Source organism: Anomaloglossus baeobatrachus, chromosome 5, assembly GCF_048569485.1.
Source record: "Anomaloglossus baeobatrachus isolate aAnoBae1 chromosome 5, aAnoBae1.hap1, whole genome shotgun sequence".
Taxonomy (NCBI): Eukaryota; Metazoa; Chordata; class Amphibia; order Anura; family Aromobatidae; genus Anomaloglossus; species Anomaloglossus baeobatrachus.
In genome coordinates this window covers 482,101,341-482,173,429 of record NC_134357.1, presented here as the reverse complement: position 1 = coordinate 482,173,429, position 72,089 = coordinate 482,101,341, and the positions used below count along the sequence as shown (strand labels likewise).

Sequence of the window (72,089 nt, the reverse complement as noted above, 5' to 3'; positions counted from 1 at the left end):
GATGTTCCCTGGATGCAGCAGAGAAGCGCTAACAACCCGCGGAGCAGACCTCCAATCTGCTACAAGTGCCGTAAGCCGGGCCATGTTTACCGACAGTGCCCGTTAAACGAGCAACCCCTGGGGCCCCGGGCCAATCCTCAGGAGTAGAACACCGTGGCCCCCCGGACTGGCGAGACCGATACGTCGGGGCCCGCCCTATCATCCCTGTGGCTGTGGACGGCATACCCGTGATGGCTCTCTTGGACACTGGATCACAGGTAACTACCATACCGTACACATTGTATCAGCGATATTGGGCCACAGACGAGCTAGCGCCTCCAGGCAATAGTATAAATTTGATTGCCGCTAATGGACTTCCATTGACCCAGGTGGGGTATAAAGAGGTGGCTATGACAGTGGGGCAAGCTGAACTGCAACACCAGGGTATGATTGTGATCATGAATGAGCCTAGTGATCATAACCCGAAAATAGTGTTGGGAACCAATGTGATGGAACACTGCATGGCTGATGTGCTGAACCTTTTGCAGCAGCTAGCCGCCACGGCGGCGGGGAGCCGGCAGAGGGCTGTGCAGCGTGAGATCCGCGCCCTGATGTACCGCCAGCATGTAAGCTCAACCGGAGGGGAGATTGGTGGAGTGCGAGTGATGGATGTTGCTCCATTGACTGTGCCCCCTAGGAGTGAGATGATGATCTGGTGTAGGGCAGCAGTAGGGCCTCAGGGGCGTGACTACCCTGCGATGATGGAGCCCATGCCTTCCGAGCACTGGCCCACTGTAGTGGCCGCCCGAGGGGTGGTAGATGTGAAGAAAGGGAGAGTGCCTGTGAGAGTGTTGAACTGTGGGGAGGAAGAAGTCAGGCTCCCCCGGTATACCACCATTGCCAAGCTGCTCACCCTGGACCCTCACACTATCCAGGAAGCCCGTCCACCCACACTCCCACCTACCACCAGCACTTCCCCACCCCAGGGGGACACCAAGGAGTGGCACCAACAGCTACATGTGGGCACTGATGATACCCCTACACATCACAGGGCAGGGGTACACAGGGTAGTGCAGGAGTACGAACAGGTTTTCAGTAAGCACCCCCTAGACTTTGGGCAGATCAAGGGGGTCCAACACCACATTCCCACGGGTGAACATCCCCCTATCAAAGAGAGGTACAGACCTATTCCCCCTGCACATTATCAGTGTGCCAAGGATATGTTGAAGAATATGAAGGAGGCAGGGGTTATTCGGGACAGTTGTAGTCCCTGGGCCGCTCCGTTGGTACTGGTCAAGAAGAAGGATGGTACCATGCGGATGTGTGTGGACTACCGGAAGATCAACCAGATAACCCATAAAGATGCCTATCCATTGCCTCGTATTGAAGAATCTTTGGCTGCACTGAGAACTGCAAACTACTTCTCGACCCTTGACCTCACCAGCGGATACTGGCAAGTGGCCGTGGCCCCCGAGGACCGGGAGAAGACCGCCTTCACCACCCCGATGGGGCTATGCGAATTCAATAGCATGCCGTTTGGGCTGTGCAATGCCCCCCGGGACTTTCCAACGATTGATGGAGTGCTGTCTGGGACATTTAAACTTCGAGACCGTCCTGCTGTATTTGGATGATGTGATTGTTTATTCCCAGACGTATGAGGCCCATCTGGAGCACCTGGCCGAGGTGTTCGCGTCCCTTGCCAAGTTCGGGATGAAGTTGAAGCCCTCTAAGTGCCATCTGCTGAAACCCAGGGTGCAGTATCTAGGACACGTGGTGAGTGCGGATGGTGTCGCCCCCGACCCTGAGAAGATCACTGCCATCCAGAGCTGGCCGAGACCAACCACAGTGAGGGAAGTAAGGCAGTTCCTGGGTCTGGTGGGGTACTATCGGCGCTTTATAAAGGGGTACACGAAGATGGCTGCCCCCATGCAAGATCTCCTCGTGGGACAGACCAAAGGTGGTAGACCTATTGGAGCCCCACTGTTGTGGGAGGACAAGCATGAGGAGTCCTTTGGCCAGTTGAAGGCGGCCTTGACCGGAGAAGAGGTCTTGGCGTACCCTGATTATGGGCGCCCGTTCATCCTCCACACAGACGCCAGTAACGTGGGGCTAGGAGCGGTCTTGTCCCAGGTCCAGGATGGGAAGGAGAAGGTGATTGCCTACGCCAGCCGAAAACTCCGGCCGACCGAAAGGAACCCTGAGAACTATAGCTCCTTCAAGCTCGAGCTATTGGCGTTGGTGTGGGCTATCACAGAGCGGTTCCGCCACTACCTGGCGGCGGCGAAATTCACCGCGTTTACGGACAACAATCCGCTAACTCACCTGGACACGGCCAAGTTGGGCGCGCTGGAGCAGCGGTGGGTAGCCCGGTTAGCCAACTATGATTTCACCATAAAGTACCGAGCTGGTCGTGTCAACATCAATGCAGATGCACTCTCCCGGATGCCCCATTTGTCAGAAGAGGGGTGTGAGGATGACGACCTCGAGGAGATTGAGTTGCCTGCGTTTCACCAGCCGCCTACTGAGAGGGTACAAGTATGTCAGCAACGGGCGGACCTGGACCCGCGGCCCAGTCAAGAGTGGCAGGACGCCCAGGACCAAGCACCGGCTGTCCGCCTTGTCAAGACCCTGGTGGAACAAGGTGCTATGGGAATAGACCCTGCCGCTCCAGCCGAAGCCCAACGCTTGTGGAAAGAACGAAAACGGCTCTACCTACACCAAGGGAGGCTGTACCGTGAGCTGATCAACCCAAAGACCCATGAGAAAATATGCCAGTTGATCGTTCCTCAAGCTGAGGTTGCTACCGTCCTACGGGCATACCATGATGGTGCTGGCCACTTCGGGTGGAAGAAGCTGGAGATGCTGTTGCGGGAGCGGTTCTATTGGAGTGGGATGCGTGAATCGGTGGAAGCCTGGTGCCGAGAGTGCGGTCCTTGTACACTGAGGAGAAAGGACGAGACTAGCCAGAGGGCACCGTTACATCCCATAGTCACCCATCAGCCGCTGGAGCTGGTCGCCCTGGACCATGTTAAACTCACCCCTAGCCGAAGTGGGTACACCTACGCGTTGACCATGGTAGACCACTACTCAAGATTCATGGTGGTAGTCCCCGTTAAGGACTTGACTGGTCGAACCGCTGCCCGAGCGTTCCAGGCCTATTTTTGCCGACCCCATGGGTACCCCGAGAAGGTGCTGACTGACCAAGGCCCGGCTTTTGAAGCAGAAGTGTTTCACGAATTCTGCCAGTTGTACGGCTGCAAGAAGATCCGGACCACTCCGTACCACGCCCAAACCAACGGCATGTGCGAGAAAATGAATCACTTGGTCCTGGGGCTCCTCAAGACGCTACCGCTGGAAGAACGGAACATGTGGCCGGAAAAGTTACCCGACTTGGTCGACATGTACAATAATATCCCATCCAGCTCGACGAAGTGCACCCCAGCGTATCTGATGAGGGCCCGGCCTGGCCGCCTGCCGGTGGATCTGGAGATGGGGTTGGAGGCTCCGAAAGCACTCCCTTCAACGGCAGAGTGGGAAAGTCGGAGGAGGGCCCAGTACCGGCAAATCCAGGAGTATGTGGAGAAAAACCTCAGTCGAAGTCGAGAACAGCAAGAGCACCGGTTCAACCAGAAGGCGCCTGCAGGTCCTTTCCAGCCCGGAGATGTGGTGCTGAAACGGAAGAGAAAAGCCCACAAACTGGATGACCAGTGGGAGCAAGTCCCTTACGTCGTACAACCCACCGAGTGGGACAATGGGAAGACCTACCAGATCAGTCGTGACCAAGGGGGCACCCTGGCCACAGTTTCTCGGGACCATCCGAAGAAATGCCCCCCAGCGTTAAAAGCAGAGGCTGAAGTACCGGTTCCTCCACCAGTGGAAAAGGCAGCAGAGGTGATCCACACTGTCATGGGTGACTTCCCAGCAAACTGGCCTACACAGAACGGCGCGGTGATACTTCCAGTGATACTGTTCCCACAACCCGTGGATGAAGAAGTAGTGGAAGCGGTTAACCGTGAGCCAGAACCAGTGCCAGTGCCCAGGGATGAACCTGTACCCAGCCCCCCTGCACCTCCGCCTGCCCCACACTATAGCAGGGAGGAGGAACCGATTGTTCCCTCTACCCCACTGTCTAGCACCACTGACACCGGGCCCCGAAGGTCCACCCGTTCCAACCTAGGCAGACCCCCACTTAGGTACAGGGAGACCGTTCTATGAGTAAGAGGGGCCCGCAAATGTAAAAGAGTGTTGTGTGCTTGTTTAAAAAAGTTTGAAAGTTTTGCCAAAGATGATAAGTGAAATTACCGAAGAAGTCACCTGATTTGTTGTTGATTAGCAACCGGCAGGAGCCGGCACCGTTGTCCCCGTGGGGACCGTTAAAAGTTTAAAAATGCATGGGAACTAGCCATGGACAAGCCCGTGAACTCTGCAGGGCAACCACAAACGTTAGTGGCTTGTAAATATGTTGGGTACCGTTACCGTTTCCGCAAGGCCGCCTCCGGAGAGGCAGGTTGGAGGGAGGGCCCTGAGCAGAGCAGGCCAGGGCCCAGCCACCAAAGGGACCGGTGGCTACCCTCTGGAGGGAAGGACAGATCCCGCTCGGGTGACTTGTGCTGGACTGTGGGTCAAGGGGTGCTGCCTGGGTTTTAGGGGCAGCATCAGGGCCAGGTTTCTTGGGTGGGAGAGAGCGGAAACCGTAACCGTACACCGTTGAAACGTTAAAAGTAAAATGTGCCTCCCGTCTTGGGAAGAGTTGATTGAAAATGCTTATGTTATGTTTAACCTGTTATCCCCTTTTTACAGAAAAATAAAACCGGTGTAGGACGGCAGCCCGCGGACGGTCTGCATTTTGCTAAGGGGGAATGTGTCGCCCTGGGCAAGCCAGGGGACACAGATAACAACACCACTACACCCCACACTCCAGGTAGGCACACCTGCTAACCAGAAATCCTTGTTGCCTCCCTCCAGGAGTCTGTGATGCACACCAGGGGGTGGGCCAGGCGGTTGGCTCCGCCCACCAAGGAGCTCACAACTCTGGAGGCAGGAAGTTACCAGGCAGAAAGCTCAGGGACATGAAGGAGTGAGGAGCAGAGTAGCCCAGGCAGGGGCTAGAGGAAACAAACAAGAAGTGAAAGTGAAGGAAAGGAAAGTGGAAAAGGAGGAAAGCAAGAAGTGGTGACAGAGCAGAGAGAAGGAGAAGCCTGAGAGCCCAGCTGTGTGTAGGGCTAGAACAGCAAGGTCAGCGACGGCGGTGACTGTCCGGAGGGGGACCGTTTGGAAGTTCCTGGAAGGACCCCATTGGCTGTGTGCCCGGTGGTCTGGAGCAGTGTTCCGAAGGACAGTCAGCACCAGGGCAGGGGCCTCTCGGACCCCGGCAAGGCTAGGAGTCGCCCAATTTGCCGAATCCGTCAGCGAAGGGGACGCAGATCCCCCAGCAACAAAGTCCCGATTGACGGCAACAGCCCGACCATTACCGGGGAGACACCGCCACCGCCAAGGCACCAGTTTCCCCAGGGCCAGCGCCTGCGGGCAAAGTGTAGAGCTCCTCCGGCCCAGATTGCAGTCGGGGAGCGGGTAACCGGAGGGAATCCACCGCTACCATCAGTCAAACAGGTGCAAGGAAGAGAGACGTCACCGTCACCTACCGGGAGTGCAGGTGCAACCGTCTGTGGGACCGTCCTACCAGCCGTTGGTTTACCGTACAAACTGTGTCCGTGTCTCAGGCTGAGTGAGTACCACAGTGCCGCAAGGCATAGCGCTGCCCCCGCGCCCCTGCGCCCTCCAGGCCCTACACTTCACATCTCTTCACCGGGCCCCGGGATCACCAACCCCTACCCACGGAGGGGCAACACAACACCTGGCTGCTCCTATCACCATCCCCGGGACCCCCACACTGAGCAGCGGTGGTGCCATCACCACAACCGTGGGTGGCGTCACGAACTATAATCCCAACAAACACCCCCCTTTTCACTCACGGGCGAGGAGTGTCGCTCGAGACACCCCGGGATCCGGCCCGCAGCTCGAGCCACCAGGAGCAACTGCCGGACCCGAGCAGAAGGGGTGAGCGCGGTGTGCTGACACCCTCCTCCCCGCCCGCGACACTCCATCCCCCATGCTGCGCACCCCCCATCGTGCCCCATCCCCCATGCTGCGCACCCCCCATCGTGCTCCATCCCCCATGCTGCCCACCCCCCATCGTGCTCCATCCCCTATGCTGCGCATTCCCCATCGTGCTCCATCCCCGATGCTGCGCACCCCCCATCGTGCTCCATCCCCCATGCTGCGCACTCCCCATCGTGCTCCATCCTCCATGCTGCGCACTCCCAATGTGCTCCATCCCCCATGCTGCGCACCCCATCGTGCTCCATCCCCCATGCTATAATAGTTCTCCTATTATACTCAGAGAGGAGTATAATAGGAGGACTATAATAGGAGGAGTAGTCCTGGGGGGAGAGGAGTATAATGCCGGCTCCCTGCATATGTGTACCGGGAGCTGATGTACGCTGGTAACTATGATACACATCGGGTAACTAAGGGACCTTAGTTACCGGATGTGTATAATGGTTACCAGCGTTCACCGGCTCCGTCAAGATCCCAGCATCGCAAGGTTATGTCTGGCGCTGCTGGGATTGTGACGGAGCCGGTGTACACTGGTAACTATGATACACATCGGGTAACTAAGGGACCTTAGTTACCCAATGTGTATAATGGTTACCAGCGTTCACCGGCTCCGTCACGATCCCAGCAGCGCAAGGTTATGTCTGGCGATGCGTGCGGAGGGCCGGGGCGAGTGGCCAATCCACGCGGAGGGCGGGGCCAGGCCAAGGCGAGCGACCAATCCGTGGGGGGGCGGAGCCGAGGCGAGCGGCCAATACGGGTGGGGGGGCGGGGCCATGGCGAGCCCAGCGGCCAATCAGCTTTGTGTCACCGTAAGGACACAATTTTGGAGCAAGACAGACAGACAGACAGACAGAATAAGGCAATTATATATATAGATAGATATATATATATATATATATATATATATATATATATATATACATACATACATATATATAGATATATATATATACATACATATATATATATATATATATATATATATATAGATATATATATATATACATATATATATATATATATATATATAGATATAGATATATATATATACATACATTATATATATATATATCTCAATCATGTTTCCCCGAAAATAAGCCCTAGCAGGAGTTTTCAGCATTTACGGTGTAAGGCTTAACTATAAGCCCTACCTCGAAAATATGCCCTAATCGTGGTACCATAATGAAGTGTCCATGCAGCTAAAAGAGTTAAAGAATACTGCAGGACACTTCATGATAGAAAGCAGACACCCCCAAAAGAGAAGAAAGAAGACAGAAGATCCTGTGATCATACTCACCAGACGCTGAACAGGAGGACCTGCAGTGGAACGTGCACCCACACACATCAGATCGCACACACACACGCACACACACACACTCACCATATCCAGCGATATCGATTGCTTCTCGCCAACAGAGTGGGACGCAGTGTAGTGTAGCACAAGGATCTGAAATGCTTACAGGACCTGTGGCTGGAACAGTGATGCATTCCAGCCACAGGTCCTGTATGCGATTCACCTACAGGTCCTTGTGCTCCACTGCAGTGTCCTATGCAGTGGCGTAACTAGAGTTCAATGGCCCCGGTGCAAAGTTTTAGACCTGGGCCCCACCTCGGGGTACAGGATTGGCTCTTTCCTCAGCACCCATCTTTCCCATACTCAGATATCCCGATTATATAATATCCAGCATTTTAATGCATCTCATAGTCCTCCATATATTACAACACACTCCCCATAGACCTCCATATATTATAATGCATCCGCCATAGTCCTCCATATATTACAATACACTCCACATAGTCCTCTATATATTACAATACACTCCCCATAGTTCTCCATAAGTTATAATACACTGCTCATAGTCCCGTATACATTATAATACACTCCCCATATTCCTCCAGAAATTATAATATACTGCTCATAGTCCTCCATACATTACAATACTGTCACGCTCCCCGGGTCCCCTGCCTCGCTCCCCGGCTCCCCTGCCACACTCTCCGGCTCCCCTGCCACGCTCTCCGGCTCCCCTGCCTCGCTCCCCGGCTCCCCTGCCACGCTCCCCGGCTTCCCTGCCTCGCTCCCCGGCTCCTCTGTCAGGCGTCCCCCGCTCCACAGCCTCCAGGCCCCATCACCTGCGGTCCCTAGGCGGTCCGGTCCCCGCTCCCGGCGCCCGTCGGCAGCTTTGCTCCAGCCCGGCTCTCCTGCCTCCTGTTCACCGCTCCCTGCCCTGGCTTCTGGCACCCGGGCCTCGCGCATGCGCATTAGGGCGCGCGCGTGGTCATTGACACTTTCTTAAAGGGCCAGTGTCCTCCAACAGGATATTGAAGGATCAGGTACTGGGTATATAGGGGGATCCTTTCCAAGTGGGCGGGGCCTGTTCTTCGTGTTTTCTAAGCTAGGAGTCAGGTCTCCTTGTGTCTTGTGATATACTCACCTATCTCTCTCGTAGAGCCGTTCCTGCCTCGCCAACCGGTCCTGACGATCCCCGAACCCCGAACGGTGACGGCCTGCCATCCCGTCAGTTCCTACCGTCTCCGATCCCTGTGGTGACCCGCCTTCTCGCTCCATTGGTTCCGGACTCTGCCTGACGTCATCTCGGCCTCCGAACCTGAGCTCCGTCACCCGGACTACCATCAGAGACCCCGTGGTCCCAGGGACTTCTTCACTCCACTCCTCTGAACGGACTGTCCTGCTAGTGCTCCGGCTACCGGGGACCTTGCCCTCGGTGAGGTGTTCAGCCCAGAGGATCCACCTCCTGGGTCTGCCCGTCCACCTGACCCTAACAGTAAGAACAGGCCATGGATCCCGCCGAAGCACTAGCGGCCCAGCTGGGCACCCTGCAGCAGGAACTCGTACAACAGCGCGATACCCAGACCCGCATGCTGGCCTTCATGTCCTCGGTGGATACCCGCCTGAACACGCTGCAAGCATCTGCCACGTCCATGGCGTCTCAGGTTGCTACTGCACAGTCCACGGCCACGGTTCCTGTGGCGGCTACCTCGGAAGCTTCTAAACTCCGCTTGGCCTCTCCACCCCGATATGCCGGAGATCCCAAGACCTGCAGAAGATTCTTAAACCAGTGCTCCCTCCATTTCAAGCTGCTTCCGCACTTGTTTGCCTCCGACCAAGCCAAGGTGGCGTTTGTGATGTCCCATCTAGAGGGTGAGGCACTGGCCTGAATGAACCCCTTGTGGGAGAAGGAGGACCCTGTGACCACTAACATCCAGGACTTCCTGCAGGCATTTATAAACACCTTTGACGAACCCGGACGTGCCACTGCATCCGCTTCATCACTCCTCAGGCTACGTCAGGGGACCATGACTGTAGGGCAGTATGCCATCCGCTTCCGCACTTTGGCCTCAGAATTGGGATGGAACAATGAAGCCCTCACCGCCGCCTTCTGGGAAGGACTCTCCAGCCGTATTAAGGACGAGCTGGCAGGCCGCGATGTTCCTTCTACCCTGGATGCCCTGATCGCACTAGCCACCCGCGTGGACCTCAGATTCCAGGAACGATCCAAAGAGGTGTCCCGTGAGAGACGTCCGATATGGCATTCCTCTCCTCCGCAGAAGCCCGCCGTACTTCAGTCAGCGTCGTCTGGTGTCTCTGTCCACGAGCCCATGCAGATTGACCGTTTGCGGCAGTCCGAACAACGCCGAGCAGAACGGCTCGCCAAGGGCCTCTGCTTCTACTGCGGAGAGGGCACACACCTTCTACGCTCCTGTCCAGAGAGGCCGGGAAACTCCAAAGCCTAGGGTTGGTAGGAGAGGCCACCCTAGGTGCTGGGACTCTCTCAGACCCGGTTACGTGGACTGTTCAAGTGACAACGGGAGAGACGCGGTTCATGGCCGAGGCGTACCTCGATTCCGGGGCAGCAGGCAATTTCATCCAGCAGGCCACGGTGGACAAGTACCAGGTGCCTGTTACTCCACTCGACAAACCCCTCGTGATTGCCTCTGTAGATGGGAGACCCCTCTCTGACACCATCTCGTGGATCACCAAGCCGGTGGAACTACGTATCGGTGCCCTGCACACCGAGAACATCGCTCTCTACGTCCTCCCACACATGTCCCATCAAATCCTGCTGGGACTCCCCTGGTTACGGACACACGAACCGTCAGTCAGCTGGTGTACTGGTGAAATCACCCGATGGGGCTCCTCTTGCCACGAGAACTGTCTGAAGACTATACAGCCCATCCGACAACCTCCGGTTCCGGAGTCCCTACCGGGACTGCCCTCGGCCTATTGGTCCTTTGCGGACGTCTTTGATAAAAAGGAGTCAGAGGTACTTCCGCCACATCGTCCTTATGACTGTGCCATCGACCTACTCCCGGGAACTACACCACCTCGAGGACGGATATATCCGCTGTCTCCTGCTGAAACAAGGGCCATGTCTGCCTACATCATGGAGAACCTGGCAAGGGGATTCATTCGGAGATCCTCCTCTCCTGCGGGAGCAGGCTTCTTCTTCGTTAAGAAGAAAGAGGGCGACCTACGCCCATGCATTGACTACCGGGGATTGAACCAGATCACCGTGAAAAATAAATACCCCCTGCCGCTCATCCCCGAATTGTTTGATCGGCTTAGAGGAGCTCGTGTGTTTACCAAGTTGGATCTTCGGGGTGCCTATAACCTGGTCCGCATCCGCTCTGGGGACGAATGGAAGACCGCATTCAATACTCGCGATGGGCACTATGAATACTGTGTGATGCCCTTCGGCCTCTGTAACGCACCAGCAGTGTTTCAGGGATTGGTGAACGACGTGTTCCGGGACCTTCTCTACGTCTGTGTGGTGGTGTATCTGGATGATATCCTAGTCTTCTCTCCGGACCTCCAGACCCACAGAGAGAACGTGCAGCTGGTACTACAAAGACTGAGAGAGAATCGTCTGTACGCCAAGTACGAGAAGTGTGTCTTCGAGCAGTCTTCTCTTCCCTTCCTGGGTTACGTAATCTCCGATACCGGTCTGCAGATGGACCCGGAGAAGGTCTCTTCCATTCTCAACTGGCCTCCTCCTTCCGGATTGAAGGCAATCCAACGCTTTCTGGGATTCGCAAACTATTACCGTCAGTTCATCCCTCACTTCTCTGCTCTGACTGCACCTCTCTCCGCCTTGACCAAGAAGGGGGCTAATCCAAAGGACTGGTCACCTGCGGCCGACGCCGCGTTTGGCTCCCTGAAACAGGCATTTGCTTCTTCCCCTGTGCTCCACCGTCCTGAGTTAAACCGACAGTTCACCTTGGAGGTGGATACCTCCTCCTCGGGAGCCGGAGCAGTGCTCATGCAGAAGTCCTCCTCCGGGAAGATGGTTACTTGCAGTTTCTTCTCCAAGAGCTTCTTAGCGCCTGAACGCAACTATACCATCGGTGACCGAGAGCTATTGGCAGTCAAACTGGCTCTGGAGGAATGGCGCTACCTTCTGGAGGGAGCAGTGTACCCCGTGATCATTTACATGGACCACAAGAACCTGGAATACCTGCGGTCCGCTCAGCGACTGAACCCACGGCAAGCCAGGTGCTCCTTGTTCTTTGCCAGGTTCGATTTTCAGCTCCATTTTCGACCCGCGGACAAGAATGTACGAGCAGATGCCTTGTCCAGGTCATTCATGCCCATGGAGCAGGAGGAGGAGACATCCCAGCCCATCATCTGCCCTAGTAAGATCATTCCGGTGGCTCCTGTCACCCTGGCCCAGATACCGCCCGGGAAGACCTATGTCTCTGAGACTGACAGGCAAAAAGTGTTGCACTGGGGCCATGCCTCGAAAATAGCCGGCCATGCTGGTCAGAAGAAAACATGGAGTACAATTGTACGTCACTACTGGTGGCCATCCCTTCGCACGGACGTCGCTTCTTTTGTCTCAGCCTGCTCCTCTTGTGCCAGGAACAAGACGCCCAAACACCTGCCATATGGTCGTCTTCTGCCTCTGCCTATACCCTCCGTTCCGTGGCAACACATTGCAATGGACTTTATTACAGACTTGCCCCTGTCCTCCGGACACACAGTCATATGGGTCGTGGTGGATCGGTTCTCCAAAATGGCTCATTTCGTCCCTATGGCTGGACTGCCCTCTGCCCAGGAACTCGCTGACGCTTACATACAGCACATCTTCCGGTTGCATGGCTTTCCATCTCACATTGTGTCCGACAGAGGAACTCAGTTTACCTCCCGTTTCTGGAGGGCCCTCTGCAAACATCTGGGAGTGACTCTGGACTTTTCTTCAGCCTACCATCCTCAGTCGAATGGCCAAGTGGAACGAGTCAATCAGATCTTGACCTCCTTCTTACGTCACTACGTTAACGCCCATCACGACGACTGGTCCACGCTTCTTCCTTGGGCTGAATTCTCCCATAACCACCACATCAGTGAGTCCTCCTCCAGCTCTCCCTTCCATGTCATTTACGGACTTCAGCCTTCCGTCCCATTACCTGTATCCTCTTCCTCGGATGTCCCTGCTGCTGATGCTGTAGTCCGTGACTTTACAACAATTTGGGACTCTGTCAAGACGTCCCTTGGACGTGCTTCCCTGCGGATGAAGAGACATGCAGACAAAAGGCGTCTGGATCCTCCATGTTTCTCTCCAGGAGATCTGGTCTGGCTTGCTTCCAAGTACGTCCGATTGAAGCTACCATCATACAAGCTGGGTCCTCGCTACATCGGGCCGTTTAAAGTCCTCAGCAAAATAAATGAGGTCTCCTACAAGCTGCAGCTCCCGGCCACGATGAGGATACCCAACTCCTTCCACATCTCCCTGCTCAAGCCGGTTGTCCTTGGTCCCTTCTCCGCTGCTGCCAGTTCTGCTCCTCCTCCTATTGCTGATGATGACATCTATGCGGTAAGGGATATCGTGGCCATGAAAACCGTACGGGGCCGACAGTTCTTCCTGGTGGACTGGGCAGGGTATGGTCCTGAGGATCGGTCCTGGGAACCCCGGGAGAATGTGGGTACTCCCCTGATCCGTGCCTTCCTGTCCCGGTTGCGGGGAGGGGGCGTGGGGGAGGGGGTACTGTCACGCGCCCTGGGTCCCCTGCCTCGCTCCCCGGCTCCCCTGCCACGCTCTCCGGCTCCCCTGCCTCGCTCCCCGGCTCCCCTGCCACGCTCCCCGGCTTCCCTGCCTCGCTCCCCGGCTCCTCTGTCAGGCGTCCCCCGCTCCACAGCCTCCAGGCCCCATCACCTGCGGTCCCTAGGCGGTCCGGTCCCCGCTCCCGGCGCCCGTCGGCAGCTTTGCTCCAGCCCGGCTCTCCTGCCTCCTGTTCACCGCTCCCTGCCCTGGCTTCTGGCACCCGGGCCTCGCGCATGCGCATTAGGGCGCGCGCGCAGTCATTGACCCTTTCTTAAAGGGCCAGTGTCCTCCAACAGGATATTGAAGGATCAGGTACTGGGTATATAGGGGGATCCTTTCCAAGTGGGCGGGGCCTGTTCTTCGTGTTTTCTAAGCTAGGAGTCAGGTCTCCTTGTGTCTTGTGATATACTCACCTATCTCTCTCGTAGAGCCGTTCCTGCCTCGGCAACCGGTCCTGACGATCCCCGAACCCCGAACGGTGACGGCCTGCCATCCCGTCAGTTCCTACCGTCTCCGATCCCTGTGGTGACCCGCCTTCTCGCTCCATTGGTTCCGGACTCTGCCTGACGTCCTCTCTGCCTCCGAACCTGAGCTCCGTCACCCGGACTACCATCAGAGACCCCGTGGTCCCAGGGACTTCTTCACTCCACTCCTCTGAACGGACTGTCCTGCTAGTGCTCCGGCTACCGGGCACCTTGCCCTCGGTGAGGTGTTCAGCCCAGTGGATCCACCTCCTGGGTCTGCCCGTCCACCTGGCCCTAACAAATACACTGCTCATAGTCCTCCATACATTATAATACACTGCTCATAGTCCTCCATACATTATAATATACTCCACATATTCCTCCATACATTATAATACACTGCTCATAGTCCTCCATATGTGAAGCCCTGGACTAGTCAGGTCGCCCCAGGTAGTCCCATGCACACACACCCCCCCTCCCCTTAGTAAGGTGACAGCAGCCAAACTTCAAAACCTTTGTCACCACCCTCCGGGTTTGATGTTCACACCAGGGGGGGCGGAGCCAGGCGGTTGGCTCCGCCCACTGAGTTCACAGGCCCGGAGGTGGGAAAACAGTGAGTTAGAGTTGAGTCTTGACAGTGGAGTGAAGTGGAGTCAAGTTCAAGGGCAGACCTGTGCTCAGGCCTGCCAAAGTCTACACCAGGTGTCTAGGTTGGAGCCCAGTCACTTCTGGCAAAGAGGCAGACGGTGGTTGCCGCCTGCAGGAGCTGGGATTACAGCCGGTGGAACCGTAGGGACCGGGGACTGGCGGTGGTCTGCCGGTACCGAACCGGAGAACCGATTGGAAACCGGAGCACCAGGAGGGGTACTCAGACCCAGTACGAAGCCCAGAAACAACCGGGCTGAGTCAAATCAACTGATTGAGGACTGGACTTTAGGACCTTTCCCACATAAGACCCGACTGAAGACAACAGCCCAACCATTGGGGTAAAGCCACTGCTCAGGCATAGAGACCCGAGGGGCCAGCACCTGCGGGCAAAGAGGGCTCTCCCGACACATAGCAAGCCGGGGAGCGGACTACCGTTGCTTAGGCATAAGAGTCGTAACTTTTACACAAGAGAGGTGAAGGAGAAAGGCGGAAACCACCAACCTGTTAAGGGGAAACTGCAGCCGGCTGCAGGCACCGTTCACTATCTTGTTTGGTTTACCAGAGACTCCAGCGTGTTTATCATAGTAAGTACACCAGTGCCTTCGGGCCGCGCACTGCGCCGAACCGCACCGGCACCCCAGCACGCACCTATCCCCACGCCTCAGCACCTCCCTCGGGCCCCCGGGACCATCATCCCCCTACCCACGGAGGGGGTCAACACCAAGCTGCGCAACACCATCCCCGGGAGCTTAGTCAACGGCATCGGTGGTATCCATCCATTCACCACAACCCATGGGTGGCGTCACGAACTTAAATCCCCTGCAAACCACCGTGGCTCAGGCCGTGGAGTCAACCGAAGTCCCTACGTGTAGCGCCAACCCCCTTTCAGAGCGACGTGACCCCCGGGTCCGTGGAGAGCTCGAGCCACCTACCGACGAGCACGGATCCGAGCGGCTCGGCAGCCGGCCGAGCCGCGGGGCGGTACACATACTTTAAATGACACTGCTCATAGTCCTCCATACATCATAATACATGCCCCATAGTCCTCCATACGTTATAATACACTCCCCATAGTTCTCCCTACATTATAATACACTGCTCATAGTTCTCCATATATTATAATACACTCCCCATAGTCCTCCATACATTATAATACACTGCTCATAGTTCTCCATATATTATAATACACTGCTTATAGTCATCCATACATTATAATACAATTCCCATAATCATCCATACATTATAATACACTGCTCATACATTAATGATGCAAGCTCAGACAATTCGTTTCACAACTTGTTCAATGTCCCATTTTGGTCCCCTATTGTGACATTCCACACATGCACAAACACACACAAAACACACACATATTCTGCTCACCTTACCTTCCATCGCTGACCTCATGGTTCTTGTAGTTCGCCGGTATAGGATGTTTATCGGGTAACCATCGCGACCGATGCTGGAACTTCAGCTGCCAGAGCGCTGACGTCAAAGGCAGGAGCCGCTTGCCTCTGACTGGCCAGCGCACTGCCTTTGAGTAGCGGCTGACAACGGAAGTTCCTCCCTCATCGCGATGGTTACCCAATACACATCCTGTAACGGCAAACTACAAGAACCATGAGGCCAGCGATGGAACGGAAGGTAAGGGGAGCATAATATCTGTGTGTGTGTGTGTGTGTGTGTTTTTGTGTGTTTGTGTGGACTGCAAGAGCGGGTCAGAGCACGGTTAAAGTACAGAACCGGAAGTGTGTGCGGTGAGTATTTGCTCATACAGCAAAGATTGCTCGTAAACTGAGTTACAAATTTGCAGCAAGCTTTGCTCGTATAGCGAAATGCTTGCAAACCGGGTTACTTGTAAACCGAGGTTCCACTGTATTATAATACAGTCATATGAAAAAGTTTGGGCACCCCTATTAATGTTAACCTTTTTTCTTTATAACAATTTGGGTTTTTGCAACAGCTATTTCAGTTTCAGATATCTAATAACTGATGTACTGAGTAATATTTCTGGATTGAAATGAAGTTTATTGTACTAACAGAAAATGTGCAATCCGCATTTAAACAAAATTTGACCGCTGCAAAAGTATGGGCACCCTCATCAATTTCTTGATTTGAACACTTCTAACTACTTTTTACTGACTTACTAAAGCACTAAATTGGTTTTGTAACCTCATTGAGCTTTGAACTTCATAGGCAGGTGTATCCAATCATGAGAAAAGGTATTTAAGGTGGCCACTTGCAAGTTGTTCTCCTATTTGAATCTCCTATGAAGAGTGGCATCATGGGCTCCTCAAAACAACTCTCAAATGATCTGAAAACAAAGATTATTCAACATAGTTGTTCAGGGGAAGGATACAAAAAGTAGTCTCAGAGATTTAAACTGTCAGTTTCCACTGTGAGGAACATAGTAAGGAAATGGAAGAACACAGGTACAGTTCTTGTTAAGCCCAGAAGTGGCAGGCCAAGAAAAATATCAGAAAGGCAGAGAAGAAGAATGGTGAGAACAGTCAAGGACAATCCACAGACCACCTCCAAAGACCTGCAGCTTCATCTTGCTGCAGATGGTGTCAATGTGCATCGGTCAACAATACAGCGCACGTTGCACAAGGAGAAGCTGTATGGGAGAGTGATGCGAAAGAAGCAGTTTCTGCAAGCATGTCACAAACAGAGTCGCCTGAAGTATGCAAAAGCACATTTGGACAAGCCAGTTACATTTTGGAAGAAGGTCCTGTGGACTGATGAAACAAAGATTGAGTTGTTTGGTCATACAAAAAGGCGTTATGCATGGAGGCAAAAAAACACGGCATTCCAAGAAAAGCACTTGCTACCCACAGTAAAATTTGGTGGAGGTTCCATCATGCTTTGGGGCTGTGTTGCCAATGCTGGCAGCGGGAATCTTGTTAAAGTTGAGGGTCGCATAGATTCAACTTAGTATCAGCAGATTCTTGACAATAATGTGCAACAATCAGTGACGAAGTTGAAGTTACACAGGGGATGGATATTTCAGCAAGACAATGATCCAAAACACCGCTCCAAATCTACTCAGGCATTCATGCAGAGGAACAATTACAATGTTCTGGAATGGCCATCCCAGTCCCCAGACCTGAATATCATTGAACATCTGTGGGATGATTTGAAGCGGGCTGTCCATACTCGGCGACCATCAAACTTAACTGAACTAGAATTGTTTTGTAAAGAGGAATGGTCAAATATACCTTCATCCAGGATCCAGGAACTCATTAAAAGCTACAGGAAGCGACTAGAGGCTGTGATTTTTGCAAAAGGAGGATCTACAAAATATTAATGTCACTTTTATGTTGAGGTGCCCATACTTTTGCACCGGTCAAATTTTGTTTAAATGCGGATTGCACATTTTCTGTTAGTACAATAGACCTCATTTCAATCCAGAAATATTACGCAGTCCATCAGTTATTAGATATATGAAACTGAAATAGCTGTTGCAAAAACCGAAATTGTTAGAAAGAAAAAGGGTTAACATTAATAGGGGTGCCCAAACTTTTTCATATGACTGTATACTGCATTATAATACACTCCCCATAGTCCCCAATGTATTATAATACACCCCTATATAGTATTATGTACCCTCATTTAGTAGCATACAGCTCCCATGCCCAAACATTTTCATATGACTGTATACTGCATTATAATACACTCCCCATAGTCCCCAATGTATTATAATACACCCCTATATAGTATTATGTACCCTCATTTAGTAGCATACAGCTCCCATATCGTTTAATGGACCCCTGTTACGGGGGGACCGGCAGATTAGGACCAGGGGGTATATATCCCAATCGCCAGTTGGGGCCCACCGTGCTCCAGATGGCAATGGAGCTGCTGGCACCCTGTGGGTTAGGCGGAGACTATAGAGCTGATGACTTAGAGATAACCCAGGAGACCTGGGAACCGGTCACGTGTGTAGGGACACGTGAAACCAGACGACAACCCAGTTAGCGTTTAGGTGGAGCGGGTGCTACTCCGACCACATGTGTAGGGAACACGTCAGGCTGGATGGTAACCAGTTAGCGTTGACCGAGAAGACAGCTGCGACAGCGCCCTGTCGGCCACGCATGTAGGACACATCAGGCCGAGCGGTCCTTCGATTAGCGTTTCTGGTCACCACTCGACTGGCCACGTGTGTGAAGGACACGTCAGATCAGGTGGTCACACCAGTAGCATTTGACTGGGAAGCCGACCACATGTGTAGGGAACACGTCAGGCTGGATGGTAACCAGTTAACGTTGACCGAGAAGACGAGGCACGGCCAAGAACAGCAGCCGGCGCCTGGGCGCAACAGGAACCGCAGCTGGCTGATTGCTGCTATGGCGGCGCCGGTTCGTAACAGTACCCCCCTCTAGAGGCCCTCCCACTCGAATGGTCTATAGTCGCCAAAGATGCCACTGAGCGACGGGCGGAAGATGGAGACATGCAGTGGGAGCTACAAGACTCACTCCACCGCGTAATCACCCCTGACAACCAGTTGATATGTGGGGAATGCCGCTTCAACCAAGGAATACCCAGCAGAATATCATCTGCACCCTTAGGGAGAACCAGGAATGAAATGGTCTCCCTATGCCCAGATGACATGGCAAGGGTAATGGGCACTGTCCACTGGTGAATTACCTTGGGCAACAAGGACCCATCCACCACACGGACTCTCACTGGCCTCTGCCTTTTCACCAGCGGGATGGCATGCCGCCGGGCAAAAGAGGAGGAGATGAAATTATCCCCAGCACCTGTGTCCACACTCGCCCTTGTGGACCATGTTGACCCCTTAAAGGAAATAGACACAGGAAACGTCACCCTAATGGATGACGCCGAGTAAAGTCTACCTCCAGCTATAGTCACCAATCGCGGTCGCTTACCCTGACGCTTTGGGCAACGGTTGGCATAATGACCATACTGCCCACAAGCGAAACAGGAAATTCCCTTGCGACTCGATGACCTAGCAGCGCCAGCCCTAGAGATGGCCATAGGGACAGAGACGTCCTCTAAGGGAGGTGCAGTAGGAGAGACCACCACAGTGGCTGAACGACCCTCTGACCTGCGCTCCAGCTGACGTTCGGAGGTCCGTAGGTCAATGCGGGTAGCCAGAGTCATGAGGCCCTCAAGGGTAGTTGGTACCTCGCGTGATGCTAACGCGTCCTTCACGTGCGATGCTAATCCCTTCCAGAATATTGGAATGAGAGTCCTCTCTGGCCACCCCAGTTCTGCAGCAAGTGTCCTGAAACTCACAGCATATTGACTCGAGGAGGTAAGCCCCTGCTCCAAAGTCAGTAGCTGTAGGGCCGAGTCGTGAGTGACTTGAGGCCCCAGGAACACTTGCCGCAAGGATTCCAAAAACTCATCGGAGTCCTGAACTACGGGGTCATTCCTGTCCCACAATGGTGTAGCCCACTCCAGTGCTCTATCAGAGAGCAAGGAGATGATAAACCCCACCTTCGACCTCTCTGTAAGGAACCGTGCAGCCAGCAACTGCAGATAGATTGAGCACTGGTTCACGAATCCCCTACATGCCTTGCTGTCCCCTGAAAACTTGTGGGCAGCGAGAGGTGAGGGAGGGTTTGAGTGGACTTGGTGGCCAACACCATTGCAGCCGCTTGAGCCACCACATCATCCATATGAGCAGCAAGAGCAGACTGCTCCAGAGACCTCACTCTGGCCTCAAGCTGCAGTATGAACTGACGTAGCTGCTCTATCTCCGCCATGCCAGCCAGACCCTGGCGAAGTCTTACTGTTATGGGGGGAGCGGCAGATTAGGACCAGGGGGTATATATCCCAATCGCCAGTCAGGGCCCACCGTGCTCCAGATGGCAATGGAGCTGCTGGCACCCTGTGGGTTAGGCGGAGACTATAGAGCTGATGACTCAGAGATAACCCAGGAGACCTGGGAACCGGTCACGTATGTAAGGACACGTCAAACCGGACGACAACCCAGTTAGCGTTTCGGTGGAGCGGGCGCTACTCCGACCACGTGTGTGGGGAACACGTCAGGCTGGATGGTAACCAGTTAGCGTTGACCGAGAAGACAGCTGCGACAGCGCCCTGTCGGCCATGCATGTAGGACACATCAGGCCGAGCGGTCCTTCGATTAGCGTTTCTGGTCACCACTCGACTGGCCACGTGTGTGAAGGACACGTCAGACCAGGTAGTCACACCAGTAGCATTTGACTGGGAAGCCGAGGAGATAAATAGGGTTCTCCCACCCAATCCAGGAACACCCTGTTAACTCAACAGGGGTTCTGGAATACGCTGTCCGTGCGCGTAGAGGGCACTCTCGGACAGGTGACGCAGCAGGTATGCTGTCCGTGTGTGTAGAGAACACAACCGGACAACTAACGCAACAGATATGCTGTCAGTGTGCGTAGGAGGCACAAACGGACAGGTGACACAGCAGCCGCAGTCCAGTTAACGCCACTGGACTGCTATAGCACAACTGGAACGGCAGCAAGGAAGAACGGCGCCTGACCCTGATGTGCCGAGCCACGAATCTTGGCGTGACAGGCACCGTTCGCCTAGCCCTACCTACCGCTTCCACCAAAGCTTATGCCACCATGAACTCTAAATGAAGACTGCGGGCCTCCATGTTGTCTCCAGCCCCTTTTATAACCTGGGTCCGCCCCAAACCCAGGGTGGAACAACCAAGGTCCAATAGCAGAGTGCCATGTCATCAGTGATGTCACCAGCGGCCTATCCGGAACTGCCACGTCAATGATGACCTCATGGCAGCCACGCCCCAAACACTTCACCAGTCATGCTCACTAGGCAAAACACCGGGCTTACACTCTAGCTGGGGTAAATCGGTGCTCGCATGCACTCTAGCCGCCTCTCCACACTAAGGCTATGTGCGCACTAGAGCAAAATACCCGCGGATTTACCCGCGGATTTGCCGCAGAAATTTCTTGAGAAATGTCTGCAATCTTTGTGCAGACATTTCCCATGAAATTCTATGAGAAAAAAAAAAAGCTGTGCGCACTGGTGCGGATTTTTCTCAAGAAAGTTTCTTGAGAAAAGTTTCTCGAGAAAGTTTCTTGAGAAAATGAACATGTCCATTAAATCCGCAGGTATCCCGCGGATTTCTGCAGTACAGACTGCAAAAATCCGCAGGGAACCACCCGCGGGAAAATCGCGGCAAAATCGCGGCAAATCCGCGGTAAATCCGCGGCTAATCCGCGGCAAATCCGCATGCGGTTTTGCCGCGGATTTTTTCCGGAGGTCAGCAAATCTTTCACTCCCAGAAGTTTCTCGAGAAGATTTTCTCGAGAAACTTCACATCTCTAGTGCGCACATAGCCTTAGACGTGGTGGAAGGAGCAGCCAACTGGACGACCCGAGGCACGGTCAAGAACAGCAGCTGGCACCTGGACGCAACATGAACCACAGCAGGCTGCTTGCAGCTATGGCGGCGCCGGTTCGTAACAGACCCCCATAGCCTTCTGGCCACCGTGATTAAATACATATTCACTTCTCCTCATTCCCCAGCTGCTCTGGTCTCCTCAGCACATCCACCGTTTTGCCTCTCTGCTCATCTCAGCACAGCACACAATGGTGACATCATCGCGCTCCACTATGCTATGCTGTCAGAGGCAGAGTGCAGACACACGGCAGGAGAATGATGAGAGTAACCACTCTGTTTCATCTCTCATCATTTCTTTCAATTGTATCAGCATCTGAGATGCCGATAAAATTGAAAGTGTTATCCTCGGCGGGTTGGTGCGATCCTCGGCGGGGGAGTCCAGTGCCAGCACTGGCACTGGGCCACCCTGAGTCACAGGCTCCACAGCAGTCGCGTGGCCTGCAGCTATTGCCCATGCACCACTGGCTGAGGTTCTCGGGCCCTCTGAACCCTCAGGCCCAGTCGCAATGTCGACCCTTGTGACCGCGATTGTTCCGCCCCTGGTCCTATGATTCTCTGCCGGCCGGAATAAATCAATATCGCTGGATGTGGTGAGTGTGAGTATGCGATCTGATGTGTGATTGTGTGTGTGCGATCAGATGTGTGTGAGTATGTGAATGTGCCGGCCAGAAGCAGGGGAGGACGGCATGCAACATACCTGCTAGGAGCACCCTCAGAGGATCGTTGGAGGACCTGGGAGCTACGCAGTCGTCGGGATCTGGTAAGTATGAGTCTCCTGGGAAGGGGGGATCTGTGTTTTTTGAGGGGTAATCTTTCCTCCAACCGTATTTCCCCGAGAATAAGCCCCCCCGGAAAATAAGCCCCAGTGCACCTTCAGGGGCAAAAAAAAATAAAACAATGTCTTATTTTGAGGCATGGGTGGAGACCCTGATTCCAGCGATGTGTCACTTAGTTTACTGGGTGCAGCAGTTATGGCAGAATTACAGTTTTCTCTGCTGCAGATCTGGCAGTGCTTTGTTGTTGAGCTGTGTGTAGATAAATAATTGCTTGTATGGAAGCAACAAAACACAGTCCAGAAAGAGACACGGATCTCTGTCCCTACATTATGTTGCTCTCAGATTACATAGCAAAAACATGCTGACAGATTCCCTTTACATAAATCATTGTATGCCCCATGGAATAAGAGTTCTGGGTCATGTTGTCTTATTTCTCTCTGTTGGGCCATTCCTCTGCTTTGCCACTTAGAAATTTGTGAATAAATTGACTACAAATTGTTACCAATTAGGGGTGTGTCTGTAGAGTCTGAACCTCTTAGCACTGATTGGACAATATTACAACATGCAGTGACAAGTCCCCGACTGGAAATACCAGAGTGTTAATTTATTGATACATTTCAAAGAGAAATGACAGTGGAAAGGTAGAACAAAAAGCTATAAGAAAAGATGTCCCAGGATTGTTATATTATGAAAATTATAATAATTTACTAAAAACCAACAATTCAAGAGGAGTGGGAGATTCCCTTTAAATGCAAGCAAAAATGGGTTTATAGTGATATTTTTTCTATCATCAACTTCCTCCCTTTCAAAGGAAAAGCAGAAAGCATGTAAGAGACAGAACTGGTTAAACTTCTTTTTCCAGCGCGCGTCACGTCACGAGTGCTCAGTCGTTTCGCTTTGTCTTGTGATTGCGCTGCCAGTCTGAACCTTTCCATGAAGTTTTCTTTCTTATGCAGCCTTGTGGGGTGTGAAGAATGTCCGTATTCTGCTGCTGCGTACAAGCCAGCGATAATGAGGATGAGGTAGGAATAGCCTTATTGCTAATTCACTAGGGTCTAAGCAAACTACATATGTGAGTGCAGTCTATTGTTCACTGTTATCAGCTATCTCATACTAGGCTGTTTTGTTCTTCAGTGGATGGTAGGAAATCTAGGAAATTCCCTTATGATGTTTTCAATCCCTGATATCAGTGGTTCATTTTATAATTTACACCTGTTGATGATCAATGTTCCTATGCTGTGGTCTTACCTCTCATACTGCTCTAAGCAGTTAAATATCTATAGTGGGTGCACTTAGACCATAGGAGAGTCCAAAAGGTCTCTTTGGCCCATGTGAGCCCAGGACTCTTAAAGATCTATAATAGTTATTTTTTTGGGGATATTTTTGCATTAGGGTTTCTAAGGGCTGATTAGGGAAGGTGAATTATCCAAGCCCAAAGTCCGGGTGAACATATAGGCCACAGTCGTTGGTGCAGTAAATGGGTGAGGCATGCAGGGAACAGAGAACAGAGGGACTGGAGACCACAGGCAGACAGGAGACCATTATCAGAGGTACTAGTAGCAAAAGGCAGACAGGAGACATCCTGAAGACTGCAGACTGGTTTTAGAGGTACTGAAAGCTGCAAGAAGACGAGTAACTGGAGGACTGGAAGCCACAGGTAGCTAGGTGACAACCTTTAGACTGCAGACAGGTTGCAGAGATTCTGAAAGTTGCAAGAATTACGGGTAACTGGAGGACTGGAAGCCAAAGGCAGCCAGGTGACATCCTAAATACTGCAGACAGGTTGTAGAGGTACTGAAAGCTGCAAGAAGACAGGTAACTGGAGGACTGGAATCCACAGGCAGCCAGGAGACATGCTGACTGCAGACAGGTTGTAGAGGTCCTGAAATCTGAAAGAAGACGGGTAACTGGGGGACTGGAAGCCACAGGCAGCCATGTGACATCCTGAAGACTGCAGACAGGTTGCAGAAGTACTGAAAGCTAAAAGAAGACGGCTAACTGAAGGACTGGAAGCCACAGGAAGCCAGGAGACATCTTGGAAACTGCAGACAGGTTGCAGAAGTACTGAAAGCCACAGGCAGACAGGTAATTGAAGGTCTGGTGGCTGCAGGCAGAAAGTAGACATCATGGACCACATTCAAGTTGCAGAGGTCCCGGAAGCCGCATGCAGTCATGACACATCCTGGAGACTACATATTTTCTGCAAAAGAACTGAAAGCTGCAGGCATATAGGTAACTGAAGGATTTGAGGCCGCAGAAAGCCCATAAAACATCCTGGAGACCACAGACAGATAGGAGGTACTGATAGCCACTGACAGACAAATAACTGAATGACTGGAAGCCGCAGGCAGCCAGGAGATGTCCATGAGACCACAGACAGGATGCAGAGATACTGAAGGCTGCAAGCAGACAAACAACTGGAGGACTGGAAGCTGCAGGCATCAAAGAGACATCCTGGAGATGGCAGACAGGTTGCAGAAGGTACAAAAAGCCGCAGAAAGACAGGTAATTAAAGGACTGGAAGTTGCAGGAAGCCAAGAGACATCCTTGAGACTGAAAACAGGTTATTGAAGTACTAAAAGCTGCAGGCAGATTGGTAATTGAAGGGCTGGAAGCTGAAGGTAGTCAGGAGACAGCTTGTAGACTGCAAACAGTCTGCAGATGTACTGAAAGCCACAGGCGAATAGGTAACCTAAGGACTGGAAGCTGCAGACAGCCAGGATATGTCCTGGGAATTGCAGAAAGGTTGAAGAGGTACTGAAAGCTGCAGGCAGAAAGGTAACTGAAAGACTGGAAGCTGAAGTCAGTCAGAACATGTCCTGGAGACTGTAGACAGGTTGTAGAGGTACTGAAAGCCACAGGCAGACAGGCAATTTAAGGACCAGGAGCCACAGGCATCGAGGAGATGTCCTGAAGAACACAGACAGATTGCAGATGTACTGAAGGCTGAAGACAGATAAACAGATAAACTAAAATTCTTAATACCAAAACCCAGGTGTGTGTCTGGGAAGAAACACATACAAGAAAAGCTTGCATCATCTCCCAGGTTTCAAATATAGATGGATGCCTCTTGGGTGTAGTACACGGAACAAACAGGCCGAGCAGTACAGTTCAAAAAAGTGCAAATACTGTACCAGCACCTGCAAAATTAATAAACACATCACATTTATTAATATATGCGATATTAAAGTGACATAGACACTAGCAGGTCCACACGATTCGAGCATATCATGCTCTTAATTATGACAAAATTCTAGTGTTGCTATCGCGATTATATATAGCATTGTCACCTTGGTCCGTGATACGGTACCACTTACAAACTGCAGTATAGCATTTTTATCTCTTTGTGTCAGCAGTGGGGTCCTCCTGGGTCTCTTACCATAGCGATTAATTTCACTGTCAACAGATACCATCCTGAGCTTGCAGGACAGCTTGAATTTTTTGGAACTTGATTGGAGCTGCTTATTCACCATCCAAACTGTCCTGCATTGCAAACTTTCATAAATTTTTCTCTGCCATACACATCCACGGCTGGAGTGGAGAGCCATACACATCCAGGAAGATTACCTACAGTGATATGGGCTTAACCGTCTTGATTATGTTGCGCAGTGTGGACAAAGGACCATCAAGATTTCTGGAGATTGTTGATATTTTTCAACAATTTTCTTTCTCAATTCTTTAGACAGTTATTTTCTCCTTTTTCTGTTCTCCATGCTTAGTGTAGCACACACAGACCACAATGCAAAGATTGAGTTAACTTCTCCCTTTTTTATCTGGTGTCAGTTGTGATTTTCATATTGCCCACACCTGTTACTTGCCACAGGTGAGTTTGAATGAGCATCACATGCATGAAACAATGTTGTTTACCCACAATTTTGGACAGGTGCGAACAATTTTGTCCTTCCTATTTTTGGGGGTTTTGTGTGACATTGTGTCCAATTATGCCTTTTTTCCTGTGTTCTTCCAAAACACACAAAGGAGATGAACATGTGTATGACAAAATATGTGGAATTGCAATAATTTTCTTGGAGAAATACTCCATTTTGTGGAACAATTTCAAGGATCACATAACTAATTGTATAGGCCTAGAAAGTTCATCATATGTCAGCAAACCGTCCTTGCAAAGGCTGACGTGGACCACAAGAAAGTTTAGTGGACTGGGGACTGGTGTGTAACAGAGGTCAACATGTTGCAAGGTATGCAACTGGCTTCACTTTTTATCCATGAAGTGCTATAGGATCTGGGGTTTAAATTGACCTATTTAGGTTCTATATGGCAAAATCAGGTTACTTGACACCATGTTCCAAATTGTTATGCAAATTGGATTTAAGTGTCATAGCGATTATTTTATTTTATTTTTTTTCAATGAAACTCATTGATGGTATTGTGTCTCAGGGTTCTTTGGATCACTGAACTCAATCTCAGATACCTATGAGAATTAGTTTGCCAGGTGAGCCCAATAAAAGGAAAACTGGATGTTCCACAATATTAAGCAGGCCACAGTTTTCAAGTAACATGGGAAACAAAAAGGATCTCTCTGCTGACGGAAAGCATCAGATAGTGCAATGCCTTGGACAAGGGATGAAAACATTAGATGTTCCACGAAAACATAAGCGTGATCATCGTACTGTGAAGAGATTTGTGGCTGATTCACAGCACATACGTGTTTGTGCTGATAAAGGCAGAATAAGGAAGGTTTCTGCCAGGCAAGCCCATCGGATTAAGAGAGCAGCTGCTAAAAAGCCATTACAAACCAGTAAACAGATATTTGAAGCTGCTGGTGCCTCTGGAGTTCCTCGAACCTCAAGCTGTAGGATCCTTAAAAGGCTAGATGTGGTGCATAAACCTACTATTCGGCCACCCCTAACTAGTGCTCACAAGCAGAAATGGTTGCAGTGGGCCCAGACATACATGGAGACTAATTTTCAAACTTGTTTACTGTCTTGTTTACTGATTAGTGTCGAGCAACCCTGGATGGTCCAGATGGATGGTGTAGTGCAGGGGTGGGGAACCTTTTTACTGCCAGGGGCCATCTGAAAATTTCTATGAACCATCGGGGGCCGCACAAAATTATCAATGTGAAAATTACCCAGCTACATTTGGTCAAGCAATTAATTAACTCACCCCTATAGTGGTGGCCAGAGATGCTTATCTTTGGCGCAGCGGTTAATTTTCGGTGATAATGATCATGTTGCTTCTCACAGCTGCTTTTCCAGGATTGTCTCAGTCTGGAGCAGTCAACTCTTTGTGATAAGATTGGTAAATCATATACATCACAACTGACACTGGGACTGCTGCATATATATACAACACATGGGGGGCTGGGGGCATATACATCACATAGGAGACGCTGGAACTAATGTATATACATCACATAGGAGACGCTGGGACAGCTGTATATATATATATATATATATATATATTAAAGGAGATGCCCCAGCCCCTCCTGTGATGTATATGTCCCCAGTGTCTCCTGTGATGTGTATGCTCCAGCCCCACCTGTAATATATACATTACAGGAGACAATGGGGCATATACATCACAGGAGGGGCTGGGAGCATATACATCACAGGTGGGGCTGGGAGAATATATACGTCACAAAAAAGGCTGAGGACATATACATCACTGGGAGGCATAGATATGGCTTTGGAGCGCAGACAGCACTGGGGGGCACGGACAGCACTGGGGGGGCACGGACAGCACTGGGAGGCACAGACAGCAATAGGGGGCCACGGACAGCAATAGGGGGGCATGGACAGCAATAGGGGGCACGGGGAAAACTGACAACACATGCAGAACCCAGACATTGCAACGGGGGCGCAGACAGCATGGGGGAGCATGGACATCACTGGGGGCACAGCACTGGAGGGTGGGGGTGGGGGAGTCACACAGCTCTGGGGGAGTGGGGGCACACAGCTCTGGGGGAGGGGGGTACACAGACCTGGGGAGGGGGGGCACACAGACCTAGGGGAGGGGGGGAACACAGACCTAGGGGAGGGGGGGACACACAGACCTGGTGGAGGGGGGGGGGGACACACAGACCTGGTGGAGGGGGGGGGGACACACAGACCTAGTGGAGGGGGGGGACACACACCTAGTGGAGGGGGGGACACACAGACCTAGTGGAGAGGGGGGACACACAGACCTAGGGGAGGGGGGGCACACAGCCCTGGGGGCCACACAAACCTGGGGGCCACACAAACCTGGGGAAGAAGCACACAACCCTGGTGGAGCGGACACAGAGGGAGCAGACACACGGCAGTTGGGAAATGAGCATATAGCAGCACAGTGGGAACGGGCACACAGCACAGTGGGAGCGCACATGGGGGAGCGGGCACGGAGGAGCTGCCACGGGGGAACTGGCACAAAGGAGCGGGCACAGAGGAGCGGGCATGGGGGAGCGTGCACGGGGGAGCTGTAACGGAGACGCAGGCACGGGGGAGCGCGCACGGGGGAGCTGTAACGGAGAAGCAGGCACGGGTGAGCATGCACAGGGGAGCTGGCACGGGGGAGCGAGCACGTGTTAGCTGGCACGCAGCACGGAGGAGCACGCACGGAAGAGCTGGCACGCAGCAGAGGGGGGGAGCGTTCACCTACTAGTTGAAGCTAAACTGCTGCTGGGCTTCTGTGGGACGGGGCGACAGTGTTAACCCCACCCACAAAATAAGTCCTGAGCACACACGCAGTGACCAGCGTTCAGTAGTGAACGCTGAATGCGCGTCCTCGTAGCGCGCATGGGGATTTAAAGGGCTGGCAACCGGCAAGACCCGGCTGCTGGCAGAGTCCCGGGGGCCGTAGAAAAGGTCTTCGCGGGATGTATGCGGCCCATGGGCCGGAGGTTCCCCACCCCTGGTGTAGTGGATGGTTGGTGGATGGTCACCATGTCACAACAAGGCTGCGACATCAGCAAGGAGGTGGAGGAGACATGTTTTGGGCTGGAATCATGGGGAGACGTCTGGTAGGTTCTTTTAGGGTTCTTGAAGGTGTGAAAATTACCTCTGCAAAGTATATAGAGTTTCTGACTAACAACTTTCTTCCATGGTACAAAAAGCAGAAACGTGCCTTCAGGAGCAAAATCATCGTCATGCATGACAATGCACCATCTCATGCTGCAAAGAATACCTCTGTGCCATTGGCTCCTATGGGCATAAAAGGAGATAAATTCATGGTGTGGCCACCATCTTCCCCTGACCTCAACCCTATAGAGAACCTTTGGAATATCATCAAGCAAAAGATCTATGAGGGTGGGAGGCAGTTCACATCAAAGCAGCAGCTCTGGGAGGCTATTCGGACATCATGCAAAGAAATTCAAGCAGAAACTCTCCAAAAACTCACAATTTCAATGGATGCAAGAATTGTGAAGGTTATTTCAAAAAAGGGCTCCTATGTTAACATGTAACTTGGATTGTTAGGATGTTTTGGATTTAAATAGCTTTTTATTTCAGTGAATGTGACCTCTTAATGCTGCAAATTCCACAAATGAGCATTTTCAGTTCTTTAAAACATATAAAATGGTTAGAAACTCTACTGTGCTTAATAATTTGGAACAATGCATTTTGAGTTTTGTTTAATTTTGAAGATTATACTGTTATCATTGGGAGGTTTATTCAATAAAATTAGATGTATACTCTCAACGGGTGATGACTTTTATTAGACTGACTGGCATTTGCACCAACCATTTAGGAAAATCAGAGACAAATATTATTTGCATAATAATTTGGAACATGGTGTATAAAAGAAGAAAGTAAATTTTTCCTGCATTTCTTAAGTGCAGCCTAGTAACAAATATATAACTGGGTATTAGAGACGTAATTACAGGACAGGAATAACAGAGACATCACATAATAATAGATTTCGGTCATGCATTGGGTAACCCATCCATAAACTCGATGATTTGTGGAGTGGGAAGAGTTAGAGAACATGAGGACAGCGATCAAATGATATTTTGTGTCACATGTCTACAGTAAACAAGGCCGAGCCCGAGTGTGCAAACAATGGTAACTTCCTCATGTGGAAACGTCTGTAAGGAAGAAGGCGGTGAATCCATTGTAGTCTTTGGTAATGGATGTGATGGGGGAGGGATACTGCGGTGGTGCATGGTGCACCAGTAATAAGACACAGCGTCTTAAGATGGCAATATCGGGCTACTACATCACAATAGTGATAGTGAATGTGATCACATTGCAGCATCCATGATCCGACATTCAATATTTACAGATTTCTGTTGGCCACATTCATTATCAAGCTACTAGTTGAAATGAACTGACGGCCGGAGTTATTGACAGCGACAATGATTTCTCAACTATCAGGTACGAAACAAAGCGACAATGTCAGCAGAGACTGAGGAAGAGCCTGTCACTGACATGAGAGCGTATGAGACGCAGTACTGATGGGAAGTTTGGCATCAAGTGGCCAATCAGTGGATGGTCCACGTATAGTGTCGGATACACCCTTTGTTTAGCCTATGTACACTCCTGCGTGATTTTCCGTTACTCATTTTTGTTTTTTCCTTCCCTTCTTTTTAATTTCTCTGCCAATATATCCATATGAGGGCTTGTTTTTGCGGGACAAGTTGAACATTTGAGTGAAATTATTAGTTTTACCATATAGTATACTGGAAAATGGGAAAAAAAAATTCCAAGTGCGGTGAAATTGCAAAAAAAGAAGCAATTGCACAATTGTTTTTGAGGTCTTTCATTCACCGTGTTGACTATATGGTAAAACTGATGTGTCAGTGAGATGCCTCAGGTCGGTACGAGTTCGTAGACACCAAACATGTACAGGTTTACTTTTATCTAAGGGGTGAAAAAAAGTTCAGAAGTTTGTACAAAAAAAGAGTTGCGCTTTTGTCGCCATTTTCCGTGGCCCGTAGAGTTCTCATTTTTCGGGATCTGGGACTCAGTGACGGCTTATTTTTTGCGTCTTAAGCTGGTGTTTTTAATTATACCATTTTTGTGCAGATGCTACTTTTTGATCACCTGATATTGAATTTTAAAACATTTTTGTGGCGACCAAAATACCTAATTTTGTTGTTTGAATTTTTTCTCGCCACACCATGTATTGATCAGGTTAATTGATTTTATATTTTGATAGAAGCAGCGATACAAAATATGTGTATATTTTTATTTTTAACTGTTTTATTTTCAGTGGGATGAAAGGGGGGTGATTTGAATTTCTATTTTTTTTTATTTTGTAACACTTTTTTTATTTATTTTACTAGTCCGCCTAGGGGACTTTATGCCTGCACAGTCCAATCGCTTGTTCATTTCTGCTGATGAGAGCAGCATCGCTCTGATCAGCAGAAATACTGCTTTACTGTGAGTGCCGACATTCTGTTGGCACTCGCAGGAAGTGAGTCATGGTAGTGCGGGGGCAACACCAAGGCGCCCCATGATCGCGTCACAGGGCCGCCAATAGCGGCGGGGTATGATGCAATTCCTTCCGCTGCCATTTAAATTGTGCTGTCAGTGTTTAACAGCGCGATCTAAGGGGTTAACAAGCGCAGGTGGATCTCCGATCAGCAGAGATGTGCAGGGATTACAGCGGGCTCACTGCTGAAGCCCGCCGCAGTAACCGGAGGGAGGCGACCAAGGGTGTATAAGTACATCCTTGGTCGTAAAGGGTTTAAAGGGGTTTTCCCACAAACAAAGATCATTTTAAAGTTCCTTTTAGTCAACAGATCTTGGAATAATAACAATTTGGATTGATGTGTTTTAGAAAAGTGTTCCTGTGCTGAGATAATCTTATATATGTATCCCTGCTATGTACTGTGTAAGGCCGTGTCTGACTGTACAGGAACATGGTCTGATCATACCACATGGAAAGGGGGGGGGGGCATAAAATAGTATACAGAATTACAGCACAAGATCACAGCTGATTCTTTTTGTGAGGTAAAACATTTCCCTGCCTGTATTTAAAAAATATTTTATCTCAAAGAAAGAATTATTTGCAATCCTGTGCTGTAATGTATTTATATTCTTTTGTGTCCTCCCCTGCCCAGGAGGTGTGGTATGATCAGACCAGGTTCCTGTACGGTCAGACACGGCCATTACACAGTACATAGCAGGGGCACATATACATAAGATTATCTCAGCACAGGAACATTGTTTTTAATCACATCAAATTGTGGAAATTGTTATTTTTTCAAGATCTATTGATTAAAATGAGCTTTGTTCCTGGGAAACCCCTTTAAGCCTGAGGCCTGATTATTAAAGGAAAGTCAGTGAGCTGGTGGACAGAGTGGGCTTTCTTCAGGGGAAGACATATTGTACCATTGGTGCAAGTTGTGCACAGGGGTCTAGTGGGGGAGGGGGTCAAGTGTCATATTAAAAGCAAGTACATGTGAGTGACTGAGCTAATACATTTCATAGTCAATAATTACTGGTGGATTTCAAGATGGAAATTTAAATAGTAGGTGCTCTATGATAAACTGCTGAATAACAAGAGGCCCATATAGTGGTATTGCATAGGCGCCCTGTGCTGTCTGTGTGCATTACCTGGCTTGTTCACTAGGGGAGCATTGTTGGGCTGGACTTTAGAAGACATCAGTGTCTTTTGCAATAGAGGGGGTTGCTTGAGTGTGAGTCGTTGGGCCTATGGAGGCATTAAGGAGTGGCCTTTGGTAATGGATGTGATGCTTGCAACATGGGGGAGAGATGGTATGTGGGTAGGAATGTAGCGCCCAAAGAAGGGGGTACTCGGTCCCGGGCAGTAACAAATAGGAATGTCACTCTGGTGGCCATTGCCTGGTCCCGTGCTCTGGGCCCCTGTTGTTAATGGGGGGTACGTACAGGGGAGATAAGAGTTTTTGTCATGTGACGCCACCTGCGGGTTGTGGTTAATGATGGAGAACCACCGCTGCTGAATGTGGGTATGTGCCGCCCCAGCAGTGGATCGTACCACTCGGATCCATGGGCAATATCCGCTCGTGGCTCGAGGGTCTCCGGACCCAGGGGCTTGGGCCACACTCTAAAGTAAAAGGGGATATTTACAGGGAGATGATAGTTCGTGACGCCACCCGTGGTGTGTGGTAATTAGGAGTACCGCCGCTGCCGTTGTTGGGAGTACCCGAGGTGATGGAATGGGGCAGCAAGGTGTAGTTACCCTCCAAAGGTAGGGGTATGCCCCGGGGCTCTGAAAGATGATACTGGGTGCAGTGACAGGGAGATCACTCATGTACTCAGACGCTGACAACCGGGTAAACCAAGTCTCTGGTGCCGCTGCCTCTCAAGGGGAGCTCGTCCGGGTCCCGTCCCCTGCAGTGCTGCCTGGTAATCCGTGACCTCCTGGCACAAAGTTTAGGTTCACTGTAGTGGTTCGGTAGTCTGTAACTTGCTGCGCCCTGCTCCCCACTGTGGCTAAGTGTGGGAGCCTGCTCTCAGGTGGCATGCTTCGGATTTCAGTGGGCTGCGTATATGGAAGGCCCTATCCCCCTCGTTGCGCTAGTGCCTCGATTCTGGAGCTAGTGGGAACAGTCCATAAAGGCTCCGCTCTTTGCAGGTTAATTGCCGGGTTGCCTGAAGCTTCTCCCCGACCTAGAGTCCGTGTACCCCGCCGTGCCTTTGGTCCCGGACCGGTGATGGGACCAGGCTGCCGACCATTCACTCAACCAACAGGTCAAGGCACCTTGCCTCAATCCCCTGCGACCGGGGTCCGACTCCTCTAGGTCCAGATCACTGTCTGCAACCTAGACAGCTACTCTAGGGAGCCACCGATCCCTGCTTCCTCCACTTCACTCTCCTTCACTCCACTTTACTGCACTTCACTGTACTGACACTCTCCTGACCCTCCCTTCCTGACCCCTAGGTGGGTGACCCTATTCCGCTTAAGCCGCCCACTGGTGTGTCTGGTGGGTGTGGTGCAGGGTGTTCCTATGATTTGCTTTGCTGTTGGAGGCAGCACTATAAGATGGGGACACAGAACCATGAGGGATTTGAATACTGCACTAAGAGAAAAGAGCGTGCAGTACCCTGTGACAACCTGATAGTCCAGGGGCGTCACAGGTACACCCAGAGCTGATGGAAGTGGCAGCTATGTAGTGGCAGCAGGTAGTGGCCTTCCATAGGTAGGGCTGTGCCTGGGAGATGTAGTGGGGCAATAATGCAGACCACACCAGTTTGTCTTTAACAGTCTCTACTCACTGTGGACCCAGAGGTTGCTGGTTCATGTTCCAGGAGGACCAGTGCCAATGTAGTGACCCAGGTTGCTCTGTACCCAGCACTCTCTGCAGATTGCGTCTCTGTAGCTTGAAGCGTTTGGGAACCCCGACTGTCCCTTTTTGGGTACAGTCTCCTTCTCTGTACGGAGGGCAGTGCGGACCCTGCGGGGAAGTAAGTGTCCGAACCCCAATCCTAGTTTACTGCTGATGCCCCGGATTATTTGGTTCGATGAAGTCCGTGAAGGTGTTCTCACCGTGCAGGTATTTGCCAAACAGTCTGAAACTTGCGCTTGACCTTGGGACCTGTGCTCGTTCGTGCTCCGGTCCCAGCGGTATCTCGGTACCCGTTCTGGCGACCTCTCTCCTGTGTCCCGGGGTCACCGTTACACGGACCCAGCTCAGGCACGTCCACACACCTCTTCTGTGTGCTTCACTCTTCAACTCTATCACACGACTCACTGACCCCTCCCACCAGGCTGACTATACCTAGGAACTCGTTCCCATGGCAACCATCCCCTTACCTGGTTATCCCTCTATGCCCAGTGTGGAGAGGAGAACTAGGATTTAGATTATGTGTTGGTGGAATCAGCACTGGTACTCCAGGTCCCAGGGGGTAGGTCCTGCATCCCCAGGAGGATGCAATTCCCTGTAGTGCCCTGAGAGTCTCAGGGGCACTACAGGTACATTGTGCATCAGTAATAAGGCATTGTGACTTTTAAAGGGACTTCATTAATGGAGCATTGTTGGGTTGGAGGCCAGAAGGATGTGCCTATTGCAATAGATGGGGTTGCTTGAGTGTAAGGGGTACTTTACACGCTGCAGCATCACTAGCATTTACTAGCGATGTCGAGCGCGATAGCACCCGCCCCCGTCACACGGCCGATATGTGGTGATCGCTGCGGCAGCGTCACACGCACGTACCTGCTCTGCGACGTCGCTGTGACCGGCGAACCGCCTCCTTTCTAAGGGGGCGGTTCATTCAGCGTCACAGCAGCGTCACTAAACTGCCGCCCAATAGAAAAGGAGGGGAGGAGATGAGCGGCCGAAACATGCCGCCCACCTCCTTCCTTCCTCCTTTTCCGGTGGACGGAGGTAAGGAGATTTTTGTCGTTTCAGCGGCGTCACACATAGACAAATGACAAACAACATCGATTTTGCACGTTTTTGCGCTCGTTGATCATCGCTCATTTGTGTTACATGCTGCGATGTCGCTACCGGCGCCGGATGTGCGTCACTAACGACGTGACACCGGCGATATATCGGCAGCGAAGTCGCAGCGTGTAAAGTACCCCTAAGACGTGTGGTCTATGGAGGCATTGAGGAGTGGCCTTTGGTAATGGATGTGATACTTGCAGCATGGGGGAGAGATGGTATATGGGTAGGTACATGGTGCACCAGGAATAAGGCACGGCGACTTCTAAAGTGACTTCATTCGGGAGCATTGTTAAGCTGGAGGCCAGAAGGACGTGTCCATTGCAATAGAGGTGGTGTGCTTGAGTGTGTTATATGGGACCTATGGAGGCATTAAGGCCACCTGTTCTCTTAGGACATATTTGGAAAGTTTTTTTTTTTTTCTTTGTGAGTAAAGTCTAGATTACATTTGAGATCTTAGCCTGTAGGGAGTTTGGGTGGGTTGGGTGATAGCAGACTCATGGATGGGTAAAGCTGTCTAAGTGGACTGTGTAAGACATTAGCCTGGGAAGGACTGGTGGGCAGCATGTAGGTCTTGAGATCTACAGTGTGGTTTAGTTGGTTTAATTTGAGGTGTAGGGGAACAAGATGGAATATGATAGAAATGGTTGTGTGATGGTAGAATATGGTAGGTTGTGTATAATTGTGTGTAGGTTCGTATTCTAGGCGTGGCAATCTGTCCATTCTGTGTATTACTTGTGTGTACATTGTTCTGATTGCAGGTTAATCACCTCTCGCCGGGCTTTTGTCCTTAAGTCTGGGGGACGGGAGCCTGGGATCCACCTAAACTCTCTGTTTACCTGGGGGATTATTCATTCTGGCTGAGAAAGACAAGAGAGAGGGAGTAAGATTGATCTTCTGAGGGAGAAGCTGACACCCCATAGAGACTGTGAGAAACCCAAATTTCACTGGAAAAGGACTGCTGGAGGATTGTGACTGATCCCCGGGACATTTATCCTATTACTGGACTATTTTACCCTCTGTGTAGTGGATTATTTTATGGTATCATCCGATTTTACTTGGAATAAATGCTCTTTGGATTGTTCATCCATCTCTCACTCTGATTGTGTGATATCAGAGAAGGACCCCATGACAGGTTGTTTATAGATGAATCTGTCACCATTTTTTGCCACCTAACCTGAGAGCAGTATAATGTGAACTGCTTGTGGTTGTTTGATAAAGTCACATTTTTATCAGCAGGACATTATCACTAAAGGACTTGTCAACATGTAGTCCTCCATATTCATATAGCACTGTATAATCCTTCCCGCACCACTGGTTGACAGCTTTCTGTGTACACTGTACATGACCAGGAAGCTGCTAATCAGTGGTGCAGGCAGATTATACAGAGCTAAGCATTCTGAAAACTGGTAGATCTGTAGCAGATAAAATGTGATTTTATCTATCAAAATTAAACCAAGGAGACCATTAATTAATATATCACTAGAATCAGGGTGCCTGTCTCCTGTCAGATTCCTCCAAAAGGATTTTGCTAAGTATTTGAAGACAGCAAAAAGTACGGTTTGAAACACAGATTTCAGCGATGTATCATTTATTAAGTTGTGTACTGTTGTTTACTTACAGTGAAGGTTTTATCACTAGGACATTATTATTGCTAAAACTAACTGCCTCATGCCAAATTGTTTGACCACACCCCCTCCACTGATAAGCAGCTCACACTGCCAATAGACAATGTACACAGAGAGCTGTGGTGTGGGCAGATTCAGTTTTCTGTGCTCAGCTTCATACTACATCTAAGGACTCGTGTGATTGTGTCACAACTGCTGCACCCAGTTATCTAATGTGATACATCATTGGATTCAGGGTCTCTTTTCCTAAATTATGCTCCTTTCAGATGAGGTAGCCAAAACCTTGTGACCAATTCCCTCTAAGGAAGGGCTCTTAAGAATATGCCAGGACGAGTAGTGACTTTTCTTCTGTCCAGTACAGAAAATTATGATGTAAAGTTAAACTGGGAATTATTGTTTATCTGTAATGATCTGTCACCAGGTTTTTGCTCCCCAGAGAGCAGCATAATGTAGAGACAGAGACCCTGATTCCAGCCACGTGTCACTTACTGAGCTGTTTGCTGTCATGTTACTAAAATCAATGTTTTCTCTGCTGCAGATCTAGCAGTTATACTGAGCTCATGAATATTCTGGACTACCTGGCAGCAGACCAGGTACACCTCTAATGATAATTTACTGCTTATTAAATAGTGATTTTATCAAAACTACACTAAGCAGCCTAGTAAGTTACACATCGCTGGAATCAGGGTCTCTGGGCCTACATTATGCTGCTCTCAGATAAGGAGGCAAAAACCTGGTGACAGATTGCCTTTAAATGTAAGTACCCTTTCCCATGTCTTATACTCACCTGCCGCCATCTTCATGTGCTTCCAGCATTGCTCTTGCTACTATGTCTACTGGAATTTGAGACCTACTGGCTGCTCCAGTGTTTCATGGTTGCAGCCAAAGGTCACAAATCAATGCAAGTCTATGAGAGCCTCGTTCTCACTCTTAAAGAGTTGCATTGAGTGTTTGTAAGGTAACTTCTGACTTCTGCGCAGCCAGAAGTTACAAGCACAAGATGGCAATATGGAACCGAAGGATGAAAAGGATGGAAATGTCATAAGGGTAAGCACCGGACTTAGGTTTAAAGCACTACTCCGGCACCGCAATCATCAAACTATAGGGCCTTATATGAGATTTGTAGTCAACAAATATGTTCTGCCAGAGCTAGGTGAAGAAAGGAGAGCCAAAAAAAAAAAGCCCTATGGTCACATATACATATCCAAATTGATGTGTCCCTGTCAGAGGAGCAATAGCTGCAATACCCAATCTGCCAGTTGTGGAGTGCAGACCTTACACTTTCTATTTTATGGGGGTCTTTTATATTATGGAAGGAAAAATTCCTGCAATTCCTTTCTGACAATCTGATGATGTACTGACATCAGAATCCTTAAGGTTTGTTCTACGCTTCATTGACTTCTGTCTTCCATTAAATATATTTCATTTTTATTTCTTTTGCAGACTGTACCTTTTTCTAAAAGTGTCCAGGTCCCAAAGCAAGTGAAGGGTAAGCGTCTGACGCTGGATTTCATCAGTCTTTTCCTCTTCACTAGAATTGCTTCAGACTTATGTATCACCTTTTGTAGCCACTGTGAAATACAATCTACAAATATTTTATTTATGTGGCATATTAAATCTAATATTTAAAGCTGAGAGTTTGTGTGTGTGTATGCATGTATTTATCTATGTATGTATGTGTGTGTATGTATTTATGTATGTAAGTAAGTGTGTGTATGTATGTGTGTATGTATGTATGTATGTATGTGTGTGTGTGTGTGTATGTACACTAAAGGAATCTGACGAGTGGCGAAACTCCGCCCACAGCCCAGTCACTGTGGGCGGCCTTGGTGATGGTGGGTCAACTAGAAGTTGACGTGACATCACCGGATCTCAGAGGTTATGGAACCCGGGGTTCACTGCATGGGGATGAGCGGACCGCAATAATGCTACTCAGAGACACAATTGACTACACAAAGTATTTGACAAAAGCCTTCCTTATGAGCTTTCATCGATGTGTGACCACTATGTTGTGTACTGGACCCAGGGCCGGATTATAGGTGGGGCAGGAGGGGCTCCAGCCCCAGGGCCCCCACCAAAAGAGCTTCTAAGGGGGCCCCCACAACCAGGACCATACTTGCCACTAGGCACCTGTCAGCATTTTTTTTTTCTTCACACCCTCTCCTCCTCCGTAAAGACAGTCTAATAAATCAGCGGTGTTTTCGGGGGGGGGGAAGGGGAGCCACCGCCATTTATTTGTATCTGCGTCTTTAAGGGGCAGGGGGGAGCAGGGGCACGGTGTAGTGGGCCACTGTATCTGCTGTCCCCGCCGCACTCCTCAGCCGTGTGTACATGCTGGGCACACTAGCTGCAGCAGGAGGCAGCGCGCTGTGCTGTGTCGGCTCTGCTGTGTGATAGTGTGCCCTGCATGTAAACGCTGCAGAGGAGCGCAGCAGAGCTGATGCCGATAACCGCAGCTTCCTCCTTCCTATTCAAATGTATTTGCGTCTTTCAGACGTAAATACATTTGGATGACATGAACAGAGAACAAAGCTTTTATAGTGCAAAAAAGAATGAAATTTATTATGACAATGGTGACAATTCATTTTGAATTAAAATCAATAAAAACAGAGACCAATCATTTGCAAGTTAGTGCATATTATTCCCTTATTCATGAGTACAGACAGCGATTCCACTTGAATCACACATGGGAACTTAATGGTAACACATATGTATTAGAAAGCCATGGAACCCATAGGGTGGAGGGGCGACATGACTAGAGGGAAGGGAAGGAGTGATGGGGTTAATAAGAACAGGAATGTTCGTGTATAGTGCAGAGAAAGGGATTGGTGGGTAGGAGGAGTTTCTCTGGAGGAAGAGGTGGGACAGATGAGGGGTGTAAGTATATGAAATTTGGCTTACCCCCTTCTCTTGATTTCCGGATATGGAGCGATCCGGACATGCGATGGGGCTGCTGTCCGGGACCGGCGGATTCACCATGGCAGTGCACGGGCCCCTGGCAGCGCGGTCCCACATCTTGGCTGCCGGGGGTTAACCCGTCGGCACTTTCCCCTCGCTCCCCTGTCAGCAGCGGGCGGCGTCCCCCCCCTCCTTCATTTCAGGTACTGGCCGTGTGCGGGGGGAGCGAGGAGGAGGCGTGAGAGCCCCTTCGGGGACCCTCCGCGGCAGTGGCATGGACGGCGGCGATGCTCTGCTGCTGCTCCGGCCGCGGGAGGAATCTCTGTCCGGCCGCGGCAGCCGGGTGGGGGGAATCTCCGTCCGGCCGCGGCAGCCGGGAGGGGGGCGTGGCTAGTCTGCGGCCTACTTCCGGTTTCGAGCCTGGATTGCGGGATGTGGCGGCTCCCGGACGTGGAGAGCGCCCGGCTGTGGACGGAGGCCAGCTTTACCCGCCGCGGACGGTGGGGGGGGCCGCGGAGCTGCAGTTAGTGGTGGGTCCGGCACCAGGGCAGGCGAGCCTGGTGCGACGGGTGCCCAGGAGGCGGCGGTGAGTGGGGGTGACGGCAGGGGCCCTGCAGTTCCTGCCCAGTCACCCAGAGCAGGGTGCAGCTCCCGGCCGCGGCGGTCTCCCCCAGAAGGGGGAGGGCCCAGCAGACAGAGGCTTTCGTGGGCCCAGGAGGGCTGGATGCGGCGGCTCCAGGCCAGGAGAGCGCCCGGCGAGGACAGATGCCAGCGTTATACCCCCCCCCCGCGGGGGCCGGGGGGCTGCAGCCAGCTGGGGGTCCGGCACCAGGGCAGGCGAGCCTGGTGCAACGGGTGCCCGGGAGGCGTCGGTACGTGGGGGTGACGGCGGGGGCCCTGCGGTCCCTGCCTGGTCACCCAGATCAGGCATGCAGCTCCCGGCAGCGGCGGTCTCCCCCAGGAGGGGGAGGGCCTGGCGGACGGATGCTTTCTGGGCCCAGGAGGGCAGGATGCGGCGGCTCTAGATGGGGGTCGGGCCACAGGTACCCCCCCGTCCTTGCAGGCAGCAGGGGGGGGGTCGGGCCTGAAGAGGAGGCTCGCGGTGGCAGCCCGTGGGACGTGACGGTTTCCAGGGTTGTCGCCGCGGGACAGAAGATGGAGCTTGGAGGACGGTACCCGCGCGGCGTACCAGGAGGACGGCCGTGGTGGTGGCAGCGCTGCGGCGGCGTCTGCGTTACATGAGCCAGAGGCGGTCGGCTCCAGCGAGCAGGAGGAGGAAGCGGCGGCGGAAGATTCGGATGTCCGGATGGCGGAGGATGGCGTGACTTTATTCCAGGATACGCCGGGTCACGGTCGGGTGAGACGGCCGTGGATTCGGCAGGGTTGGGGCACAGTTGGTGGGGGGGGGCTGCGGACACGGCAGCGCCAAGGGGGTCTGTGATTTCGACCAGGTATGGGGTTTTACTGCAGGGGATGGTGTATACGGTTGCGGAGAGTGCGCATGCGCCGCCGGCGGCATGGACGGGATCGGTGGTAGTAGGCGCAGGTACGGCAGGCAGAGTGAAGGCGCATGTGGCGGCAGGGGTGCGTTTTCGGGCAGAGGCGGCAAGGGCTGTAACAGAGTAAGTGGTGAGGAAAGAAGAGGGGGATGAGGCGGTGCGTCTGAATGACAGTGGCCAAGTGAGAGGCATGGGTGTTTCGAAGGCCCGCTGGGGGGCTCACCTGCTGGAGGATGTGAGGGATAAGATTTGAATGGGGAGAGTGTAGAAATACTTTCGCTGCTCCCCCTGGAACAGCTTCACCTGGATAAGGTCAAGCCGAGTGACTCCAGGAAGGAGGAGTAGAGGGAGGAGTAGCGCCGTTATAGGCTCTCCCCTCGTACATTTGCAACGTGGCGGCGGGCATTTGCGTTTTGGTGTGTGTATATCGGGAGAAGGAATTGGGTACTTGTTCGGCATGGTTTGGTTATATGGATGCATTTGGGTAGGCTTGTTCGGTTATATGGTGGTTTAGACTGGTTTTGTACGCCGAGTAATTTTGGCAGGGAAAGGGGTTGCGTGCGAGTATGCGGTAGGATCATACGGGCATATCCTTATGGATGCGGTTGATGGCGGCTCCTAGTCAGCCCTTCCGGGGGGCAGTTGGGTGTTCAGGACTTGGAATCCCAGCGAACCGGACGATGGGGGTTTGTTGGGGGGCAGTAGATTGGCGGGCAGTGCAGATTTGGCACAGCCGGTTGTCTTAAGCATAAGTGTTCGGGCTGGGGAAAGAGACATAGTAATTCCCGCGATTTGGCATTCTGTTGGTGTTGGTGGATCTTCGCCTCCTTATTAGAATTGGTGCTTGGCTAGGGGACGCCCGGATGTTGTTAGTGGAAAGTGGGGTAAGAAAGTGGCTTTGGGCAGGATGGGTGGCCATTCAGGGTCCCTCCTTCTCATGATTGGGTTTCTGTTGGGGGTAGTGGCAAAAAGGAGCTGAATATATTTCGGCTTGTTCACAAAACGTATCTTATCCGGAGGAGTCATTGGTGTATGTCTGCTTTGCTCCAGAATTGTCGGCGGTTTATTATGTGTCGTTTGACGAAGTGTGGGGATTTGGTAAACGCGGTGAGCCGTGGAGCATTGATGGTGAAGGCGGATGTGGAGGCGACATTTCGGTTGTTACTGGTCCACCCTGCCAGCCAGCAGTTCTGGTGCTGCTGTGGGGATGGGAGTTGTTACGTTGATCGGTGTTTGCTGACGGGTTGTTCCATTTCGTGTTCCTATTGGAGGCGGTTATTTCTTCGTGGAGTGGGTGGTGCGTGGTGTGTCCAAGCTTACATCACTCATTCATTATAGGATGATTCTCTTTTGCATTGGGTCGGCGGGTCCGATGATTTATGTGGGTTGTTGTTTCATTGCAGCAGGTGGCGGATACCCCTTTTGGCGTTCTGTTGACGCAGGAAGGGACTGGAGGTCCAGTGTCAGTGATGCGGTTGGTGGGGGATAGAGATTGATATTATGGCTATGGAGTGTGGGCCTCGTGGGTAATGGTGTGGTCCTATGGGCTGCGATAGAGGCAGTTAGATCGGCTAAGACGGTGCGGTTTAAGGTGGTGCAGTCTTTGCTGGGGCAGTTGAACTGCGGGTGCAGAGTTACGCCGATGGGGCGTGTGTTTGCGGGACGGCTGTCGACGGCCGTGCCAAGGGTGCAGCCATCGGCTCATTATATGGGGGAGCACGAGGGAGATCAAGGATGATCTGATGGTGTAGGATGTTTTCTTAGGGTGATTCAATGGTCGCACGTTGTGGCTAGGTAAGGTGGTACTTGATGGAACGTTGCAGCTGTACTAGGATGCAGCGGGACCGGTTGGTTGGTTTGGCATGGTGGGTATTGCCTCCAATTGGTGGTGGTGGTCGAGTTGTGGGGGTGATCAGTTTTCGGAGAGGAAGGTGGGCTGTCAAAGTGACTATCAGTGCTGGTGGATTCGATTACTGGTTTGTTGGCTAATTCTGGGCCAAGGATGGTGTATTTGCGGCATTTGGTTCTCAAATGTATGCGGTGTAAAAAAAAAAAAAAAAATATTACAGGTGTGGCATAACCTGTGCCGGGGGGTCAACAAAAGGGTAGCTGTGGCTTTGTTTTGTTTCGGTTCCGCAGGTCTCGGGAGTTGAAGCCGGGGGCGGACGAGGTTGGAACGGGGTGGCCAGGAGGGCTTGTAGACTCTGGTGAGGTGTGTTTTGGGAGCTGGTTCAGGACCTCGGTGACTGAGTTCACTTGGTGTTGATATACCGAAGTGTGGGCGGCATGGATAACGTTGTTGGGACCAGGTTTTGGGAGGGGCTCGGTGGTGCGTTTGGTGGTATTGTTGGCAGCGGTAAGTAACACATTTTCGGGTTGGTCAGTTGGCATCAGCAGTGGTCCATGGGGTGTTGGCTGTGGCTTTTGGTTGAAGTCTAGGGGTGAGAGCGATGTTTTTGCAGGATTTTCGGCTGCAGCAAGGCCTTGAAGGGTTTTCGCAGGGGTGTGAGGTAGCCGGATGCAAGGGTCCGATCTCCTTTGTGGTGTTACAGCATTTTGGGGAGTGATTTGTGGTTGATATGTTCATCTGATCGTGAGCGGGTCTGTGTTTCCTTTTGCCCAAAACAGTTGGTGTTAGCCTTGTATGGGGCGTTGCAAATCGGGGGTTGGTCGGCCCATCTACGGTTAGGGGCGGTGGTTTGATGTTGGAAGTGGGGCCTGCGGTGGGGCAGGGGGTTGAGCGCTGACTTTGTCACGCACAAACAACGGATCAGGCAGGTTGTGAAGGTTGGTGATGTTGTACGCGGTCCTGGGTGCGGAATCATGTCGATGGTTCCCCCCCCCCCTGTTTTGTTACGGTGCCAGGTTTTGGCAGTGCTGGAGACTTGCTTGAAAGGGGCGGGGGTGGGTGCTCGGAGTACTACGGGTCGCATTCCTTCTGGAGTGGGGTTGCCACGGAGGCCCCTCGGTGTGGTCTCGGGAAAGTGTTTGTGAGCTGTATTGGGAGGGTGGAGCCCTCTTGTTTTCGTCGTTACGTTCGGCCTCAGTTGTTATCGTGTTAAGGCCAACGGGGGGGGTTTTTGAGTCTTTTTGGAAGTGGAGCATGTTTGGTTAGCATATCCGGTTGGTGTTTTATCTGTGGGGTTTATAACTTGTGGGGTGGTGGTGCGTGTGTCGCGGGCGGGGAGGAGGGTGTCGGCACACTACGCTCACCCCTTCTGCTCGGGTCCGGCAGCTGCTCAGTGGTGGCTCGAGCTGTGGGCCGGATCCCGGGGTTTCTCGAGCGAACCTCCTCGCCCGTGAGTGAAAGGGGGTGTTTGTTGGGTGTGGGGATTGTTATAGTTCGTGACGCCACCCACGGTTGTGGTGATTGCACCACCGCTGCTCAGTATGGGGGTCCCGGGGATGGTGATACGGAGCAGCCAGGTGTTGTGTTGCCCCTCCGTGGGTAGGGGTTGGTGATCCCGGGGCCCGGTGATGAGATGTAAAGTGTAGGGCCTGGAGGGCGCAGGGACGCGGGGGCAGCGCTGTGCCTTGCGGCACTGTGGTACTCACTCAGCCTGACACACGGACACAGTTTGTACGGTAAACCACACGGCTGGTAGGACGGTCCCACAGACGGCTGCACCTGCACTCCCGGTAGGTGACGGTGATGTCCCTCTTCCTTGCACCTTTGTTTGACTTGTGGTAGCGGTGGATTCCCTCCGGTTACCCGCTCCCCGGCTGCAATCTGGGCCGGAGGAGCTCTACACTTTGCCCGCAGGCGCTGGCCCTGAGAAACTGGTGCCGTGGCGGTGGCGGTGTCTCTCCAATACAGGTTGGGCTGTTGCCTTCAATCGGGACTTGGTTGTTGGGGGATCTGCGTCCCCGTCACTGACGGATTCGGCAAATTTGGCGACTCCTAGCCTTGCCGGGGTCCGAGAGGCCCCTGCCCTGGTGCTGACTGTCCTTCGGAACACTGCTCCAGACCACCGGGCACACAGCCAACGGGGTCCTTCCAGGAACTTCCAAACGGTCCCCCTCCAGACAGTCACCGCCGTCGCTGACCTTGCTGATCTGGCCCTCCACAAAGCTGGACCCTTCAGGCTATCTTTCTCTTCTGTCACTTCACTTGCTTTCCTCCTTTTTCCACTTCTCTACTTTCACTTTCACTTTCTTAACTCCTCTGCTTAGCTCCTCACTCCTACTCCTCCCTGAGCTATCTGCACTCAAGCCCTGCCTGGGCTAATCTGCTGTTACTCCTTCCACTTCCTCCTCCTGGACTCATCTGCCTGGTTTCTTCCTGCCTCCAGAGTTGTGAGCTCCTCGGTGGGCGGAGCCAACCGCCTGGCCCACCCCCTGGTGTGCATCATCAGACTCCTGGAGGAAGGCAACAAGGATTTCTGGTTAGCTGTGATGTGCCTACCTGGAGTGTGGGGTGTGGTGGTGTGTGACCTGTGTCCCCTGGCTTGCCCAGGGCGACACATTCCCCCTTAGCAAAATGCAGACCGTCCGCGGGCTGCCGTCCTACACCGGTTTTATTTTTCTGTAAAAGGGGGTAACAGGGTTAAGAAAACATAAATAACATTTTTAATCATAACTCTTCCCAAGACGGGAGGCACATTTACTTAAACGTTGCAACGGTATACGGTCACGGTTTCCGCTCTCTCCCACCCAAGCAACCTGGCCCTGATGCTGCCCCTAAAACCCAGGCAGCACCCCTTGACCCACAGTCCAGCACAAGTTACCCGAGCGGGATCTGTCCTTCCCCTCCAGAGGGTGGCCACCGGTTCCTTTGGTGGCTGGGCCCTAGCCTGCTCTGCTCAGGGCCCTCCCTCCAACCTGCCTCTCCGGAGACGGTATTGCGGAAACGGTAACGGTACCCAACATATCTACAAGCCACTTAAAGTTTGTGGTGCCCTGCAAGTTCACGGGCTTGTCCATGGATAGTTCCCATGCCAATAAACTTTAAACGGTCCCCACGGGGACAACGGTGCCGGCTCCTGCCGGTTCAATCACAAGGCAAATCAGGTTAAACTTCAGGCATTTTCATTTTCATCATTTTTCAAAACTTTCAAACAAACAACAACTCACTGGTGGTCCCAACGGGGACTGCTGCTACGGGCACCCACGGCCCTACTCCGGTCCTCCAGGCTCCAGTGCTCCTTCCAAGGGAGGGGGCGCGGCGCTCGCTCGGGCCTCTGGGCTGCCCTTCAGTGTAGCGTCCAGCGCGAACCACCCCCGCTCCCCAAAGAACCGGGCATATTGCACTATGTCTCCAGGCATCAGATTGCGGCCGGGATGCTCCTCGGGCAGGTGGGCATTCACATCCCGCCGGGCTACAAAAACTTCGGCCTCCAGGCCCGGCTCGTAGATGAACCCGTAGCCCCGGCGGACATCAAACCGCCTCACCTGCCCCACGTACAACGGTCCTCGGGCACGGGAGGTCGCCCGCCGGAGGTGCTCCTTCTCCCGGATCGCTCTAGCCACCAGTTCGGCCTTTTTCCGCTCCCTCTCCTCGATCTCCAGGCCCAGCGGTACCGGCTCCCTATCCCAGTACGGCGCTGCTGCCAGCGCCGGCGCACGGGTCGGGCCCCGCGGGACATCCAAAACGTTACCCACTGTCAGGAAGGTGGGCGGCGTATCCCGCGGTGTCATGGCCTTGGGCGCTGCCTTGCAGCAACAACCCGGCGCCACCTCAGCCGAGGTGTGGGGGATGGGCATAGGGGCTTTCCGCTGCCGGGCCTCCGGCTCGGAACGGGTCATCGGCTCCGGCTCGGGAAGTTTTTCAAGGGATGCCTCCGGTTCTACTTTCGGCGTCTTCCACGGTAACACCTCTGGTGTGCCGCGGGCTCCGGTTACAGGTCGGCCCGCCTGGGCGGGGACGCTGGGTACTGCTACCGGTTGCGGTGGTAGCAGGCCTAGTGGCGGGGTCACGGCCTCCGGGACGGGTGGCGAGGGAGGCAACGGGGGGAGAGGGCTTGGACCGGGCCCCACAGCCGCGATGACCGGCCCTGCAAGGGCATCGGGACGTGGGTCACTCACCCTCCCTTTCTCCGCCTCCTCCTCGCGTCTCCGCACGGTGGCTACAACGTCCGCCATGTCGGCCTCCCACTCCTCCATGAGGAGCTGCATCTTCACCTGCAGCCGTTGGTAGAGCTGCGCGGTCCGGATCTCCACCCACGCCGCGGTTCCAGGCGCGGGGGCTACGGTGTCGCGGGACGGCATCCACATGGTGGCTTCTCTGGTTGCTTTCAGGAACGGTATTCTTGCAAGGTCCTGGCGTCCCTGCTTTTATAGCCGCAGCTACATGCGTCCAGCCGCCATCGCGTCCCCCTTAGCTCTTTCCGGCCCCTCCTCTCTCGGGGCGGAGTTTTGGCCTTCGCGCCTCTACTGCTCGAGAAGACGCTCGAGCGGGAACTTTTCGCGCCAAAGATGGCGGTTTCTGAAATTTTCCTGCCGGATGCCTCCGGCGGTAACAAGGCGCACCTCTACCAGACGGCAGAGCGGTAAGATCCTGTTCGTGACGCCAAGTTGTCGCGGGCGGGGAGGAGGGTGTCGGCACACTACGCTCACCCCTTCTGCTCGGGTCCGGCAGCTGCTCAGTGGTGGCTCGAGCTGTGGGCCGGATCCCGGGGTTTCTCGAGCGACACTCCTCGCCCGTGAGTGAAAGGGGGTGTTTGTTGGGTGTGGGGATTGTTATAGTTCGTGACGCCACCCACGGTTGTGGTGATTGCACCACCGCTGCTCAGTATGGGGGTCCCGGGGATGGTGATACGGAGCAGCCAGGTGTTGTGTTGCCCCTCCGTGGGTAGGGGTTGGTGATCTCGGGGCCCGGTGATGAGATGTAAAGTGTAGGGCCTGGAGGGCGCAGGGACGCGGGGGCAGCGCTGTGCCTTGCGGCACTGTGGTACTCACTCAGCCTGACACACGGACACAGTTTGTACGGTAAACCACACGGCTGGTAGGACGGTCCCACAGACGGCTGCACCTGCACTCCCGGTAGGTGACGGTGATGTCCCTCTTCCTTGCACCTTTGTTTGACTTGTGGTAGCGGTGGATTCCCTCCGGTTACCCGCTCCCCGGCTGCAATCTGGGCCGGAGGAGCTCTACACTTTGCCCGCAGGCGCTGGCCCTGAGAAACTGGTGCCGTGGCGGTGGCGGTGTCTCTCCAATACAGGTTGGGCTGTTGCCTTCAATCGGGACTTGGTTGTTGGGGGATCTGCGTCCCCGTCACTGACGGATTCGGCAAATTTGGCGACTCCTAGCCTTGCCGGGGTCCGAGAGGCCCCTGCCCTGGTGCTGACTGTCCTTCGGAACACTGCTCCAGACCACCGGGCACACAGCCAACGGGGTCCTTCCAGGAACTTCCAAACGGTCCCCCTCCAGACAGTCACCGCCGTCGCTGACCTTGCTGATCTGGCCCTCCACAAAGCTGGACCCTTCAGGCTATCTTTCTCTTCTGTCACTTCACTTGCTTTCCTCCTTTTTCCACTTCTCTACTTTCACTTTCACTTTCTTAACTCCTCTGCTTAGCTCCTCACTCCTACTCCTCCCTGAGCTATCTGCACTCAAGCCCTGCCTGGGCTAATCTGCTGTTACTCCTTCCACTTCCTCCTCCTGGACTCATCTGCCTGGTTTCTTCCTGCCTCCAGAGTTGTGAGCTCCTCGGTGGGCGGAGCCAACCGCCTGGCCCACCCCCTGGTGTGCATCATCAGACTCCTGGAGGAAGGCAACAAGGATTTCTGGTTAGCTGTGATGTGCCTACCTGGAGTGTGGGGTGTGGTGGTGTGTGACCTGTGTCCCCTGGCTTGCCCAGGGCGACACACGTGTGCGCCTCATTTGGTTCTTCGGGCACTAGTTTGTCGGGGGGTTCGGCGGGCTGAGGCTCGCCCGAATTTTCGCCAGCTGGGTCTGGATGGGGCTGATAGTGCTGGTCCTATATGTGGGAGGCAGCGATTTGGTGGCCCGGGCATCTCGGGAGTTAATTAAGATAAAAAAAAAAAAAAATGTATACTTATATTGGTTTGTTGCATCTGTGGAAGATATACCCCGGCTACACCGTGAGTGGTTTGATAGTGTGACCAAGTGGACTGGAGGGGGCTCGTTCGGTAGCTGCTCTCACTCGAGCCTATGGGGTTGCGGCACTGTGAGTTGGTGTCGCTGATTTGGTGGTTTCGGTGATGCAATGGGGGTGCATTTTAATAATATTGGTGCTGTTTGTGGCGCTGGGATTGCGTAGAGGTGTGGCACAAGTTTTGGTGTGTGGCGGGTCCAGGCCACGTAAGGAGTCACGTGCCCTGTCCTGTGGCGGGGGGTAGGTCTGGTCCAGAGGCGGTTGAAGGCAATGGTAACTGGACTGAGGGACACCATCTTGGTATGGTGGCTCCGGATTCCAGGATGTTGCAGACACGGGGTTCTGCAAAGTTGGGGGTATTAATCCGTTGGTGAGTAACACACACAGCACGACTGGAGAATCCTTCCTCAATGGTCATGTATACACCACGTGGTGTACAAACAGGAATAAAGTCAGTAAAATATAGATAGAGTCACAGATGTATATTGCATATTGCCCATGGGAGAAGGGTATAGGGGAAAGTCCCAGGAGATTGAGGAAGTAGCAAGCATTCAGGGATATACCACTGGGAGTATTAGCAGCAATCAGTCATAAAAGGATCCTCAAACCTGCCTAGGGAAATGCCAGGTACAGAAATGTTAATGTGGCGCCCCTGAGGCTTCCGTCGCCACAGGTCATTGCACCCCATCTGCGGTGTGATGCCCCATTCTGGGAGAGGAAGAGAGTGAACTCCGGTCCCCTGGTAAATTCACACTACACCCATTGCTAGGGACACCCAGGACCAGGGAAAGTGGCAGGCAACCCTCCCATGCTGCATGCTGAGAGGGGCTGTAAGACCCATCCCTGCTCCCATAGGGTGGTAGCTTAGCAACTGGGGAGGTGGGAGGAGCCACCAGAGAGCAGATAGAGAAAGGAAGGTCAAGTTAGTTTCAGTTTACCTCAGGGAGTGAGAGAGTGAGGAGCCAGCATGTAGTTGGGGAAGAAGAACGAGAGCAAGGAGGGAGGAGGAGGCCTGCTGGAGGCAGGCAAGGAGAAAGAAAGAAGGAAAGAAAGGGTCGCAGGGCCGCGGGTAGTCCTGTAGGTACCACGAGCTGTCCTTGTTGGGTACCGAAGCCGAGGGCCCAGAGGCGCTACGAGTAGCTGCAGGCTGCGGTGGCCTGGTCCACAGTGACATCGGTGGAGTGATTAGCTGCGACAGGGGACGGTCCCTAGAGACTGGAGGAGTGCAAAGACAATCTCCAGACAGTAAAAACCGAGGCCCAGGGAATTGCAAGCTCCCAGGGCCAGAACCCAGAGCAGACCTTCAGAAAAGGGGAAATCAGCCGACAGGTGACCCCCCAGCCTGGAGGCTGTAATGGAGGCCAAGCCAAGTCCATCTACCTAAGGCAAGGCTAGTGAAGACAGCAGAGAAAGAGACACTAAGAGAGAGGGTACCGGATTTCACACTCTGAATCACCCAGAAGACGGAGGTCCCTGACAGCGGTCCCAGCAGTCCAAGGGTTCTGCCTGCCCTGACAAGAACTGTGAGTAAAAGAACTTGAACTGCACCTCTGAAGTTGTCTCAGTTATTTTATCTGCATAGACATTCACAAGCACCAACGGTGCCCCGGGCATTGCTCCACCTGTGGGGAGCAGTACTACCATTGCTGCCATATCATCCCCCGGAGGCCTCATACAGCAGCGGCGGCTTAATAGCCGCATACCACAGGTGGCGTCACGAACACAAACATTAAAGTCATCAGCCACATATTCTACTGACACCCACCAGGGCCACGGAGCCGGGCCCAGCCACCACTGACTACCACCGGACTAGTCCGGCCCGGCACCGGGTGTCCCAGAGCCCTGGGGTGGGTGAGTCAACTTTGGCGTCACGAACAGGATTTCGTGCCCGGTCTAACCGGGTACTGTGCGCCTGAAGAACCGTGTGACAGACTGTGTACTTTACTGAGAAACCGCCGCCATTAGCGCAGCTGAGAGCGGGAAGAAGGGGGGCGTGCAAGAAGAAAGGGCGCGAAGAGAAGCCCCGCCCCCTTGTCCAAGAAAAGCGCGCGAAGCGGTGCCCGCCATAGAAAGCGGAAGAAGAAGCTAAAAGGATGGACGCCGAGCAACGAGCGGCCAGAGGAGGAGTGGCCGAGCCGGGACACGCACCTCAGAACCGGGTTGTGTCCTGCGTCCTGGAGAGCGGAGAAGATCCAGCCGCCGCTGCAGAGCCGGGTAAAGAGAGTGACACCCCCAGCCGGCGGAGCCCGGATTGCCCGGTGGGGTTCCTGCCCGGTCCTCCTGCAGGCGCGCGTGCCACGACCGCAGCTCCGATACCAGCACCCTGCAGCAAGACAGCGACCACCAGAACACCGGAGATGCAACTGAGGGGTGAGTCATTTAATGCCCCTGCCGGCGCGAGAGCCCCAACCCCCGCTGCCATGCCCGCGGTCCCTGGAGAGACGCCCGACACGGCGACGCCGATCCGAGCCGCAGCTACGCCAGGTGCGGCCCGCCAAGATCTCACCGCAGCAGCGACTCCAACCCAGGCCGCCGCCATGCCAGGCGCGGCCCGCCAAGACAAGGAGGCAGCCCCAGAAGAGCCAGAGTGGCGCCGTATGGCTGGTAACCCCCTGCAAGCCAGCAGCCTCGCGCCAGCCAGTAACCCTATGCAAGCCAGCAGCACTACCTCAGAGCGGGCCCAGGCCGCAGCATCTTGCAGCAGGCCTGCTACAGCTATGCAGGAGACGCAGACTGTGCTGACCGCTGTCTACCTGCTGCCAGATGGGGAGCCGGAGAAGAATCCCTACAAGTAAAGATGAAGAGATGCTGAACTGTAGATAGCCCCTGTCTGCCCCTCATTCTTTTCGAAGACGACACCCTTTCCTGCTGTGTTTTGCCCCTTATTCTTTTTGAAGACGTCACCCCCCATGTTATGTGCTACCGGGCCACTGAACTGGAATGTGGGCCCCGGTGGAAGTGTATGTGGCATGTCATACTAGGCCACTGGACTTAGTGCCTGGTATGTTGTTTTGTTGTTTAGGTGTCCTGTCATACCAAGCCACTGGACTTAGTGGCTGGTGTGTGGTGTATGTGTTTTATGTTCTACCAGGCCATTGGACTTAATGGCTGGTCGAAGATGTTACTTTGTTTGTTTGAAACGAACTGACGGGCTACTGGACTTGTAGTAGCCAAAAATGTAATTAGTTGCACCTGTTGTGCCCCCTACCAGAATTATGGGGGATGTGCCCAAACCGTGCAATAGACTGGAAGTGCACACTTAGAATTTTTCTTTATAAGAAGTTTGCAACGTTTACTTTCATGTGCCTCCCATAAAGGGAAGAAATGTTTTACTGTTTATGTTATTGCATACAAAAATGTTTTTGCAGTGTCTCCACATGTTTTTGTTGTTTTTCAGCCCGAGGACGTGCTGGGATTTGCTGTGGGGGAGTGTGGCGCCCCTGAGGCTTCCGTCGCCACAGGTCATTGCACCCCATCTGCGGTGTGATGCCCCATTCTGGGAGAGGAAGAGAGTGAACTCCGGTCCCCTGGTAAATTCACACTACACCCATTGCTAGGGACACACAGGACCAGGGAAAGTGGCAGGCAACCCTCCCATGCTGCATGCTGAGAGGGGCTGTAAGACCCATCCCTGCTCCCATAGGGTGGTAGCTTAGCAACTGGGGAGGTGGGAGGAGCCACCAGAGAGCAGATAGAGAAAGGAAGGTCAAGTTAGTTTCAGTTTACCTCAGGGAGTGAGAGAGTGAGGAGCCAGCATGTAGTTGGGGAAGAAGAACGAGAGCAAGGAGGGAGGAGGAGGCCTGCTGGAGGCAGGCAAGGAGAAAGAAAGAAGGAAAGAAAGGGTCGCAGGGCCGCGGGTAGTCCTGTAGGTACCACGAGCTGTCCTTGTTGGGTACCGAAGCCGAGGGCCCAGAGGCGCTACGAGTAGCTGCAGGCTGCGGTGGCCTGGTCCACAGTGACATCGGTGGAGTGATTAGCTGCGACAGGGGACGGTCCCTAGAGACTGGAGGAGTGCAAAGACAATCTCCAGACAGTAAAAACCGAGGCCCAGGGAATTGCAAGCTCCCAGGGCCAGAACCCAGAGCAGACCTTCAGAAAAGGGGAAATCAGCCGACAGGTGACCCCCCAGCCTGGAGGCTGTAATGGAGGCCAAGCCAAGTCCATCTACCTAAGGCAAGGCTAGTGAAGACAGCAGAGAAAGAGACACTAAGAGAGAGGGTACCGGATTTCACACTCTGAATCACCCAGAAGACGGAGGTCCCTGACAGCGGTCCCAGCAGTCCAAGGGTTCTGCCTGCCCTGACAAGAACTGTGAGTAAAAGAACTTGAACTGCACCTCTGAAGTTGTCTCAGTTATTTTATCTGCATAGACATTCACAAGCACCAACGGTGCCCCGGGCATTGCTCCACCTGTGGGGAGCAGTACTACCATTGCTGCCATATCATCCCCCGGAGGCCTCATACAGCAGCGGCGGCTTAATAGCCGCATACCACAGGTGGCGTCACGAACACAAACATTAAAGTCATCAGCCACATATTCTACTGACACCCACCAGGGCCACGGAGCCGGGCCCAGCCACCACTGACTACCACCGGACTAGTCCGGCCCGGCACCGGGTGTCCCAGAGCCCTGGGGTGGGTGAGTCATTAATGCTGTGGATGGTAACAGATGGTAACAGCTTTGTTTTCTGTTCATGTCATTAATATGTTTATAAGCTTGTGCAGCAGGTGGGCTGCTGATTACAATCAGCCCCCCCCCCCCCCTGCTTTCTTTGTATGGCCTTGTGGAGTTTTTCCCTAACTTGTAAATACATTTGGACAGCGCGCCGGGACTGGGCCCCGCCCCCGACGTGCAGCAACGTGATGAGATCAGCACCTTGCTGACGTCATCACAGTGCTGCGGGCGCCACACAGGGGACATCAGGACGCGGTAAGCGCTCCATGAAGGAGCTGAAGAGACAGGTTTAATTAATGGGGATGAGTGGGGAGGAGCTGAGGACACATAACAGGGAACATTTGTGAAGGAACGTGGAAAGCTGTGACAGGCAGAGGGGGAGCACTGTATTCCGAGGGAGGGGGGAGGCAGGAGTGTGTAGGGATGGGATAGTGTAATTTGTGTATGTAGGGGGTGATGGGAGGTGCATTGTATTGTGTGAGGGGGGAGAGGTAATGGGGAGTGCATTGTATTGTGTGTGGGGGAAGGGGTAATGGGGGGTGCATTGTATTGTGTGGGGGGAGGGGTAATGGAGGGTGCATTGTATTGAGTGTGGGGAGGGGGTAATGGGAGGGTGCATTGTGTGTGTGTGTGTGTTTGTAGGGGGTGATGGGGGGTGCATTGTGTGTGTGTAGGGGGTGATGGGGGGTTCATTGTATTGTGTGTGTGAGTGATGGGTGGGTGCATTGTGTGTGTGTAGGGAGTAATGGGGGGTGCATTGTATTTGTGTGTGTGTGTGTGTGTGTGTAGGGGGTGATGGGGGGTGCATTGTATTGTGTGTGTGTGTGTGTGTGTGTGTAGGGGGTGATGGGGGGGTGCATTGTATTGTGTGTTTGTGTATGGAGTAATGGGGGGTGCATTGTATTTGTGTGTGTGTGTTAGAGCTGTGTGTGTGTGTGTGTGTGTGTCAGAGCTGTGTGTGTAAGGCTATGTGCCCACGCTGCGGATTTACCGCGGATTTTGCCGCGGATTTACCGCGGATTTGCCGAAAATCTGCAGCAGCGGCACTTCCAAGCCATTTCAATGGCATTTTATAAATGCTGTGCCCATGCTGCGTATTTTTCCGCGGCGGATTTGCCGCGGATTTTGATCCGGAAAAATCTGCAGCATGTCAATTATTGTTGCGGATTTTGTTGCGGATTTTTCCCATGCAAGTCAATGCAAGGTGTAAAATCCGCAAGAAATCCGCAGGTCTGTTCCCACAGGCTCTTTTTCCTGCGGATTTGGTGCGGATTTCGCAAACAAATCCGCAGGAAGTGATGTAGGATAGTTCAGGAAGAGGAAGTTTCACCATTTTGTAGTGTAGAGTAGTGGCAGTGTAGTCGTGTTGTGTCCGGACTCTGGATTGCCAGCTAAAAGCAGCTAGTTACAGGCTGCTTGCTTTTAGCTGGCAAAACAGGATCCCAGGTCTTTTTTCACATTTCTTTTTTTAAAAAAAAAAAAATGTGCTCCGCTGTATTTTCACTGTCCAGCCCGATGCAAGCAAGCAACTGAGGGCTGTGCTTCTCAGCGTGATAAGGCTGAAGCATTCTCTGCCCCTCCCGCTGAGAAAAACAGTCCTCAGCTGCCCCTGAAAATGGCGGCTCCGTTGTGAAGCGCCATTCACAGGTGCTGTACCGAGGCTCATCCAGCTGCCCTGATGCATTGGCTGGCTGGGTAATTACGGGGTTAATGCCAGTTTTCTGCAAACTGGCACTAAGCCCGAGGTTCATAATGTCATGCCTGTGTAGACACGGCCATTATGAACCTCCGTTTGGTAATAAAGAAAAGAAAACACTTTTTTAAAAATTTTATTTGAAAGAAAAACACACACACACACATCCCTGATTGCCATCCTTATTACTCCCTGAATCCCCCGACGATAATCCATGACAACTCCGAGCCGGGCTCCGATGTGCACCCGGCTGACCCGGGCACTGACGTCAGCCGGTGACAGCAGCCGTCAGTGTATTATTAAATGCTGCACAGCTCTCTTCCGGCAGCTGGGAACGTCTGATATCAGAGCCCTGGTCAGCTGACTTAATTCGCGAGCGCGGGCGGGTCAGCTGACTGCACACCGACAGCTGACGATGTGCACTCATGTGACCCGGGCACGGACGTCAGCCGGTCCCAGCAGCCGTCAGTGTTCGAGATGCTACAAAGCTCTCTTCCGGCTACTGGTACCAGTGAAAGGGAACATGGCACCACATTTTTTGGCTGTAAGCTGCGGCCACCACCACTGGGTTATTATATACAGCCTGTTAAAATGCTGTATATAAGAGCACAGTGGTGTTGGCCGCAGCTTTTTACAAAAAAGTGGCGACAGGTTCCCTTTAAACATTTCTGCCCCTTTATTACAAAATGGATAATGGAGAAGAAAGGAGGGTTGGGACAGGAAATGACATAAAGAGCCTTTTTTTTCCCTTCAAAACAGACTAAGCTTTATTCAGAAACACAATAGAGTACAATGGACAAAATCCGCATCAAAATCCGCAACGAAATCCGCGTCAAATCCGCGTCAAATCCGCAGCTATGCTAAGGTGCGGATTCCGGAGGAAAGCTGCGGATTTTGATGCAGAAAAATCCGCAGGTACTTTCTCCCGTGGACACATAGCCTAAGAAGCAGTATTGTGTGTGTGTGTATATATATGAATTAGAGCAGTCTGTGCAGCCCCCCCAGAACTATATGGCTCCCCCAGAGTGCAATGTCACACATCCCAGTAATGAGTACACCACCAGAGCTGTTTGCCACTCCAGTAACGTCTATGCCCCCTGCCCCTCCTGTAATGTATATATTGTAGCCCCCAGCCCCTCCTGTGATGTATATACAGCAGTGCTGTCAGTGTGCAGTCATGTCTGTTAGTGACAGCCATCGTGAAACACAGCCACATGTCCTGAAGGAGCTGGATGGAAACAAGCGGGAGAGGTGAGTGAGGCTGCTGGCGACTTCCTTATATTAATACCTGCAAGGGCTCATGCGCACGTAACTGCTGAATATTCTGCAGCGATTTGACAGCACATGTGTGCGCCGAAACACTGCGTAATGGATGCAGTTTTTCTGTACAAAAAAAAGCCGATTGCATGCGCTATGGCTGCTGCCCCCACCATAGACAGATTGGGAGCTGCATCCAGAGCGCATGGAATAATTGACATGCTCACTTTATGAACGCACGGATTTGGGTCAACATTTTAGCACCCAAGTCGCTGTGTTCATAAAAGCAACGTGTGCACGTATCATGCACAATCATCATAGACTGTGCAGGGGACGCAGGACGCATGCATTTACACTGCAGTGCTATACGCAGCGTAAATGCATGGAATTATGCAACGTGCGCAGGAGGCCTAATGCGTCTGTGTCTGCATATATGTCAGTGTATATGACTGTGCATATATTTGTCTGTTTATATGTATTTTTCTAAATTTGTCTTCAAATATGTATATGTACGTATGCCTGTATGTGTATGTGCGTGTCTGTGTGTGGATGGGGTCCACTGAGACTCTTTCACCCGGAGGCCACAAAAACCTGGAGCCGGCCCTGGCTGCCTTAACATTGGGATCAATAAAAATATGTGAGTAAAGCGGGCTTTACACACTGCGACATCGCTAGCCGATGCTAGCGATGGCGAGCGTGATAGCACCCGCCCCTATCGTTATGCCGATATTTGGTGATCGCTGCCGCAGCGAACATTATCGCTAGGGCAGCTTCACACGCACTTACCTGGTCGTCGTCGTCGCTGTGACTGCCGAACAATCCCTCCCTCGGCATCACAGCGACGTCACTAAGCGGCCGGCCAATCAAAGCGGAGGGGCGAAGATGAGCGGGACGAACATCCCGCCCACCTCCTTCCTTCCTCATTGCTGGCGTGTGACAGGTAAGGAGAGGTTACTCATTCCTGCGGCGTCACCCGTAGCAATGTGTGCTGCCGCAGGGACGAGGATCAACTTCGCCCACGCGACAGCAGCGATATTTGAGAATGGACCCCCATGTCAACGAGGAGTGATTTTGGACGATCCAAAATCGCTCCTAGTAGTCACACACAACGAGATCGCTACAGCGGCCGGATGTACGTCACAAAATCCGTGACCCCAACGAGATCGCTGTAGCGATCTTGTAGCGTGTGAAGCCCGCTTAACTCTACTTTCTGTGTTTATGTGATGGCTGTGAGTTATCCTGGACTGTGTCTGTATTGTAGTACTGTAAATCTGAATGTGGCAGAACAGGATAAGATAAATGTTCATTGGATTTATATCTAAATGCTACAGTTCACGCTCTACTGTTATGGCTAAAAATGTTACCGTTATGGGGCCCCCACCAGATTTTCTGCCCAGGGGCCCCCACCAACCTTAATCTGGCCCTGAGTGGACCACCCCTTTAATGTCTAAGTGCATGTTATTTCTGGTGTAAAAACAAAATGCCTGAATTTATTTATCCATTATAAATGATCTGCACCAAATGTGCCCCATTTGTATAATCTGCACCATAAAAAACAGTGAAACGGGACCTGGGTAACAATTTTTAGAACTCATGTCTTTTGCCAAAATACTATTTTACTGTATAAGAGTACAAAGAATGTCTAGTTAGTCTAAGTGAACATCAAATTTGGGCCCTACTGAATTGCTTCTTGGCCTTTAAAGGGTTATCCCCAACTTGGACTACAGGATATGCCCCCAAAAATGTCTGGCTGATTGCCTTTCTGAGACCTGCACCTACAGTATGTGGAGAAAATTGGTCCCATTGACGTTTCTAGTGATGGCCACATCCAGGTGATGTATAAATGAAGAATCACTCCATTCCCCTTAATGGGAATTCAGGAAACAGCTCAGCAACCATTAGCTAGGACCAAAGTAATAAATTATGTCTGAGGTTGTAATTTTCTACATGCACAACACTGATACCACAAATCCCGATGTCTGATCCTCCGGTTCCGGATTTTGGCGAATTCGATTAACTCTACTGAAAAGCTCATGTACCATTTTTCCTATTACTTTTAGTGCTGGATAAAGGCAAGAAACTTGCTATAAAGATCGTCAACGTCAAGGAATTTGATGATAAATTTGTTGAGATTGCTGAGCTGTACAACAACCAAGTGGAAAACTACACGACTTTGAAAAAGTGTTTATCCCAACTTAATGAAGTAAACGATTCTGACAACCTCACCAGTTGTATAGAGAAAATAGAGGAAAAATACAGTAAGTGAAAATACTGAATCATATCCTAGAAAAGTATTCTATTGTGTGTCCCCAGATCAGGGATCACAGCGAGCATCGCTATAATACAAAGGTGAGTGCACATGGTTAGGTTTGCCACGACCTCTTTCACTGGGCTCCGACTCCTTGAGAAAGGTCTGCTCCAAAATGCATTGCATGGATACCTTAATGTCCTGCATCAAAATCAGCTTATCTCATTCGAGATTTTCCACGCTCCACTTTGTATACTAATCATTTTAAAGAATACCTGTCATTTTAAGTGACATTTGAGAACAAGGTGTCATGTGTGTACATTAAGTATAACACTATTTCCGGTCATTATTTGACTTACACATAACAGATTTCAACAATTTTTCCCTATGCATGCTCTGTATATATAATGTTCAGTTGACTCTCAGCTAGTGGGTGGAAACTACCCACTATGATGTCTTCCATAACTTGCATGTAGCGGAGGCAAAAAAACCACTGCCATGCAGAGTTCAATTACAGTACCATGGGCGAGTGTGCAGAAACAAGGGAACAACATTATTAGCGGACAAGAACTTACATATGCACAGTATATATATATATATATATATACACACACACACACACACACACTTTAATGATGGAGAATAGTATATCAACAGTACAGTTGACAAACACTGCAGGTTTTAGCTTGGCCACAGAAACTCTGTCTCACCCCACCTATTACAGGTATCGATACAAGAAAAAACTTTATGGAATGATTTACCTTATGGTTACACTACAATAACAACCTAACTGGCCTCCACTAATTGGACCAGGTGGCTATTGTGCTCTTACTATTGAGGTTTACACTTGCCCTTTACGGGTGTGCACACCAATGAAGAACTCACGGTACCGTTTGGGTGTGTCCACTCCACGGGAACTTGATGATGTGCTCAGTGTGTTGGTGCACACTCTCCTTCCAGGGTAGGGGGGAACTTCTCTTCTGCAGACTCGGGGCTTTCTGACTCTTCTGGATGTCATGTCTTCTAGTCTTTGGGAACGCCGACCCCAGGAGCTTCCCACTTCGGTACTGACTTGATGGAGACTAGAGCTCTCTCGCAGCCCAGCACCGTGCTACTTTCCCAACTGCCATTCTCTCTGGTACTGTCTACTTTCTTGCAACTTATGTGACCCAACTTCTCTTGTTCCTACCCTAAACTGATCTCCCTCTCTTTCTTCTCTTCTGCACTTTTTGGGTAGGGTTAATCCAACTGCACAGTTCAGTGGGGAGCGCCAACTCTGCTGGCTGGTCCACAAAACACAGGGGAGCACTGTCTCTTAATGTCATGGTGTACTTATCTGTTTGTGGGGACGACAGCTCTACATGAACAAATAGACATAAAGGATTTCTGGTCTTCTCTGTTTAAATAACACATGTTCATAAATAACAGCATTAATGACTTTATACAACAGAACTGAGTAGGGTAGCTGGGAATCCTGCTCTGGGATAATATAAAAACAGCAGCAGGGTTTGTATATACAGTATCTCCACCTGTCTCATCACTCTGCTTTCTCCTTCTCTCCCCTCTCCATAGACTTCAATAGACTTGATCCTGCAGTGAGTTGTCAGTCTTTCACATCTTGAGTTGAGCTTTAGCAGTATTTCAGAGTGAATTGTGAGTCTAGGAGACAAAGGGAAAGATAGAGTTGGCTCCTAATTGAAGAATGAAGCACATTTCTCTGATAAGTTATATTACACTATTGATTTATGCAAAGTTTGTTGTATCGACAGCAATCATTTAATGATGTTGGGATCCAGAACGCCATATTTTTTCCTTCTTTTATCTTCTACAAAATTATAAGTGAAATAAGGTTCAGGCATTACTTTCTTGGAAAAAAAAATAACATTCGATGAGTGTCTAGCGCCATGCGAAAATATCTAGCAGTGTCTTGCGCCAATAACCATGTTTTCTCGGCAGGAAGTTCCTGCTCTTCATGTCTTCTTCCTTAATAATTAGTTAGAAGAGATCTATATTTATTTGCACTTTTATTTGAAGGTATGTTTTTTGATCCGATGGGCAACATGGCAGTATCATAACTTTTCCATAAGAGACTTAAGGGACCCTTTCAGACTTTCTCAATTTTTCCTCATCCCAGTCCAGTATACAGGTTTTATTTTTTGGTGGTGTGTGCAAATCAAAACCTTCTAGCTGGCCATAAATCTGTCCGGCCAGTCACAGAAAGAGGCAAACATGTGGCCAAAATACATACGACTCTTAAACAAACCCGCATTAAAGAAAATAAACCAGCAGCCTGCAGAGTTCTAGGCGAATCATGAGGCAATTCCATTAGGTTAGGGTCTAATACACAAAGGAGAACGCTCTAACTGGCCGACTAATTGATTATACAAAGTGATTGAAAAGACAGAGGCTTGACGGTAAATAACGTGGACAGCAGCCTTTACGCAATATTTCCCCGATTAGTACCTGTTCATCATAAATAACGTTATAGGCATCTGACACTTTGATACAATGTAAAGTAGTCAGTGTACAGTTTATATAACAATGTAAATTTGGTGCCCTCTAAATAACTCAACACACAGCCGTTAATGTCTAAACCACTGGCAACAAAAGTGAGTATACCAGTTAGTGAAAAGGTCCAAATTGTGCCCAAAGTGTCAATATTTTATCACCATTATTTTCAAGTACTGCCTTAACTCTCTTGGGAATGGAGTTCACTAGAGCTTCATAGGAGTCACTGGATCTTCTCCCATCCTCCATGACGACATCATGGAGCTGGTGGATGTTAGAGACGTTGTGCTCCACCATCATCTGTTTGAGGAGGCCCCACAGATGCTCCATAGGGATTAAGTTCTCTACTCTTGACTTAACTTAAAACTAAGAAACCTGAAGAGATGTGGGGATATCAGTGCCAATACCTGACGTTTCTACTTTGGTGCCAACACTAGAGCGATCATCACCCTCCATTCCATATATCAGCACATGATCAGTGATGTGTGTAAAGGAGGCAGGCTGGCTCATTTTAATAGTTAAGCCTTCCCCATTTTCTGTAAGACAGATAGCAGTCTTCATACATATCAAACACAGTAAGCCCATGTTTATGTCAAAATGGGGCCAAAAGTGGAGATGAGACTAACAACGATATCTCAATATTAGGTTAATGGTGGTGCTACCTCTTTGATCTTTCATTGATCTAGTGCCACCACTCCATCATTCTTTCTGTATAATCTATTCCCTGTTCGTGGCTACAATTGTGCAACTTCTGGAAAATGCTCATCTGGCTGGAGAATCTTTTAAATATGAAGTTAGGATGTAATATATCCCTGACATGTTACTCTACCAACATTTCAGTTTACCTTAGATCTTATAAGTTTATTTTCTTCCTTTCTAGGCAACTATAACATCCAGATACAAATGAAAGGATACAACTTTAATCTACTTGTAGAACCGAATGAGGACATCCCAGAAAAATTGCAGCAATCACAGGAACTTATGAAAGAGCTGAGTAGGGCAACTAAAGTTCTTATTGGTAGCCAGACCAAGCTGGGGGGCATGGTGTTCTCTTTGAGTCAGAAAAAAGAAGAAATGACTGAGAAAATAAAGGAGCTCAATCCTGGATATCTGGACCAGATACGTCTGGTTGAAAACCTAGAGGAGAACATGAAGAACATAGACAAAGCTAAACAATTGTCAACCGAGTACGAAGAAGAAGCCAGTGAGGTTCTCAGGAACATTGCCCATATTGCGGGTGTTGCTATCTGAAGTAACACTATGTATATTATGTATACTATACATTTGTATTATCTACTTCAATCTATGTGGACTTCCAATCCTAGGAAGTAGCTGTGCCAACACTGGCTGATGTTGGTCATTTCAGCTATGAAGCTGTGGTGTAGTGAAGGAGTAACTCAATGGTCCAAAGCCTCACTATACTACATCCGATCAGTGACAGGTATGATTCAATACTTGGGCTTTAGACAAGAGGTTGACAAGTCACTATATGGCAAAATACCATCTCAACATGAGTCCCTCATACTTAATTTCATACTGCTACATACATAGATGTATAAAAATGAATTGGCCAAAAACCATTGGTGTTGGGTCACGGTCTCTATACCTCACTGAATAACTATAGGCTGGATATCATTTGCCAATGGCTATCTCAGTAGGGTTGGAAGTGAGGAAAACCCTCCACATAGATCCAAAGGTGGGAAAGATATTTATTTGACATGTATAGCATATCCTATGCAGCTAGGAAAACACTTTAAGTGTCATGGACAAATGTCCTTAAAACGAGTCCATCAGGAAAAAGATTATATTCAAATGTGAGGACATGTCCATGTTGGCAGCCTGCCCTAAGAATAATCTTTTTTTCGTTGACGTCGACAAAGTTCTTTAAAGCTTTATGCAATATAGGTACTTGGTGCATCATATGTGAGCCACAAGGTCTAAAGCATGATGACTCAGTCAGACAGACTGGATCCACTCCTTTTTTGACAACTTTGGCTTGACTTGGCCTAATGCTGCCCCAAATGATATCCTGGACATGTGTACATCTTTTGGGATAGGCGTAAATTAGCCTTTTGTCTAAACTTGTCCATTTGCCTGTTCTGCACATGCATCAGTACAATGGGGATGTGTGCATGTCTATCAAATATATTTCCCTAAAAGTTTTTATGGAATCTTTATATTAACACTTTTTCCCTATTCTGTTCCTTGTTTAAAATTGGCTTAAACCATATGTACGAACTGGCCCAATGTCCAGGAGGCTCCGGAAAAAAGAAATAACCTCATTGACTCTCAGTACAGTTGGTAAAGCTCTTGGCGCATACTAAATGCTCATGAAACTCAAGCGCAAAGCTGGAATGCAAATTCATATTTAAATGGGTGGTTCATTACTCTGCAATAGTGACCACATCCCAGTAAGATTGAAAGGGAAGGCTTTTTCTAAATACCTTGTTCAGCCAAATCTTCCTGTGAGTGGCGCTATTGCAGTCAGCTCAGCCCCATGAAGTGACCCCACGGGCTCCGTGAACTCTCAGAAGTGGTGATGCCACGTCAGCTTCCAGTTGACCTGACACCACTGAGGTCAGCTCCAGTCTTTCTGACTGACTGGGCTGTGGGCAGCGTTTCACCGCTCGTCACAGGCAAACATCACAGCCCAGCATGTCGTGCATGCTCTCATTCACTGTAGAGAGCCGCAAGTAGGAGCGATACTGGGCTGTGACGAGTGGTGAAACTCTGCACACAGTCCAGTCACTCAGGAAGACTGGAGCCGGCGTCGGTGGTGTCAGGTCAACTGGAAGTTAACGTAACATCTCCGGATCTCAGAAGTCACGGATCCCTGGGGGTCACTTCATGGGAATAAGCGGACCGCATTAGCGCCACTCACAGGCAGCATTGGCTGAACAAGGTATTTACAAAAACCCTTCCCTATCAGTTTTACAGAGATGTAATCACTATTGCAGAGTAGTGAACCACATCTTTAACGACTGGAAAACTGGGACATGGTCTGTAATAGGGCTGAGTATCTGTCCTTGAAGTCTTCCTCTAGTCCTGATCATTTTCATTCCTGGCACCGTTCCAGTTCCGGCACTCATCTCTGGTTGTGACATCTCATCCATTCCTGATCCAGGTTTAAGACTTGATACCTTCTACTTGAGATCTTCTACTCTTCATCTGTAACCATGAATTAACCATTAATTTATCAGAAGCTACCCTTATATTTATGGACTTTGGACAAACAACATCATGGCCTCTGTTGGTGGGAAAACCCACCATGTACATTCATTGTAGGCTTTGCCAGGGTATGGCTAGTAAGCTAGTACGGTGGTGCGCAGTAGACTCGTGTAGCTTTGTTTGCAAACATGGCAAAGTCATCATGGAGACTAGATGTTGTCCCATTGTTTGCTCTGGTTTCCTCTGGTTGTCTACCTCCAAGGTACCAAAACATATATTTTATAGTTCACCTTCTGAGACATAAGCCTTAAACATGTAGAAGAAAGCCCAAAAGGATGGTATTTTCCGATCTCTAAGTGTAAAAAGTACAGATGTCCATCACAATGCTCTGTATATTTGCTCAGTGAATAATGTATCTTTTTAGTGTACATATCCCATACTTTCTGTATGACTTGTTCTGTGAGTTTCCATACAGTCTGTCTGGCTTTTGCTATATCAATTAAATGTTATTTTATAGCCCATGTGTCTTCCCTGAAAAGAAATTCCTGCAAGGTTTTTATTTTTAACAAGGAAAGATGAATTACTTCAGATCACAAAGCCGGAACCTGCTAGTCGATAATCCAGTGAAATTGAAAAGTCACAAAGGTTGGAGACCTCGGAATAAATCAATATTCTTTGTTTGAGCAGGTGTTCTTGTTTTTTCGGATTCTCAAATTATCCATTACCATGGCTAGCTAATTTAAAGGGAACCTGTCATCAGGTTTCCCCATTATAAACTAAGGCCACACCGTTATCACTTCTTTTACAATATTCCAGTAACCTGTCTAAAAATTCTCAATGCCCTCGCCATATCCCAAATATACCTTTCATAATCCCCTGCTATGTGTCATGGGTGTCCAGAGAACACAGGACAACCTATGCTGGCCCTAAGGCTGGGGCCCCTGTGCTCACCCTTGCACTCATAGGTGTCCTTAAAGGTAGGGAGGTCCGGGCCTTCCACCTCGCTTTATCTTCTATCCTTGTCCTTGATGGTAAGACATCCCCCTGTACAACACACCACCTCAGGGAAAGGGGCAAGAACAGAAGTCAACAACCCCACCTACAAATAAAGACTAACTGGGGTAATAACGACAACTTGGACACATGGCAACCACACACAAAGGAGCCACTAAAAGTGCAAAAAGGGAAACAACATAAAAAGGAGGAAGTAAACAGACTACAGGGTAACTTCCAAACCATACAACCAGCACCCCACAAACTGCTGCACCCTGCACCAATGCTGCAGCCAAAAAGCACAACAGAGAGAGGGTCTCTTGAGCTCCTTACACCTCCTGGCCAAGGTTCCAAATGAATTAATGAAAATAACCGACACCCTCTGCTGGAAGTAGAGAGTATATATAGGACCTGGGCGTGGTCCAAACCAGAAACACCTGACCAGAAGTCAGGAGTAGCTGGAAGGTAAACTAACATTAACTCTCTCCTCACCAAAAGAAAGGGAATCCATTTAATCAGCAGAGTCACACAAGGTAAAGTGAGACTCTGACCCAGAACATATCGCTAAACTCTACAACAGAGAAATGACCATGACACTATAGTGTGGTCCGGTCTGAAGGTCAACTCTGGTCTTGCTCGGCACCTCAATCACCGTCCTACTGCCCTGCTTCATATAGATGACACACCATACATTATCCACACTGTGCTCCCAATCTCGCACCTGCGCGGGCATAATACTTCTCTGCAAAATCCTGTAATGCGCATGGTGCCTCCTTTACTTACTTATAGCTGCTAGGGGGAGAGAAGGAGTATTAAAGGGTGCAGGGGAATACAGACCATGGCCATATCACGCTCTTATGCGCTTCTACGGGTCTGAGTATTCGGATTCTCAAATTATTAGCAGCTAATAAATATTTCAAATTGTATTTTACCAGAACAGATTGATTTAGTTACCCCATTTTTTATCTAGGGCTACACCTAGACTTTTAATTGTTTACTGCAAACAATGATGCAGATATGTCCTCTTCATAGGCACGCAATGATTGACATAAAAATCCTCCTTAAGAGAGTCACTAACAATTTTTTCCATTTAATTTATTACAATTTTAAACAGTTTAAACTATCTTTTTTTAACTATTTTAAAATAAGATTTTCCTGCGCATGTTCTGCAGACAGACTATTTACAGGTGAGTTGCTTTTATGTATTTTCATAGTTCCCTTATTAAAAACATGACAACTGTAGTTTGACTGACTTCTAAGGCTTGGGTACATCATCTCGACTCTGCCATAGTAGCTTTCAAGACATGCACAGCTAAAGTGAGGTGTGCGGAACTCCGCTCGAAATGCATACTGCGCATGCACCGTATTCAAGTACCTCTGTGACTACCAGCAAGAAGACAACTCTATTTACTGTCTTCTGTAAGATCTTGAAAAGTTCAAGGTTAGTTGATCTCCAATTTCCTTTGTTCCTTAAAGGTAAGTTCCTAAATGGAAAACCCCTTATTGTGAATAACTCTGCAGCTTGTGTTTAAGTGTACTTGCTTTCTTTTGGTGCTGTAGGGGTTAAGGACGCTTTCATATCTGGCTATCCTTTGGAGCCTTAATCTCAGGTGAAGCTCTTTTTGACCACTCCCCTTTCCTATTAATAATGATGTCTTAACATCTGATGTTAGATATAGAATCTCATCATTCTTATGCTGATCACCTTGGAAAGAGCCAGTTCCTAGAAGAAGCTGAAGTTTCGTGACAATTTCACCTATGATGTTTGCTGCATTGGAGTTTCTTCCAACCCCTGGGTTGTTTTATGGCAGTAGTGAGATTAGTGCTCTCCCCAGCCTTTTCACTAGCCAAGGTGAGTCAAGGGCAAGCAAGGACCCAGGCACGTGATTGGCGACGAGGGGAAGGACTTATATAGGGACGTCACTAAGTGCAGGCATCAGCCTCGGGTGAGTATAGGAGGTGATCCCACTCCCCTCTCCCTAGCCCTAGGGATCACCATTGTACTGTGTTCCCAGTGTATTCTGTTTGCTGCGGCGCTCGACGGGAGCACCCTGACTCCTGGCAGAACCTCGCTAGTTACTGCGTGACATCCCTCCCAACCAGCTGCAAATAAACTGCTTTACCCATACTCCATGAGTCTCAGCCTCTGCTTGTGGTATCCGTTATTTTATGCAGCTCTGCCACTTGAGGCTAAGTTCACATTTCCGTTGTTTTGCATCAGTCACATGCGTCGCTTGACGCATGTGACTGATGCGCTGTACAACGGATGACAAAGAACAGAATTCTTTGTCAGACTCTGTTGTGTGCGGGCGGCGGAGCGTGATGGGGCGGAGTTTGGGATGGGTGGAGCCGAGTGGGGCCTTGGCACTGAGGACGTCAGTGCCGCGGGGACTGCAGGGCTGGGGACAGGTGTGTGTGTGTGTGTGTGTACGTGCTGAGTGCGGGAGGGGGCGGAGCCGAGCAGGGAAGTGTCGGGCTCCGTGCACAGCCAGGGTAAATATCGGGTATAAGCAAAGCACTTTGCTTGGTTACCCGATATTTATCTTGGTAACCAGCATACACCGCTTAGCGCTGGCTCCCTGCACACGTAACTACGGTAAATATTGGGTAACTAACCAAAGCGCATTGCTTAGCAACCTGATGTGTATCCTGGTTACGTGTGCAGGGAGCCAGAGAGAGCATGCGCAGCAAAATCCTACAGATCGCGCTGCTCAAAAAACGTTACATGCTGCGTTCCTCCCGCCCGGTGGTCAGTCATTCCACGACTGATCAGTCGGGCGGAGGGTGCAACGCAGCATCATCAGTCACAATCCGCCGCTCATACAAGTCTATGGGAACAACGGAATCCGCCAAACGGATTCCGTTGTTTACCAGAGCAGCGGATTGTGACTGATACAATTTAACGGAAGTGTGAACCTAGCCTGAGACACTCAGAGCCACTGAGCAAGCTGATTAGCTGCAGCGCTATCGATGTGAACTGCGGGCAATAACAGACTGAGTGCTGCACCTAAACTGGGAAGGGAGTTGGGGTTCAGATAAGCTTGAAAAGTTATTTTATTTGATAGAGTCATGTCAAGTATATGTATATTTTGACTTTGGAGGAAAATATGGATTTATATGGAGTTTTATGCTGATTAAAATACTGATGATCACATATGCTAAAATCTACTACTGTCTGGAAAACCAGCAAACATGGATAGCCTCATCATTGCAACAAAGAAAAGACCACACTGACAAATCACGCTTTGGTTGGAAGTGCATTGATTTATGTTGTTACACCCTCAAGCCCCCAATGCTACTTTTCTAATGGGTTCCATTCTCGATTTCAAAACAGGTATAAGTATTAGACATGGGCTTCCCTCCTAGTTTTCAGCCACAACTATGTAATTCATCTTTTAAAACAAAGAATTAATAGTAATAATGTGCCGGTATCTCATCCCTGCCATCCACTCAATGACTGGTAATCACAGATTGAAGCTAGGGCAGAATTGCCTTTAAAGGTCCAGTCTTTTTGTCTTTAGTCTTTTTTCTTGGAAATATTCTATATTATTTTATCCAGTCAGAAATGTGAAATATTCAGACACTTCCTTCCATTCAGATCATGCAAGTTGGCAAAATGTAAGCAAATAATGACTTTTCTGGATGTAGGGCAATGTAATAAAAAAAATGCAGCAAAATGCAGTGTAGTATCTATATTAATCTATCCGCCTTCTTAGATCATGGCAGTTTTGCTTCATATGGGGAGTTTTTCCTCTTATTAAAGCCTACAGAATACGGTACTTTTTTTGTATTTATAAATACAGAACAAAGTAGCAAATTACCCTATCATATACAGTACAAAAAGTAAAACAATACATAATACCCAGAACTTGACAAAAGGGCACTATTTTAGGGGGAGGGGCTCTGTGGGTGTTATGGGAGCAGACACCTTGACACTGGTTAACAATTTTAAAGAGTACCAACCACCGGGATTTTCATATATAAACTAAAGCCAGTGATCTACTGGCCCTATCATGCTGATTCTATACATACCTTTAGTTGTGAGATCGGATGTATAGTTTCTGAAATATAGACATGTAAAGTTTTTGAAATGCACTGTTATTTGATTGATAGGTGCTGCAGAAAATCTAAGGTGAGTCCGGTTTTGTTAGTTATTCCCGCACTGTCTGCATGCCTGTCCTTCCTCCCCCTGTCTCTATTATTACAGGGGCAGGGAGGAAGGAAAGACAGGCAGACAGGGGCGAGAATAAATAGCAAAATCCAACCCACCTATTAGATATTCTGCAGCACCTATCAATCAAATAACAGTATATTTCACAAACTTTACTTGCCTATATTTCAGAAACTATACATCCGATCTCACAACTAAAGGTATGTATAGTATCAGCATGATAGCACCAGTATAGAACTGGCTTTAGTTTATGCATGAAAATTCTAGTGGATGGTCCTCTTTAAGTCCTTAGAGTGTTGGGATCTCTGACTCTCGTAGTACCCTGAGCAAATCAATGTTAATGACATTACCTAAGAATGGACCCACAAAATTCGAGAAAAAAAACCTTTAAATGTTGTTTCTGTTAGTACATAAAATATACAATATATTGTACAGTTTTTAAATAAGGAAAAAAAAATGAAATCACAGATCATGTTTACTTGAAAGGCAACTGACTGCATCAGGAGATCTCCCCCATTACTCTACCCATAAGAGGATGAAAACTAAACTCTCAAAGTCTCCCTTAGTGAAGTCCCACCTAGGAGAAGCTTGCCAGCAAAACACAGAATGGAGGTGTAGGAAACTCAATGGAAGATTTTTAGGGACCTGTTCATTCAAGATACACATCATCCTTTTAGTGTTTTTTTAAAGATCTATCAAAGCTTGGGTATGTAAGCTTCCCTTAAGGGAATGGTGGTTTCCTGGATCCTTTAGGCCTACAGGTAATATTGGAACTTGTGCATTGGGCACAGTCATGGGGAACAGAGAAGGGTCTTCCACAAACTGTTTGCACAAAATTGGAAGCTACAATTGTCCAAAATGTCTTGTGATAAAGGATTACGATTTCCCTTCACTGGAATGAAAGGTCTTGGATAACAAATCCATAGCATTATCCCTCCTCCACCAAACTGTACAGGGGGCACAATGCAGTCAGGCGGGTAATGTTCTCCTGACAATCACTAAACCCAAACTCCTACATCAGACGCCAGATAGAGAAGTGTGATCAGTCACTGAACAGAACATGTTTCTTCCAGAGTCCAGCGGTGGTGGCTTTACACCACTCCATTCAACTCTCGGCATTGTGCTTGGTGATGTACGGCTCGGCATTGAGCTTGGTGATGTACGTCTGCAGCTGATCGGCCATGTAGCTCCTGGCGGGCATAGTGTTTGTGCTGATGTTATCAGAGGAGGTCTGGAATCTGCAGTTATGGAGTCAGTAGAGCGTTGGTGACTTTTCTGCCCTCCGCTCCTCAGCACTAGGTGACTCCATTCTGTAAGTTTACGGGGTCTCCACTTTGTGGCTGAGTTGCTGAAGTTCCTTCTACTCCTCAATAATATCACTCACAGGTGATGGGGGAAGATTTAGGAGGAAAGAAATGTCATGAATGGACTTGTTACACCTGTGGCTCGTATTACAGGATTGTCCTGCTGTCAGTGAGCTCTGCACCAGATATTATTTCATACGTCTTTGTATATGACAGGTTTTATTTAAAATACGTTAACGGATCATGTCACATTATACATGAAG

At 50.5% G+C, this 72,089-nt stretch overlaps 1 protein-coding gene across 1 annotated transcript; it reads left to right on the top strand.

The window, feature by feature from the left end:
• Positions 1-23,320: 23,320 nt before the first annotated feature.
• Positions 23,321-65,877, top strand: LOC142310371 (uncharacterized). Its single transcript, XM_075347889.1, has 4 exons — positions 23,321-23,441; positions 38,800-38,845; positions 59,495-59,692; positions 63,071-65,877. The coding sequence occupies exons 1-4, from the start codon at positions 23,394-23,396 to the stop codon at positions 63,439-63,441; spliced, it is 663 nt and encodes a 220-aa protein (XP_075204004.1). The 5' UTR covers positions 23,321-23,393; the 3' UTR covers positions 63,442-65,877.
• Positions 65,878-72,089: the final 6,212 nt, after the last annotated feature.

Bases quoted from the DNA above. Each gene is read 5' to 3' on its own strand.
- LOC142310371 (XM_075347889.1), top strand. From the start codon at position 23,394: ATGTCCGTATTCTGCTGCTGCGTACAAGCCAGCGATAATGAGGATGAG. The intron at 38,846-59,494 runs GTAAGCGTCTGA...TATTACTTTTAG, and splicing joins GGTCCCAAAGCAAGTGAAGG to TGCTGGATAAAGGCAAGAAA. The intron at 59,693-63,070 runs GTAAGTGAAAAT...CTTCCTTTCTAG, and splicing joins GAAAATAGAGGAAAAATACA to GCAACTATAACATCCAGATA.